Here is a 72,089-nt window from a genome sequence, read left to right as displayed (position 1 = left end):
TCTTTTCATAGTTTTTTTTATTTTTATTTATTTTTAATTTTTTTTAATTTCAACTTCAATAAACACTTTAAATTATAGATTCGGTTTGAGCAAATGTGGAGTTTAATAAAAAAAAAATACAACATATAAACATCGGAATACTTTAAGGTTCTAATATGAAATATAGAACAACATTTATCATTACTCTTAATATATTTCTCCAATTATAAGAATAATTTAATGTATGGTTATCATATATATTCTTTTCTAATTTTCATCAAGTCTACAAATAAAATTTGTCAAAGAAAAACATAAAAACTATATAAAATGTATTAATCATCTTGAATGCTATTTTACGCCTAATATTTAATTTGATCACAATAAAATGAAATAATGTGACAATAAAATGAAATAATGTGACTTTTTATGATTATAAAAAAGATACATACATGATTAATGAATGTCTCGATTAAATTATGCAGTTTCAAACCTAAATAATTAGATATTTTTTTGTTTTCCTAAATACTAAAATCATTGTGTAATTTTTAATTCTAAAACCTATAACAAACGGTTTTCGTATATTAAAAAAAAATATTGTTTTCGTCGATTATTTCTTCAATTTGTTGTTTATATATAAAGTTGGAAACCAATTTCCACCCCTTGTACTAAATTAAAGGTGAAAAATTGCTTTTTTGAACCCCTTAAAAGATTACAAATGGTCGGAAAATACCATTTCAAAGGCAGCGAAGTCTATATATCGAATGTGAACATGTGATGTATAAAGAAGTGTTGCACGAATAATAATGCACAATCTATCATTAGTTTATGTATATTTATAAGGAATCCAAACTTTACATTTTAAATTCTTAATGATATCGTTTCTGCTAGAAACCAATCTCCAAAAGAAATATTTGTATCCGTCGCTTGGCGCGGGTAAACGGTTACTATGTGTAGATATATATATATATATATATATATATATATATATATATATATATATATATATATATATATATATATATATATATATATATATATATATATATATTGTGTATATCCAGGTTCTTTTGAAACAATGCTAATTTAATGAGACCGTAAGATTAAATCTAAAAATAATTTTAAAATACAAAACAAAAGGAAAAATCCAAAAATTCTTTTTTTTTTTTAATTATTATTTTTTGAACTTTAATTACCTAAAAATAATAAAAAAAAATTACCATTTTTTTAAATACGTGAAAGATTTTAATAGAATATTACACTGTAAATATTGTAATGTGATTTTTATAATGTTAGAATATTATACTAGATTTCTCAGATATATAGAATATTCTATTTATTCTATTAGAATATGTAAAAAAATATATATTTTTTTATATTTTTTTTATTTTTATTTTTAGAAAGTATAAATTCCGAAAATAATATTTGAAAAAAAAATTCAAAAATTTCCAATTTTTTTGCATTTTAAAAATGTTTTTTGTTTTATCTACCAAATGAATGGCTAGGATTGCATCTCACAGTCTCACAAAATTAGATTGTCAAATAAACCTAACCATATATATATATATATATATATATATATATATATATATATATATATATATATATATATATATATATATATATATATATATATATATATATATATATTATATTTAAGTTCTTTTGAGACCATACTAATTTAATGAGAAAGTGAGATTAAATTTAAAAATAATTTTAAAATGTAAAACAAAAGGAAAAATCTAAAAATTCTTTTTTTAATTATTATTTTCGAAACTTTAATTACCTAAAAATCATAAAAAAATTACCGTTTTTTTAATATGTGAAATATTTTAATAGAATATTACACTGTAAATATATTAATGTGATTTTTATAATGTTAGAATGTTATACTAGATTTCTCAGATATATAGAATATTTTATTTATTCTACTAGAATATGTAAAAAATGTATTTTTTTTATATTTTTTTTGGTATTTTTTATTTTTATTTTTGGAAAATATAAATTCTGAAAATAATATCTGAAAAAAAAAACATTTCGAAAATTTTCAATTATTTTGCATTTTTAAAATGTTTTTTGTTTTATCTACCAAATGAATAGCTAGGATTGCATCTTATGGTCTCACAAAATTAGGTCGTCTCATATGAACCTAACCTTATATATATATATATATATATATATATATATATATATATATATATATATATATATATAGAGAGAGAGAGAGAGAGAGAGAGAGAGTGGTAAATTCAATTGAGAAAATAAAAAAGGTTGAGAATGTAAGAATCATTTTCAGTCACTCGTTTATTTTTGCCACAAAAGCATATTTTGTATCAGCAGAAATCGATAAAGAATACAAATGTGTTTCCAACAAAACATGTTTTGTTAAACTATGTTAATGATTACCTTAATATTTACATAAACATAGTTTTTATCTTTTTTTCAATTTTTAAGAAGCTATTTATATCGAAAATGATTTTAAATATACCAAAATTCATGATTTTTTATTCTTTACAAATAAACATCTATATTAGTATAATTTTAAGATAAAATAGATTATATATATATATATATTTATATATTTTTTCAGCTATCGTTATTCATAAGTGAATAAAAATGTATCAGATTTTTTCTACAGTACATTTGTTATTCACTTATGAATAAAAATATATAATTAATTTTTTTTTACAGTTTAAGTATCATTTATACTACTTATTCATATATGAATATAAAATGTTTTATTCATATATGAATATAAAATATGACGACAACTAATACACGTTTTATACATATATAAATATAATATATGACGAAAGATGATGTAAAAATATATTTGAAGTAATTTTTTTATTATATGTCATATTCATATATGAACGATACTTAAACTTAAAAAAAAAGTAAGCATACGTTTTATTCATAAGTGAATAACGAATGTACTGTAATAAAAATTTTATAGCTTTTATTCACTTATTAATAACGAAAGCTGAAACTTTAAAAAAATAAAAAATTTAGTTTATCTTAAAACCATATCAATATAGATGTCTATTTATAGAGAATAAAAAATTATAAATTTTGATATATTTAAAATAAATGTTCGATAAAAATGGCTTTCTAAAAATAAAAATAAAAACAAAAAAAAGTATGCTTTGTGTATATTAAGGTAATGATTAACATAGTTTAATGAAACATGTTTGGTTGGAAAACACATGTTTATCCGTTATCCATTTCCGACGGTACGCCTAAGTGTTTTGCGGCAAAATAAATGTGTGTCTGATAATGATTCCCCCCATTCTTAGCAGTTGAGCGAAGAATGAGGCGCCGACCTCACACGCTCAGTGTACCCTACGGTACTCCCTATGTACGAGGTTGCTTGTCAACTTCTTAACTAAGTGCGTAATCCCTTAAGCACAGATATTGCCATACTTATACATATTTTTAGGCAATATTGATTTACATTTTTACTAATAATTTGGTTATTTGCATAGAATATCGGTACTTATAAGCTTAAATTATATGTTGCAGCCAAATTGAAGCATTTTCGAAGAAAAGGACCAAAAATGACAAAACATGGAACTTTAGAGACTTGGAGTACAAAAGTAGAAGAAACCCACGAATTTAGCTTAAATCACGACGTGAAATAGAAGGCCACGACGTGGCATGAGTATTCTGGAAGATAAATACACGCGAAGTAAAATCCTTCCCGATAAGGATTCCTCCTAAGTCACGATGTGAAACTCAAATTTTGAGAAAATTATATAAACCCATGATCATTACGATTAAAAGGACTTTTTGCTGCCTTGGAGGGTTCCTGGAGACGATTTTCAGAAGAAGAAAAAGTTTGGAATTGGCTTTCAACACTAAGGGAGAAGAAGTTCATAATTTCATTCATAGTTTGGTATATTTAAACATGTTTTTTATTATGGATTTTGTTTGCTTAGTTGCCAGGATGTCCAGCTAAATCTAGTTGCTTCTGTTAGCTAGATGAAGCTGGAACTCATGGTGTATTTACTTTAGCTTTGATTTACTAGTTGGTTAAGACTTGTGTTGGATTCATTTTACCTAGCATGTTTGTTTGATAATTGATTGCTTTAAATTCTTATTCTGTGTAGTTATTGAATATGAAGTTAAATGAATTTGAATACCTAATAATTCAGTGAACACTAGTTTATTAGAGCTAAGATCAAACCAATCTTAGTTAAGCAATTGAATTATTAAAATTAAGTTGTGCTAGAGAACTCATGATTATAACCATAATGTGTGTTTATCAAATCAATCTTACATAGCTCTAATTTCATTTAATAATCGATTATGTGTTAACTATTATGTGACCATACATATATTTACATGAATTGATTAAAGTTAGTAGATTTAGAACTAAATTGCTAATACTGTCTTAATTGGTAACCAACATTAATTGTCATAGCTAATTTATAACTCATTGAGAGAAAGTGGATTCGAACTAACAAAAGCGTTTGTTTATTGATTGAGTTTGTGCTAAAGAATTAAGTTCATCTAAACTTCCAAAATTAGATATATTCCATTTCTTTGTTAATAACTAGGTTAATTTAGTAGTAGATAAATTAATAAGTCAAATTGTTCCCTGTGATTGACACCCGACATACCCGACTATTCTATAATTCGACTAGGTACACTGCCTAGGTGCAATTTAGGTAGTTAAGTTAGTTAGGTTATAAATATAAAATTAGGTGTAGCTTATTGCACACATCAAGCACCCACATCCAAACTTCAGATCTAGGTCACATTAGTTGTCCTAAGGCATAAAATTTCCAAATTTGTGGCCTAATATGGCTATTAAGTCCTTAAAACAAAGAACCTAATCCTCTTAACCCATTAAGACCATGTAGCACTTGCATGGGGGGGGGGGGGGACTAGTTACCAAGAACCCAACTTTATGACTTAACATCCCTAAAAGCCTCTTAAAGGACAACTCAAATGCCTTAGAGTACCTCCTACTCACAAAGGCTAAGTTTGGGATAAAAAAGGAAACAACTTGAGATAAACTAGATCCACGAGATTCTATCATCAAGTTGAAACTTTTTGCCTCTACAAGGTGCACAAGGGGGACTAAATGCTGGATCCAAAGCCTTGAGTGCAACACCACCACTTCAATGTTCTTCCTTCCACTCCAAAAGCTCTAAAAAGGCACCAAAATAGCCCAACAAGCTTCAAAAAAACACAAACACTCTTAGGGTTTTCGAGATGAGGAGGAAGGTTGAAGGTAATAAGGTTATTGAGGCTATAAATGAGTTAAATTGGGTCCAAACCCTAAAATTTAGGGTTTGAACTCGGGTTGTGTATACCCTGCGTACCAGCGTATGCTCAACATTCTAAGGCGCTTAGGAGTACGCCCTGCGTACAAGGTTTTACGCCCCACATACTTTAAAGGTATTTGAATTTACAAAATTCCTTTATTGCATGTAGAGTTCCACTAATCGAATGTTACTTGCCTGTGGTTTGTAGGACTCGTATTAATGTGAGTTAACTATTAGATGAATACGCTAAGTTACATGTTGCATGGGTTAAATAAGATAGAGTGATTGATTTTGACCTAGTGTGCAACTCTAGTTTGGGTCTAACCGTTGTAGGGTTGGTATTTTAGTTGAAGGATTATTTAAGTTTTGTTGCATGTAATTGTATTCATGTAATAGTTAGCTGACATTGGTAAGGGTCTTTCAACAGCTGATGGCAGGGTGAGGTGGGAATCCTAGGAGAGCCTGGGAAGTGCTTTAGTAAGATTGGTGCGATGTTTAGTGGTTCTTGGGAGTATAATTATAAGAAGATGACTTAGAAGATTTGGGATGATTCTTGAGGAAAGTATGGATATGTGTTGAGGGTAGTATTGGGCCCGTACTACTGGAAGAACATGATCCATACTTTTTTTAAATAGTAATGTCATGTATCTGTGAGATATTTTTAGCTGTTCAGAAATTGGAGTATTAATGAATCAGAATTTAGTTATCATTGTATAACAAGTGAGATGGAAAATGGGTAGCAAGTTGCGCCCCTAAGCCTTTTTGTATGGTAAAGCCAATTCTTTTGAAGATTAAATCCATAGACCTAGGAGATATAACATTGTTATGCATGATCCGTTGTACTCTATTAAGAAACTCCACCGCAACCAACATGAGGAAACCAAATGTATCAAATGCAAATGGTATGAACACGTGTTGAATTCCATGCACGAGTTCTCATGTTTGGCGAATTTTCTTGTAGCAGCCTTTAAAGCAACCTGTACCACTGTGAAACCCCCAGTCCTCAAGCCCAAGAGAGAGGATACCCCTATAAGGTCCATGCATTCATGTTTCCCTCCAACCCATCCAAAAATCAAAACGTTAGCCGATCTAAGGGTTGACCTTCCTTCTGTGGGACCAATCAAAAAATTCACAGGTGCCTCTTTCTTGGCGGAGACCCTAACATGCTTAATTATGTCAAACAAAACATCCCTAACCATATCATGCCTGTATTTGAACCGTGTGAGTTCTTTACAGTGAACTGCATGCTCTCCAAAAGATTCCAAACATGCCTTACGATACACCAGACATATCTCGTCAGCTAGGAATATATGGATCATGAGTCGATACTTGAGGATAACATAATACTCCACATGAGAAATATGTTATCCAAGTCCATCTATAAGGATAGCTAGAAGAAAATCTTGAGCATGTGGTGCACGTAAGCACCAGAAAACTGCTTTCTGCCAATATGTCATGTCGAGATGCACTTCCATATCATGGATAATTTTATAAAAAGGGCACTCGCCAGTGTATTATAGGATTAGGAGGGGGTTCAGTGTCTTTAGTAGTAAAACTGATATGGTCAATATCTGGAAGCTTGTTATGAAGAGAAGCCAAGGCACAATCATAATCAAAATACATAACATATATGGCGCTATCCCATAAGATGTGGTCTTGCAATACCCAAGATTGGGCCCTTGAGGCAAAAAAAATCATATGAGGTAGCCTCTACTACCGATTATAAATTCAAACCAACAAACCTAATGGGTAGGGAAGCAAGTCTCCACTATATGTTGCCAACGAAAGGGCCACCACAAACCATAATGTCGTCAATTACCCCGCGCAACCATTTGTTAAAAAACAACACTGCCTCCCCCATGTAAACAGGTTAGCACGTCCTTATCCAAAGAAAATTTTAGCAATACCCATACAAGACCGAAGCAGAAGGAGCTCACTTTATGTTTCAGAAAATTGTTGAAGATGGTGCATCAAATTCACAGTGTTTTCGAATATCTTTATGGATAAGCTGCTAATGAAACTATCATCTCTACTAACACCCCCTCCCTTCCAATAACTCTCACTCCCAAAGGGGGCCTCCTGATAACAACTGGAAATATCCCCTCACGTAGCTTCCTAACATCACAATATGGCCAAAAGAGCTCTATTTTCTTGATATTCAATTGCAGTCCCAATTTTGGGCCAATCACCTTAATGATGTCCAACGATTTGGTCACCTCCTCCGAATCTCTAATAAGTGTTCCATCATCAAGGTACCAAGCATGGAAAAAAAATTTACAATTGTCTCTAATATTATGTAAGATCAGGTGCAACACAAGGGCAAAGAGAAGTGGTCCCAAGGGGTCTCCTTATTGAACCCCAGTAGTAGACCAAATATGTGTCTCCTAGATATAACCTTGTTGCTTGACCATATAGGAATTCTACCTACAATGATATAGAAGGGAACCTCAATATGACCTCATGAAGTAATGCGTATCTGTCTAGAAGGTTAAAGGTATTAGAGAAGTCCACGGTAAGCATGGAAAAAGACCCGTCATCATGTTGCTCACTCAACACCCTGTTGGCGCTATGTAAAAGGGCCTCAGCGCCAACCAATACCCTGACCCTGAACTGAAATCATTGAGATACTTGGCTCTCTCTTTACAAACACCTTTCATATCTAACTTGAAAACCAATTGTCTCCATATAGTGGCTACTGCAATAGGTCGTATTCCCTTATCAGGTTTTAAGAGCGGCGTGAAATGAGCAGAGGCAACAAATTCTGCCAAACTATAAGGGCATCTTCCTCCTAGCCATAGATTAATCACATATATAATATAGTTGAACCTTTTCCACAAAGAGCATCCAAAATGTGTTGAGCTCTCAACCATTCTCTCCCACATAAGGTACCTTTAGGGAAGGATTTAATGCCCCCAAGGACATTGTCAACCTCCACTATAATGAGAGGTTCTAAAAATATGGTGCTCAACATGGAAGGTGGTGTCTTGTATGTAATATTATCCTCCAATGCCTTCATGGTATCACCCCCAAATGGAGAAACCTCTGAATCGAGGAAAGCCACGAGGATTCCAAGAAGCCAGTAGAGGACCTATGTGCTGGATTTTTGTATAGTGGGTAAAGTGAGATGAGTTAATGATGACCTTTTGGTTATGAGATGACAACTTGGTCTTGTTTAATAGGATGTCTATGTCTGGGCAAGAAGCGTAGTCCTCTAAGGTTTATACAGATGACGCACGGCTATATGATTGGATTTCCACTCAGGTTTCACAAATTTTACTGGAAGAGTTGTCTAGTATCATTGGTCGCATCACTGATAGACTGGTTTTCAAGTTCGAGGAGCGAGCTGCAACCTTTAAGATTGTGGAAGAGATGTAACAACCGAAAAATCCAACCAATTTAAGTTTTTCAAAAACAACCCGATTTCATTAAATTATTACAAAAAGGTTTTCAATACAAATCATTTAGAGTATTCCCAGAATCTCATTGCTACAAAATCATGAGGAGTGGTACGATCACGCCTTCGCCTTGCCACAGTCTCCTGAAGAACCTGAAAAACATTAAACCACAACTGTAAGCCCGAAAGCTTAGTGAAATACCCCCAAAATACCAACCAAATATAGCATACACGTAACATACTATCTCATAACGAATCACAGAACAACCATGCATATCGGGTCTACTGTGGGACTGGTCTGCCTTGTAGGGCCTTCAGTCCACCTGGTCCACCCTTCGTGTCCAATCATGTCCCTCGAGTCTGCAGTGTGGTTGGTCCGCCCGCACTAGGCCTTCAACTCACCTGGTCCACTCTCTGAGTCTACAGTATGACTGGTCCATCCGCTTCGGGCCTTCAGTCGGCCTGGTCCACTCTCCGAGCCTCGGCACGTCTGGTTCGCCCTCGTGGGGCCTACAGCTTATCCAAACCGCTCGCTGGGCCTTCGGAATAACCGGTCCGCCCTGGGTATCTTGGCCTACAGCACGAAGCAGGACCCGCCTCAACCCGACTCCAGTCCAAACAACCATGTGCACATAAACAAGAAATCACATAACAATTCATATTCAGGCAACCGATCTAGCAGATCACATATCACAACATGCTCTAACAGGATACCGACCTAACCGATCACTAGCAAAGCCTCACCCTACATACCAAGATACAGACATATCAAAGCAATAACATAACAACAGATGCCCGGATCTCAATCCGATAAAAGGGCCACCTTGGTGCCTTAGACCCTGTTGATATAGTGAGGATAACTCACCTCGAAACTGCCGGCTGAAAGGATAAGATCCCGCTCCTCCGAACTCCGACACGAACTCCTCCACTAAACACCAAAACACTCAACTCAATATATACCCTTAATTACCAAAATACCCCTGAAGACAACTGGTCAACCCTTGGACAAGGTCAAAGTCAACCCCTGACTGACTCTACTCGCCGAGTCAACCCGATGACTCGCCGAGTCCCCAAGCTCAGAACTTCCCTCAATCTGCGACCTAACTTGCCGATTCACCCCGAGACGCACCGAGTCCAACAATTCTGAGTCCACTCGCACCCAACTCACCGAGTCATCCCTTGACTCATCGATTCTCGACGCAACCAGAAAATATTGAGACTCTTCGACAAGACTCACCGAGTCCAAGAACAGACTCGCCGAGTCTAAGGCTATCTTCAACCTACTCGCCGAGTTGTTCATCCAACTCGTCGAGTTCTAACTTATCTTCAAGCAACTCGTCGAGTCCACCCATGTGACTCGCCGAGTACCACCGATCTGAAGCCATACAGAAGCATTCCAAGCCATGCAATTGATCCAAAACATAGATCTAGCCTCCTACAACCTATCCATCACGTAAAGTGGCAAACTTTACGTGAATCCAAAGAGATCTAGGCCTTATTCACTTTAGAGCTAGGGTTTGGGACATGATGGCTTCACTAATCATTCAAACACAGGGACTTTAATGCTCTCAAGGCCTTCCCCAACCCAGATCTGAGGTAGCAACCTCAGATCTAACCTCCAAACTCTAAAACACACAAAGATAAGCTCTCCATAAACCCCAAAATGATGAATCCACATGAGTGATATCCCAAGAACGAGATATTACCTCAAAAGAATGCCCCAACTGCAATGAAACTCGAATCCAAGCAAAGCCCTTTGATCAAAGCCTCTTCTCCTTCAAGATTTCTTCAACAAACACCTCCCCAAGCTCCAAATGCACACCAATATTCTTCAATCACGCTTTCTAGGGGTTCTGGACTTCAAGGGGGATCAAAGAGGCTGGGGAGAGGATATAATGTTCTTTAAATAGGGCTCATTCCCCGGATTTAGGGTTTTCTCTTCCATCTTTGGACTCGCCGAGTAGGCCACTTGACACGCGACCAAAGTCGTTACTCTACTCGCCGAGTCCATCCATGGACTCGCCGAGTCACCCTCCAAAACTTACACTTTTAGTCCTTCCACTCTACTCTTGCTATTTCGGGATGTTACAATTCTCCCCCACTTAAATTAGGCTTCGTCCTCGAAGCCTACAACAACTCATCTCCAAAAAAAAAATACTCCCACAACATGCCACCTGGCCTTAACGGGACCAGGTCCCTCAAGGCATACCCATCGAAACTCAAACTCACTTTCTCCTTCCTTGCGATGTCCTGACCACCGTCTCAAACCGGGCACCGGATTTACCCTCTGATAACCACACACAACAACTGAGTACCACTCATGATGCAACACTGCTCCAAATCACAACCATTACTCGACTCATATGAGCTATAAATAACTATGCACCACCCGATTCCCGATCCGAATCCAACTCTATCCATACCATGCTGACAGAAAGACACACTCTTCAGAGCAACTCCCATGAGTTCTCTTCTTGCAATCGCATGCACATGCTGAACTAGCTCTAGCACCCTCAGGTTAGGAAACCCATCACTCTGACGACCCTCAAAACATCTCTCACGATGAACCACTGATACACAAATCCTTTATCGAAATCAAGTTGGGAATCGAAAACCCCATATATGCATCCCTTACGAGCCTCTTGACTTTACAGCCTTGGAAATCCCTTCAGCGACCCCAACAGACATCCCCTCACGATGTCATCCCAAACCGCCGCCGTACATGCTGCTCAATGACCATCGTCGGACCACTCTGATAATAACTATATACTGCCGCTTTCAATTCCGCGAATTTGCACTCCACTTCGGAATTACATTCCTCCCTATTTTCCTTACCAAGGAAAACCACTCGACCGCCTTGTCACCACGACAAGTACTGCGGTGCTCACCCAATGCTACACTACCTCTTTATAGCATAACCGCTATCCCATGCACCATACATACTCTGAATCCACCCGAGAAGACTCTCAAGTCCATGCACTACCTCTACTGATTGCGATCAATATCCGGGGCCAGACCTTGCAACGCCAACATATCACGACATACTCAATCCATTACCTCGCACTGATCTAACGACACATGCAGAGTCTTCAGCATGACTGGACCGCCTTACCAGGCCTTCAGTCAAACTGGACCACTCTCATAACCTTCAGCAGACCTGGACCGCCCTCCAGGGACTTCAATCTAGCTGGACCGTTCACCGAGCCTTCGGCCTGACTGGTACGCCCATTGGCTTTCAGTGTATCCAGACCGCTCAACTAGCAATCAACATTCCGAGTTACCTCTCCGGGAAAACCTCCCATGCATACTGTTCTAGCCCCCTAGGGTTCCGAACTCTATCTCCATCATACATACTCGATCCCGACCCGATCCCAGGCCCTGCACAATCAAACTCTTTGTCTGTAACCCGCCCTGCACGCCTATCATTTACTCATACCAACCAATGCCCTTGGCTAACCGAGACACTATTGAATTCCATGCAGGTAAACAACCTTTTATATTCGTCGATCCTTCAGAGAACTCTCCAATTCTCCCCCACTTAAGGCACTGACTACCAACCCCCAGTCGCTATCACCGACCTTCCAAGATAACCTTGCAACAAAACCCACATTTACACTCAAACTGATTCCCACTAGCACTAGCAACGTTCGCGAAAACACATTTCCACACTGATCATCCCGCTCGAAAGGAACCCAATCTTCAAATATCCATTCCTCAGACTGCAGATGCTACCCGACATTCAAACCAACGCTGCATCCACCAATAATCCTCACAAAAGATAACCAGCGAAAACCCGAAATACTAACCCATACCCATGCCAAACCCTCAAGGATCAACGGATACCAAAATGAAAATCCACCCAACGAGACTAGCAGATAAACGATACTTCACAATAATCATAATAAACAAGAGAACAAGAAAGAAACATACCTGCAGCTGCATCAGGCACTGCTCGAACCTCCTCCGCTGCAAGCTGAAAAGCACGACCCTAAGCCCTTGGGGGCTCCGCTCCACCCTGACCTCCACCTGTGATCCTCAACGTGGCCGGTGCTGGAGCCTGCACCGGTCCTGCAGCAAGCTGTGGACAGTTGACCCTCAGTTCTCCAACCTGATGACAATGATAACATATCCTCAAATCTCGGACCGGCACTGACTGCCGATAATACCTCGCATAGTGTCCCTCCTTTCCGCATTTGCGGCATGTACCACCGGACCGACAAACTCCGGCGTGACCCCTCCCACACTTTCCATAAACGTGCCTGCCCTGATCTCCTATCCTGGAATCAACGGTCTTAGACCGTTTCGTTGCCGGCTAGGACTGAACCGGAGCTTTCCTCAGCTCACGCAACTGTAACTCAATCTCTAACTCACACCGCCTGGCGGCCTCCTGCAACTCCAACAAGGTCTCGCACCTTTGCGCGGACACAAACTGTCTGATGTCTCTCTTTAGCATACTCAGATATCGGGACATCTGAGCCTGCTCCGAAGCAAACTCAGGGCAAAACATCACCCTCTCAATAAACATCCTGGTGATTTCCATCACCGACTCCGACTTCAGCTCAAGGAACTCCTGAGACAACCTCTCCCTCTCGACCTGCAGAACATAACGAGTGCTGAACATCTCTCTGAACTGATCCCAAGAAACTGCAACCCTCTGCGCATCTGAATATGACCCCGTGGTCAACCTCCACCAATCCTTTTCCCCGAGACTTAACAAGTTCAGAGCGCACCTCACCCTCTGATCAGCAGGGCATGAACACGTGAAGAAACATCCCTCCACGTCTGATAACCATCTCATAGCAACAATCAGATCCTGAACTCCATCAAAGGTGGGAGGCTTCATATTATCGAAGTCCCGATACTGAAAACCTCTACTAGCTCCTCCCCCTGCAGCTGCTACAACCGTTGTAGCCGATGCAGCAGCCGTCTCCGTGAGAGCCGCATAGCGCTCGTCAAAATATTCCACCATGGCGGTCTTGATCGACCCAAACAACTCCGTCAGCTCAGCCCGAAACAATGCAGCAACCTCATCATGCAGGATCTCACGAATCCTAGCATCCAACTCGTGCATACTCATCTGACTGACAACCTCGGGCGGTACGGACCCACCCAGAACTCCCTCTCCGGCTCCTGATCTTGACCCGGATCCACTCCCAGCATGCCCTGAAATCTCCATACTGAAAATAAACCACCAAAAATCTCAGACACTTCCCACTATCCCGGGAACCAACTCTCAATCCAACCCTAGAGGTCTTGGTTTCCCTGATACGCGTATGGGTCATGTGCTTTCAGTAGTATGGGCCCATACTACCTTCCACACCTACCCATATTTGTATGAAGTACTTCCACAACACCCCAGCGAAACATACATAACAACGCTCTATCCTCACAACTAGAGGAACACTAGAAATCTCTCACAAGAAAACCCTAGGCTAGCAGGCATCATAAATTAGGCAACACATCAAGAAATCCTGAAGATCCCTAGCCTAACTTTAGCATGTTGTTCTATCAAAGCTCAATAAAACAAATATCATGTATGGTATTTTGGGGTTACTTACTGGCTCCGGCTGATCGTACCTCCGCGTCCTCCTTTACATATTTTGAAAACCATTTTAAATTCTCTTTTGAAAACCCTCCTCGATTTGAGATTGGAGTCACATAAGTGTTCCTCCAATTCACTCAAACCAAGGCTCTGATACCAACTTGTAACAACCGAAAAATCCAACCAATTTAAAATTTTCAAAAACAGCCCGATTTCATTAAATTATTACAAAAAGGTTTTCAATACAAATCATTTAGAGTATTCCCATAATCTCATTGCTACAAAATCATGAAGATCGGTACGATCACGACTTCGCCTTGCCACAGTCTCCTGAAGAACCTGAAAAACATTAAACCACAACTGTAAGCCCGAAAGCTTAGTGAGATACCCCCAAAATACCAACCACATATACCATACACGTAACATGATATCTCATAACAAATCACAGAACAACCATGCATATCGGGTCTACTGTGGGACTGGTCCGCCTTGTAGGGCCTTCAGTCCACCTGGTCCACCCTCCGTGTCCAATCATGTCCCTCGAGTCTGCAGTGTGGTTGGTCCGCCCGCACTGGGCCTTCAACTCACCCGGTCCACTCTCTGAGTCTACAGTATGACTGGTCCACCCGCTTTGGGCATTCAGTCGGCCTGGTCCACTCTCCGAGCCTCGGCATATCTGGTCCGCCCTCGTGGGCCTACAGCCTATCCGGACCGCTCGCTGGGCCTTCAGAATAACCGGTTCGCCCTGGGTATCTTGGCCTACAGCATGAAGCAGGACCCACCTCAACCCCACTCCAGTCCAAACAACCATGTGCACATAAACAAGAAATCACATAACAATTTATATTCAGGCAACCGATCTAGCAAATCACATATCACAACATGCTCTAACAGGATACCGACCTAACCGGTCACTAGCAAAGCCTCACCCTACATACCAGGATACAGACATATCAAAGCAATAACATAACAACAGATGCCCGAATCTCAATCCGATAAAAGGGCCACCTTGGTGCCTTAGACCCTGTTGATATAGTGAGGATAACTCACCTCGAAACTGCCGGCTGAAAGAATAAGATCCCGCTCCTCCGAACTCCGACACGAACTCCTCCACTAAACACCAAAACACTCAACTCAATATATACCCTTAATTACCAAAATACCCCTGAAGACAACTGGTCAACCCTTGGACAAGGTCAAAGTCAACCCCTGACTGACTCTACTCGCCGAGTCAACCCGATGACTCGCCGAGTCCCCAAGCTCAGAACTTCCCTCAATCCGCGACCTAACTCGCCGAGTCACCCCGAGACTCGCCGAGTCCAATAACTCTGAGTCCACTCGCACCCAACTCACCGAGTCATCCCTTGACTCACCGATTCTCGATGCAACCAGAAAATATTGGGACTCTTCGACAAGACTCGCCGAGTCCAAGAACAGACTCGCCGAGTCTAAGGCTATCTTCAACCTACTCGCCGAGTTGTTCATCCAACTCGTCGAGTTCCAGCTTATCTTCAAGCAACTCGTCGAGTCCACCCATGTGACTCGTCGAGTACCACCGGTCTGAATCCATACAGAAGCATTCCAGGCCATGCAATTGATCCAAAACATAGATCTAGCCTCCTACAACCCATCCATCACGTAAAGTGGAAAACTTTACGTGAATCCAAAGAGATCTAGGCCTTATTCACTTTAGAGCTAGGGTTTGGGACATGATGGATTCACTAATCACTCAAACACAGGGACTTTAATGCTCTTAAGGCCTTCCCCAACTCAGATATGAGGTAGCAACCTCAGATCTAACCTCCAAACTCTAAAACACACAAAGATAAGCTCTCCATAAACCCCAAATGATGAATCCACATGAGTGATAGCCCAAGAACGAGATATTACCTCAAAAGAATGCCCCAACTGCAATGAAACTCGAATCCAAGCAAAGCCCTTTGATCCAAGCCTCTTCTCCTTCAAGATTTGTTCAACAAACACCTCCCCAAGCTCCAAATGCACACCAATCTTCTTCAATCACGCTTTCTAGGGTTTCTGGACTTCAAGGGGGGTCAAAGAGGATGGGGAGAGGATATAATGTTCTTTAAATAGGGCTCATTCCCCGTATTTAGGGTTTTCTCCACTCAGCACCTACTCGCCGAGTCCATCTTTGGACTCGCCGAGTAGGCTACTTGACACGCGACCAAAGTCGCGACCCTACTCGCCGAGTCCATCCATGGACTCGCCGAGTCACCCTCCAAAACTTACACTTTCAGTCCTTCCACTCTACTCTTTCTATTCCGGGATGTTACAAGAGAATTTTGAGACGTCTATGGGAAGGATATTTTTATGGGCACATCACGGAAAGAGAAAGAGGGCTCATGATTCAATGGTTTCATTGATAGACAGAGAGTTCAAGGTTGCTAACGGGAGTACCAGAAGTTAGGGTGACTTTGATATATGTGGAAAGTGTGGTGGAACCCATGGGTTTTCTTGCCATGAGAATGGGTAGCGAAGGGAGTGTAATTCCTAACAACCATCGTCGGACAGGAGGTCAAGGTTGGAGCGCAAGAAATCATATGTATGAATTTTGATCTATAATTTTATTTGGAATGGATATGTACTTGATTAGTGTAGTGCCAACAAATGGATAGTCATATGTATAGCTAGCATATAAGAGCTATTATGTTAGCGCCTGTAGTTTTTAGTGGATCATGGATTCAACCTTCAAGGTGCTTCGGAATTAAAAGGTATGAGGATCGTTTGTGAAGCGTTAGAAGTTGTAATGTTGGGAAAGTTTCTAACGTCTCCATCTAAGGATCATGATTTCTTTCCGATTGTTGGTTTTTATTCAAGAATTGTCATATGTCATTTTTTGTATTAGGTGTTTATCCTAATAACGAAATTGGTATATAATTGAATTATTAACGAAGTTCTATTGGGTTGCCCTCGTACCTTGTTATTGAATATGATGACTTTTAGAGAGAGGGAGAGAGAGAGAGAGAGAGAGAGAGAGAGAGAGACTACTTTATTATTTGATTAATTGATAGCAAATGATTTTATTAATATGTTATAAGAATAATATATTAATTAGAAATGGTATTATTTAATTAAGAATTAACTAGAAATTAATTGGAATTAATTTTGGGATTAATTAGATTAATTAAGTGCAAGGACCTAAGCTATAATTGTTCAACAGTTGAAAAAGAGGGGGATTCTAGAATAGTCCAAGGTAGGCCAAAAATTAGAGGCTTCCTTAGGGTTCTAGAATATCCCTTAGGGATAATTAGGAAGCCAGATAATTACCAGATTTAAGATATTATTATTTTAACCAAGTAAGGGTTATTTAGGGTTTCTTAGTCAACTATAAATAGGGAATTCGACCCTACAATTTTGGCCACTCCAATAGCTAAGAGCATAGCCGAAATTTTGTCCCTCCCCTCTCTTGTCTTTAAGTTACCTAGTTGTTAGGGTTTAGGTGTGAACCATAAGAGGCAAGAGATTTCTAGTGCTAGCTTCCAAGATTTTTTCAAGGAGAATTATTTGGTTGTTTACTAAACCAATCAAAAGGTATGAAATCTTCTTCTATGAATTTCAAAATTATCTAGGGCTATGGGGTTTATGTTGTTCAATAGAATGTTTTTTTCAAAAATGTTATGACTAGATCAAATAGGTTGCATGTACCCTTAAGTGTATAAGGATTTATCCGCGTTATTGCATGTACTACCCATTAGTGGTAACAGAGTGTATCGTTATCTAACAATTGATAGTACATTGCTTGAACTTGAACAAAAACCAACTTGGAGAATTGGCAAAATCATCATTCTTTCACAGCACCACGTCGTAGTCCTCTTCTGCCACGACGTGGAGATCTTCGGATCTGCATTTTTCTTTGTTTTGTCACGACATGGCAGTCCTATGCCACGACGTGATGAACCCTCTGATAAGGGAAATTGTGTTTTCTTAATTTCAAATTAATTAGGATAATTACTCTGGTTAGTATTATTTGATTCTTTAAAACCTGAATATTCAACTTGGTAATCTGATATCCTATATCTTGAACTTATGCATTATCCTTATGATTTAATTTAATTAATTGTTAATTAAAAGATAAAGACTAAAATCAAAACTGGTTTGTCTTAAATTATATATTAATTTCAAAAAAATTAAAATTAAAACTCATATTTTAGAAAAGTTTTAAAATACATCTTATATTATATGTATAATTAAAAGTTTAAATATATTATATGTATAAGACAAGTTAGTTAAATTTCTAGTACGCTTCATTCACGAAGCCATACTATAAGGGGAGTTTAATGAAGCGGCCTATAAAATGACTATTATTGGGTATCCACTCATACCCACCGCTTTCTTGTATGGCAGAGGGTCGTTATCCGAACGGATTTGATAGGACATAATCTCATTAATAATTATAATGATATAAAGTAACTAAATTATTTTTGAAAATCTCACTATTAGTTACTTTAGAAAAACTGTGAAAAGTATGTTAATCTATAAAATTGCACATTATAATTTATATGTAGTTAGTGGGATGTGTGTGGTTAACTAGCACACTAATAGTGACTATAAAGAGTAATAATGGGCATCTCAAAAATTATCATTGTTAATGGAGTGTGTATGGTTAATTTGCACATTAATTGGATATGATAAATGACATCGAGAGTGTCAAGCATATTTTTATGGTTATTCACATCTTGTTTGTGATCCTTGTCATCCCAGTCACAAATAGAATAGCATAATTTGAGATTGAACATACCATTGATAAGATTCAACGAATATCAAAAGATCTACAAATTTCATAGTTTGAAATTGGTAAATTGCTTTTACCTACCTTCATAAATTCGCGATAAGATTACAACATCCATCTTCTTAGTTGTGAATTGTTATTTTGGATCCTAGCCTTAAATATTAATTATGGGTTAGATATAAAGGATTATTGTCATCTAACTAAAACTATTTTCTTTTCTATATGGATGTCTACTTCTGATGATGCTTCTACTTCTCAAAACTCTTCCCACAACTTTTTGCTCCTCTTGATTGTGTCCAAAGTGACATTGGATGGCACCAATTACAATGATTGGATGCGCAACATCAAGATGGCTCTTTGATACGAGGGCAAAGAATATGTCCTTGAGAAACAACTCGTTGAGATCGATGAGGCCACTGCTACTCCTGAATAAACAGCCTCCTACTATAAACACTATGACAACATGACTAAGGTTGCTTACATCATGTTTGCTATCATGATTCCTGAGTTGCAAAATTTATAAGAGGTCTATTGGCCATATGATATGAAATTAGATCTTGTGGAAAAGTTTCACAAGAGAGCTTGTCACAAAAATCATGAGGTCATCAAAGCTCTAATGGGTTGCAAATTGAAGGAAGGAGAGTTTGTCTGCAATCGCGTGTAAAGATGCAAATATACGAGGAGAGCGTTGAAAGTTAAATATGAATTTCATTGAGTTGGCCTTAGACATGGTACTAACTCTTTGCCTCCTTGTTAAGATCAGTTCATTATGGCTTATCATTTGAATAACATAGAAACCACATTGGCCCACCTCCACATCCTGTTGCGAACGACTGAGTCGGGACTAAAGAAGAATCAAATTCCTAACTCTACTAATTCTCCTATCCTTTCCATTGGAAAAAACAAATGAAATAAATGAAAGGTGATCCCAAGTAGAATTAGAAGGGCAAGGACCATGCTAGATCGTCTAGCAATGGCCCTAAAGCAAAGGCCAGTTCTAGCATTCCTTTTGTTAGTTATCCCAAAGAGGCCATTTGTTTCTATTACAACGATAAGGGCCATTGGAAATGAAGTTGCCTCAAGTAATTGCAGGACATCAAGGATGGAAAAGTGTAGCCATTTTCAGTAAGGTACTTGCACTATCCAAGCTAATAACTCACAACCTACTCGTTCTTAGGTCCTTAATACAGGATGTGGTTTTCACATTTGTTCTGATTTGCAGGGACTAAAAGAAACTGAAGAGGTGGAGCATGGAATGATGAATCTAATCATGGGTAATAAGCGATCTTCTCATGTTACCAAGACTGGAACTTATAGTCTTACGCTTAGTAGTGATGTTGGATTAGATTTAGTTAATTGTTGCTATTCGTTAGAAATTACGCGAAACATTATTCCTTTGCATGCACTTTTTAGATAAGGTTTTTGATATTCGTTTAATGGCATGAATGGATCAATTTTGGTTTATAAAAATGGTACTTTTGTTTGAATCCTTACCTTGTAATGGTGTGTATAAAACCGTGATTTGTGTTGATAGCTTCAATAATAGTGTATTTCATATTGATTCGTCTAATGGTGTATACAAGGCATGCTTGTGGCATTGTCGTCTTGGGCATATTAACAAGAAACACATTACCCAACTCTAAAAAGATGGAGTGTTGGAATCATTTGACTTAAGGCCAGATGATGAATGCAAATATTGTCTTTTGGGGAAGATGATTAAATCACCATTCACTATATCTTGTGAAAGAGGTGAGGGTTTGTTGGATCTCATATATACATATGTGTATGGGCCCTTCAGTTCCTCCACAAGGGATGCTAATCGATTCTATGTGACATTTACAAATTATTATAACATATATGATTATATCTACTTAATCAAGCATATATCGAAAAACTTGGAAACGTTCAAATAGTTTAAACATGAAGTCGAGAATCAATTAGGCAGGAAGATAAAGATTTTTCGATCTGACAGGGGCGGAGAGTATCTTAGTATCAAGTTCCACAAATATATCAAGGAATGCAGAATTTTTTCACAACTGACTCTTCCTAGGACACCACAACTTAATGGTGTGGTTGAGAGGCGTATTCGGACCTTGTTAGATATAGTTCGTTCCATGATGAGTATAGCTTCTCTTCCCATTTCTTTATGTGGGTATGACTTAGAGAAAGCCACCCGTATCCTCAATCCTATCCCTACTAAGAAGGTTTCTAAAACACCTCACGAGATATGAACAGGGAAAGTTCCCTCGTTAGCACATAGCAAGGTCTGGGGTTGCGAAGCTTTCGTTAGACGAGAGACTCTTGTCAAGCTATAATCCAGAAGTGAGAGATGTATTTTCATTGGCTATCTGTATAGAATTATTTTGGATATTTGTTCTACATACCTAGTGAAAACGTCGTTTTTGTAGCACGAAGGGGAGTCTTTCACGAGAGAGAGCTCATATACAAAGAGAACATTATGAGTACCATTGACCTCGAATAGTGTAGAACCTAGATTTCAGGTATCCGTTTTAACCCTTGATTTATGTTTATTTTGCAAGTTTGCTCCCTGATGGTAATTCTGTAATTTTAAAGACCTTTTGAGTACGCGGAGCGTACTCGCTCATACATAAGTCGTACTCCGGAGCACATTAGAAGACTATGTGTATTTAGGTAAGCATGGCGTATGTAGGCAGAGTGTAAACCCTATGTTTCAAGGTTTGGACCCTATTTAAGCTCACTTATGGGCTCAAGAACCTTTTTACCTTCAACCCATATCCTTATCTCGAAAACCCTAAGTGTGTTTGTGCCTGTGAAGCTTGTTGGGGCCATTTTGGTACATTTTTGGAGCTTTTGGAGTAGAAGGAAGAGCATTGAAGTGGTGGTCTGCACTCAAGACTTTGGATCTAGCATTTATCCCCCTTGTCTACTTGTAGAGGTAAAAAATTTCAAACTTGATGGTTAAATCTCTTGGATCTAGTTTTACTCAAGCTGTTTCCTTTTTGGTCCCAAAATTAGCCTTTGTGAGTAGGAGGTACTCCAAAGCATTTGAGTTGTCCTTTCAAAAGTTTTTAGGGGTGCTAAGTCATAAAGTTGGGTTCTTGGTCACAAGTTTTTCCCCATGCAAGTGTTAGATGGTCTTAATGGGTTAAGAGGCTAGGATTTTTGGTTTGAAGGATGTAAGACCTAATTTTCAAAAGAAAATTTTCATTTTTAAATAATCCAAACATTTACAATAAACCACAAAATCTCAATTATAATTGTTTTCAAATTCATAACATCAACAATCTTATTTCAAATATCAGAGTGTCCCATGAAAACGCCGGAGAGAGAGTGCATGACGTGCCATCAAGCCCTGCCCTTTCCCTTAGGCTCCAAAGTACCCAAAACAAATCAAAAAACTGTAATCTAATGCTTTGTGAGTTCCCCAGAGCATACCCCACACAATCCACATAATCACATAATCCATATTACCTATAAAAGCTACATAAACCATATAAGTTATGCATACAGCATATAGGGATTTCATGCACTCCCCCTAGGATCTTACTCTAGGATGTTATGGGCTCCCCACATGGTCTTACACCTAAGTATGATGGGCTCCCCCATGGTATTTAATAGGAAATCCATGGGATCTCCACACGGTCTTACATCCAAGAGCCATGGGCTATACCATGGTCTTTAGTAGGAAATTCATGGGCTATCCACATGGTCTTACATCCAAGTGTCATGGGCTCTCCTATGGTCTTCCATACAAGCATACCACATATACAACTAGCATACCTCCTAGCACATAACTAGCTAACATGCCACATGGCACTACTTCAATGAGTGTACCACATATCATAAAACGAGTCAGCCTTGGTGCCTTCGACCCATTGGTATGGTGAGGAGACTCACCTCTCAAAAATTCTGAATTGATGAAATAAGATTAGATAAGTCCCAATGCGTAGCTCCAACTCAATCGCTTAGAATCATCATGTGTGACTAGCTTGTCAAAATCCAGAAATACCAAAAATACCCTTATAGTCAAACTTGGTCAATCCTGGTTAAAGTTCATGTCAACAGTCAAGGTCAACATTCCTGTTGACCCCAACTCATCGAGTGCATCTAGCAACTCGTCGAGTTCCTTTAGAGTCCAGAAAACCGCAGAAAAACCTAACCAAGCCGTCGAGTTGTCTCATCAACTTGTTGAGTTACTTGTTATACCGAAAACAGGGAAAGCCCGATCCAACTCGTCGATTTATCTTATCAACTCACCGAGTTTACTCTGCAGACCGAAAACAGGAAACCCGCTCCAACTCGTCGAGTTTCCAAGGCCACTCGTCGAGTTTTCTCTTGTCTTAACATAATCATTCCTTCTAGTTTATTCCAAACCTCCAAGCAACAGATCCAGTCCCTTAAGATCGAAATACCACGTAAAGTTGCTAACTTTACGTGCATGCATGGCCTCAAATGGCTAAAACACTAAAGTCAGGGTTCATACAATATTTAGTATGTGGAAAAGGGTCTAGACTAGGTAAATGGAGCAACTTTATGTCATTGAAGACCTAGAGGTGTCCAGATCTGGGACCATATCCTCATGACAAGTCCAAATCCGAGTATGTCACCCTTTTTGAACCAAAAGTGACCATATGCTTCCATAAGATGAGATCCAAGAAAATAGAGATCAAGGTGGAAACTTTTACCTCCAAATGGATGCTAACACCAGGTATATGATAGATCTAAAGCCCTCTCCTCACTTCAATCTCTTCAACCTTCAAGTTTCCATCCAAAAAGCACAAGATTCACTCTCCAAAGCTCACACACACTCAAGAAAGCACCAAAACGCGACTAGGGTTTCTCTCTGGATATATAGGATGATGAGGGAGGACACAAATGATGCATAAGTTCCTTAAATAGGGTACAAACCCTTAAAAATTAGGGTTTTCCTTTACAGTGTCTACTCGTCAAGTTGGGGACTTCCAACTTGTCGAGTAGACCTTAAGTCTCACATCCAAAATCCATCTCTACTCATCGATTTGGGCTCCCTAACTCGTCGGGTCTTAAGTTATTTATCTTATTATTAATCATAGATTTATTATAAACTTAAGGAAAATCAAATGATACCTGAAACAGGTGTTACAAAACTCCCCCAATTGAACTAGACTTCGTCCTCGAAGTCTGCTGATGCAAACAAATCCGAGTAGTGATCTTTCATCTCCTCTTCTAGTTCCCACGTCCATTCAGATCCTCTTTGGTGCTACCATTACACATTCACTAATGTCACTTCCTTATTCCAAAGAACCGTAGTCTTCCTATCCATAATCGCAATGGGCCTCTCAATGTAGTTCATGCTCTCATCTACCTGAATGTTGTCCAGAGAAACAATCGTGGCCTCGTCGGTGACACACTTCCAAAGCTGGGACATATGGAAGGTGGTATGTATCTGGCTAAGCTCATCCGATAGATCCAAGCAATAGCCCTCCTTACCCACCTGGGCAGAAATCCTGAACGGTCCAATATATTGGGGTCCTAGCTTTCCCCTCTTCCGGAACTGAATAACACCCTTCCATGGTGATACTTTTAGCAAGATGAAGTATCCCACTTGGAACTCAAGATCTAATCGATGCCGGTCGGCATATCTTTTCTGACGGCTCTATGCGACTCGCAGGTGGTAGCGCACGTGCTGAATCAACTCGGTAGTCTTGTGCACCACATCGGTGCTCCCCATGACTCGGTGCTCTACCTCACCCAACAAACAAGGGGACAATCAACCATATGACATTCACACCCCTCACTGTCCTCGGTAACTTCATGATGAAGTCCATAGTGATCTCTTCCAACTTCCACATAGGAATGGGTAACGATTGAACCTTTCCATACGACCACTGATGTTTAGCCTTGACCTTCCTGCAGGTCAATCACAGCTTCACAAACCAAGCGATCTCCCGCTTCTTGCAGGGCCACCAGTAGCTCAGCCTCATATCTCTATACATTTTTGTAGCTCCCGGATGTATATAGAACGTGAACTTATGTGCCTCCTCCAATATTTTCTGTCTCACTCCCCCAGGCACCGATACCCACACTCGGCAACATTGTGTCAAAAGTCCCCAACCATCCCGTACAAACAAGGGAAACTGAACCCGAATCCGCTCTATATTCTAGTTATCTTTCTTCAAACCTTCCACCTGAGCCTCCTTGATCATATACAACAATGGAGAGATTATTTTCATCCTCAAACAGACATCCCTAATCGGAGCACTTTCCGCCTTACAAATCAAGGCATCGACCACTACATTGGCCTTTCATGGGTGGTACAAGATCTTGCAATCATATTCTTTCAGTACAGCCAACCACCTCCTCTGCTGCATGTTCAGGTTCTGTTGATCCATCAAATACCTGAAACTTTTGTGGTCAGTGTAGACTGTGCACCGAACTTCATAAAAGTAGTGCCTCCAAATCTTGAGGGAAAACACCACCTCCCCCAATTCCAGGTCATGAGTGGGGTAGTTTGCCTCGTGAAGCTTCAAATGCTTCGAAGCGTACGCAATCACATGCCCCCTCTGCATCAGTACAATACCTAACCTTGATATCGATGCATCAAAATACACTACCAAATCATCCAGCCCCTCAGGTAGTGCTAGAATCGTAGCCTCACACAACCTCTGTCTCAAGGTCTCGAAAGCCAACTACTGATCTGGGGACCATCAAAATGGCACATTCTTCTTGGTCAAGCGGGTCAAAGGCACCGCAATCTTGGAGAAATCTTGGATGAATCTTCGATAGTAACCCACTAGACTCAAGAAGCTATGCATCTCAGATGCGTTCTTCGGTACTTCCCACTGCATTACTGCCTCAACCTTGGCTGGATCCACCGAAATAACCTCCTGGTTGATGATGTGCCCCAAAAATTGCACCTATCACAATCAGAAATCACACTTTGAGAACTTGGCATAAATTCATTCCGTTCTCAGTGTCTCCAATACATCCCTCAAATGTTTCTCCTTGGTCTTAGAAGAGACCATGATATCATCAATAAAAACGATCACTAACCAATCCAACAACGGTCTACACACCCTGTTCATGAGATCCATTAACATTGCTGGGGCATTGGTGAGCCCGAATGACATCACCACAAACTCATAGTGCCCGTACCGAGTCCTGAAGGGTGTCTTCGGTATATCCTCATCCGATGGTACCCCGACCGAAGATCAATCTAGGAAAACCAAGATGCACACTGTAGCTGATCCAACAAATCATCGTTCCTCAGGAGTGGATAATGGTTTTTCACCGTTAGCTTGATTAGCTCTCAATAATCAATACACATCATGTGTGACCCATCCTTATTTTTCACGAATAGGATCTATGCTCCCAACGGGGAATTACTCAGAAGAATAAAACCTCGGTCCAGTTGCTTCTGAAGCTGCATAGACAGCTCTTGCACACTACTAGAAAAACCATCTTTTACGATTCACAATGTGTGTTGTAAAACGCTCAGAAGACGCGCAAATGCGTGTCAAGGAAGGCCCTGTCATAAATCGTGTCACCACCATACTGAATTGCAATAGCATAAAACGTAATGATCATGATGTCCAAAAAAGGGATCCTCCTACACCGGTTCTCCTTAGAGCTTTCAGATCTAACATTGGTCTTTTTGGAAGAGACCGAAGTCTCGGCAAACTATATATCTAACATTGGTTCAGGTACATGTCCTATGCTTTCAGTAGTACGAGCCCAATACTACCTACCACACCTACCTGTACCTTACCCAAGGCTCTCACTGATAACTCTAATTCGTCCTAGAACAAATCATATCTAACAGGCTACCGCATAGTTCAAATCCTAGGCTATATAAAGATTTACTCCATACATATCAAACCATAACTAAATCATAACAGGTTGCCTAATGCATGCAAATTATACACAGAATAGGATCAAATAGACTTTCGAATATCAGACTCTACCCTAATACTACAACCAGAAAATGAACAGGAAATAAGGTCAAATCAATCATTATGAGGCTATAAGACCCTAACCGTATACAAATTTGAAAACATACACGTAACAAGATTATCATAACTCAAATATCAGTATAACATGACTAACATATTGGGGAACTACTTACTTGGCTCAGCCGATCACACGCATTGCACTCTCCTCTTTCCCATTTTAAGAAGTTTCTAATTTTTATTTTTATTTTTTTTTAAAACAAATTTACCATTGCTTTAGTTTAAGTCCCGACACACCCGAGGGTGTGCCTGAATCCCTCAAACCAAGGCTTTGATACCAACTTGTAACGACCCAATTTTCAAAAGAAAAATTTTCATTTATAAATAATCAAAACATTTCCAATAAACCACAAAATCTCAAGTACAACTGTTTTCATATTCATAACATCAACAATATTATTTTAAATATCAGAGTGTCCCATAAAAACATCGCAGAAAGAGTGCATGGCGCACCATCAAGCCTTGCCCTTGCCTTTAGGCTTCGAAGTACCTAAAACAAATCAAAAACTATAAGCTAATGCTTAGTGAGTTACCCAGAGCATACCCCACGTAATCCATATAATCACATAATCAATATTAGCTATAAAAGGTACATAATGTTGGATTAGATGTCTAAGCCCATAACTACTATTGGTATGTACTCGACCCGAGAGTATCATGGTCCATTTGGGTTGCATATCATCAGGACAAGTTGTTAAGATGTACTTTTGATAGAAGGTTATATATATGATTTATTAATATATTATATGTTCTAATATATTAATATGAAATCATATGTTTTAATTAGTATTGATCAAGAATTAATTTGGAATTAATTTACTGATGAAAAGAGACTAATTAAATCTATGCGGACTAATTATGGTAATTAGTTATATTTATATGTGTTGGACTAATGATCCATGTTGGACCAAGTTTATGTATAGATACATAAAGAGTTGGGCCACATGAACTATGGATCATAAAACCCATGGGTATGGATTTGGGTTATACCCATGACTCTTGGAATTCAACACATATAAATACATGTATCATGACCTAAAACTGATGACCCCTTATGGGTATGCATGCTCTTGGAGTTCATGAAGGTTTTAGGATGCCTGGAATTCTCTCTCAAGTCCTACCTTTGTCCACGATGTATTGTGACTTCATTTGAGGCTTCCACACTATTGGGGCTAAGCTCTTAAGGCCAAATACATCAAGACTTCAAGCTACATAAAAGGTATGTTACCCTAACTAGTATCTTATATGGTTTATGTAAAATGCATGCTAGTTATAGGTTTAATGCCTTGGAAAACATTTGCATGTATAATTTGTGAAAACATAGATCCAAGGTATTTAGGGTTGTATGTGCACCATAGGATGTTGTAGTTGATGGGTTTTGAGCATTCTAACACTTCCTAAGTGTACATGCAACCCTAATAACCTTGGATCTATGTTTGTCTAATTTGTCATGCAAAGTTGAATTCCAAGGTTATATTCCTATCTAGCATACATGGGGAACAATTTTAACATAAAGTATAGATAGAATAACTTACCTTGTTGTTGCTTGTGTTCCTTGAAACCTTGTGAGCCTAGCACCTCAAGTGGTGATGCCTCACATGCTTCACACAACACCAAATGCTCTTGGAAGAACTTATGAGAGAATACACACTCTTCAAAATCGGCCAAGCCCCCTTATTACTTAGTGTAACCGATTTGGGAGGAGATCATATTCCTTATATAGTGTTGACACATCTAGGGTTAAACCCTAATGTGTCATGACTCTTCATTTCCATGACCCATGGGTTTGTAACTCCCATGGAGCATCCATGGAGCATCCTATGGGTGGAACCCAACTTGATGATCCATGGAGCCTTTTAGCCCACTATACAAGATATGGATGATTTACTTAATCAACCCATATATTTAATTAGTTATCTTTTGATCACTTAATTAATTCTAAATTAATTCTTGATCAAACTAATCAAATAATATTATTAATATATTAGAACTTATAATATATTAATAATCTCCAAGCGTTATTTCTCTCATTTAGTTTATCCAATTGCATGGTGCCATGCAACCCAAATGGACCATGCCGGGTCGGGTCAAGTACATACCAGAAATAGTTATGGACTTAGACACCTTATCCAACAGTCTCCCACTTGGATAAGTCTAGTAACTATTACTGCAAGTATGACTTCAGGAACCGATCGGCAATCGTAGCTCTTTACAAGGTTTCTCGAAACTTGAGAAGATGATGGTACGCCATTTAAGATAAGTGATCATATAATCCTATGTTCTAGATATCAGTCGGACAAATACATGGAACAATGTCTTACTTATTGTCCAACATTTGTTTCCCGATTTCCGATTTGTTTGACAAAGAACTTTATTGAACACATCAATCTAGTTCTGACCGGGCCCGGTACATAGGTCAAAACAAAATCATCGAGGGGCCCAGATATCAGCTTCTAATCCAAGAAGGAACAGATAAACTTCGACTCATATGTTTGTTCTACTACTTATTGAATTACACATAAGAGCACGATTTTATAACATCGAGTTACCAATGCGTTTTTCGTACAATCAATGCATAACCAACTCGTAAGTAACAAATCATATCTCTAGGTTTAAAGACTTATATGATATTACCGTCTCACGATCACTCGAGATAGAATTCCATGAAGTGATTCCAGTGAGCGTGGGTTGAGTCCAATGCTCAGAACTTATGAGCACTCATGATTGTTGTAGCCTTGTCCCAGACCTCTACAACCAAACATGACAGTCTTGATTCATACCTACTTCCGACATATGACCGACTGTGGAGGTTTGAATAATATGTTATACCAAACAAAATTATTCTGGAAGTCAAAACATGCAAAAGAAATATAGTAAACGATCGACAAGAGATAGCAACACTTTACTCATAAATAAAACACTTTTATTCATCATCAAATGTCAATTACACTTTACAAATTTCGATATTTTCTAACTACTAAATCTAATATCATCCTTCAGCCCTATGCTCCGAGCATGCTGGAGATGCTTAACCCGAGTTAGTCCCTTCGTGAGGGGATCTGCCGGATTCTCATCTGATGATACCCTCTTTGCCACGAGGAGTCCTTCTTCGATCCGATGTCTGATGAAATGGTATTTTCTGTCGATGTGTCTGGATCTCCCGTGATCCCTTGGTTCCTTGGCTAAGGCAACAGCACTTTCACTATCACAGAAAATTTCCATCGGCTCTTTAATAGCTGGTACAACTCCAAGGTCTCCAATGAAGTTCCTCAGCCATAACGCCTCCTTTGCCGCTTCGCTAGTTGCAATATACTCTGATTCACAAGTAGAATCTGCCACTGTCTCTTGCTTGGAACTCTTCCAAGAAATTGCTCCTCCATTTAGGGTAAAGACCCAGCCCGACTGAGAGCGAAAGTTATCCCTATCAGTCTGGAAGCTAGCATCACTATACCCTACAACTCTCAAGTCATCACTCCCACCGAGGGTAAGGACCCAGTCCTTAGTCCTTCGTAGGTACTTGAGAATATTCTTTACCGCAATCCAGTGTGCCTTGCCAGGGTTCCCCTGAAACCTGCTAACCATGCTCAAGGCAAAGGCTACATCAGGTCGAGTACACGTCATAGCATACATGATCGAACCTACAGCCGAAGCATAAGGTATTCGACTCATTTCTACTATCTCAGCCTCAGTGCTAGGGCTTTGTGTCTTACTCAGCTTGGCGCTACTCTGGATGGGCAACTCTCCTTTCTTGGAGTTTTGCATTCTGAATCTCTTCAGAATCTTCTCCAAGTAGGTACTTTGACTAAGTCCAATTAGTCTTTTACTCCGATCTCTCAAAATCCTTATCCCCAGAATATAGGCAGCTTCACCAAGGTCCTTCATAGCGAAACACTTTCCACGCCAGGACTTTACTTCCTGCAAGGTTGGAATGTCGTTTCCTATGAGTAGTATGTCATCCACATACAATACCAAAAAGCTAACTATACTCCCACTAGCCTTGACATATACACAAGATTCATCTTCACTCCTAGAAAAGCCAAATTCCTTGACCTTTTCATCAAAGCAAAGATTCCATCTGCGAGGTGCTTGCTTTAATCCATAAATGGATTTCTCAAGCTTACGCACTCTATTAGGGTACTCGTTACTGACAAAACCCTCTGGCTGACTCATGTAAACATCTTCAGCCAACTTCCCATTAAGGAAAGCGGTTTTGACATCCATTTGCCAAATTTCATAATCATGAAATGCGGCTATGGCTAACAGAACCCGAATAGACTTAATCTTGGCTACCGGAGAAAAGGTCTCATCATAGTCCACTCCAGGAATTTGAGAGAAGCCCTTTGCAACCAGCCTAGCCTTATAAGTGTGTACTTTACCATCCATGTCGGTCTTCTTTTTGAAGATCCATTTGCACCCTACAGTCTTTCGACCTGGTACATTCTAAACCAAGTTCCAAACTTGATTGTCATACATGGATTGTATCTCGCTATCCATAGCCTCTTTCCATTTAGCAGACTCGGGGCCTGCCATGGCTTCCTCGTAGCTGTTAGGGTCATCTTGACTTACTAGTGTCTCATCACTAATAAGTGTCTCACCTTCTGCAGTAATATGGAATCCATAGTAATGCTCAGGTGCACTCCTAACTCTCGTGGAACGCCTCAGAGGTACAGATTCGTCAATTGGCTCAACAGGAGTTTCCTCCTCAAGTTGAGGGCTAGAGTTTGAAGTTCCTTCACCACTTGACTCTTGAATTTCTTCAAGATCAACTTGCCTCCCACTGTCTCCTTGGCTTATAAACTCTCTTTCTCGAAAGACTCCTCTTCTTGCTACAAAGACCACATTGTCACTAGGTCTGTAGAAGAGGTAACCAAAGGAATGCTGTGGGTAGCCGATGAAAATACACCTCTCGCTTTGGGGTTCGAGCTTATCATGAGTCTCGCGTCTCACGAAAGCCTCGCAGCCCCAAATCTTGATGTGGTCTAGTTTAGGTACTTTACCAGTCCACATCTCGTGAGGAGTTTTGGCAACTTTCTTTGTAGGGACTAGATTAAGGATATGGGCGGCAGTCTCCAAGGCATACCCCCAGAATGAGATTGGTAGCGAAGCTCGACTCATCATGGAACGAACCATGTCCAACAAGGTTCGATTACGCCTCTCAGCCACACCATTCAACTGCGGTGTCCTGGGAGGTGTCAATTGTGAGACAATCCCACATTCCTTTAGATAGTCGAGGAACTCTGAACTAAGATACTCACCACCTCGATCGGATCGAAGCATCTTAATGTTCCTGCCCAATTGATTCTCGACTTCCTGTTTAAATTCCTTAAACTTCTCGAAAGTCTCTGACTTATGCTTGATTAAGTAGACATATCCATATCTACTGTAATCATCAGTAAAAGTCAAATAATAACGATTAGCATCCCTTGTGGCATGTTTGAATGGTCCACACACATCCGTGTGTATAAGGTCCAACAAACCTTCACCCCTTTCACATGAGCCTGTGAAGGGTGACTTTGTCATTTTTCCAAGTAAGCATGATTCGCAACTATCATTTGACTTTAGGTCAAACGACTCCAAGACTCCATCCTTTTGGAGTTGGCCTATGCGTTTCTTGCTTATATGTCCAAGACGACAATGCCATAATGATGCTTTATCCAAGTTATTATTATTAGAATCAATACACAAAACATTATTTCCTAAGTTATCTACAATAGATACAGCTTCATACACACCATCACAAGGTAATGCTTTAAAATAAAGAACATTATTAAAGAAAGCATTAATCGAACCAACTTCATTATCAAATGAAAAGGTGAAACCTTGTTTGTACAATGCATGAAAGGAAATAATATTTCTTGCCATTTCTGGCGAATAACAACATTTATTCAAATCTAAATTTAACCCACTACTTAGCGATAAAGTATAAACTCCAATCTTGGTGACAGGTGTAACTTTCCTATTCCCCATGATTAAGTTTATTCTTCCTTGCTCCACATTCTCACTTCTTCCTAGTCCCTGCAAGTCACAGCAAATATGAATTCCGCAACCTGTATCAAGGACCCAAGATTTCGAATGGGGTGAGTTATTAGAAATGATAGTGTAAATACCTGCATGGTTGGGTTTGACTTTCCCATCCTTTACATCTTGCTGGTACTTTGGGCAGTTCCGCTTCCAATGAGCTTTTTCGTGGCAATAGAAGCATTCAGCCTCTTTTGGGTCAGAAGAAGGAGTAATGAAACCTTTCTTGGTTCCACTTGAAGAAGAGCCATCAAGGGTCCGAGCCTTGGTACCCTTTGAAGATCTCTTTCTCTTCCTCCCTCGACTTTGCCCGATTGCCAAGACCGGAGTTGTTTCTGGAGTAGGAGTGATAGCAACCGACTTCCCCTTAAGACCTGTTTCTGCGGTCTTGAGAAGTCCCTGAAGTTTGCTGAGGGTGACCTCTTCCTTGTTCATGTGATATGTCATGCGGAATTGATCATAGCACGATGGTAAGGAGTGCAAAATGATATCTATTGCAAGCTCCTCAGGGAAGTTCACATTGAGCTTCAGCAACCGATCCACATACGTTTGCATTTTCTGCATGTGGCTCGTGACGGACTCTCCGTCCTTCATCATGGTTGTTATCATGGAGCAGATGACTTCGTACCTCTCTTGTCGTGCACTTTGATGGTATCTTTCCATCAAATCTTGGTGCATTTCATAAGGGTAGAAGTCTTCATAAGACTTTTGGAGTTCAGCTGTCATGGTGGCTAACATGATGCAAGCCACCTTGGTTGCATCTCTTTCATGAGTATGAAAGTCAGCGATCTCCTGGGGAGTTGCAGTGGACTCGTCAATTTCCTTAAGCTCCTTGTCAAGGACATATTCTTTGTCCTCGTAGCGAGTAATCATCCTGATGTTTCTGATCCACTTATTGAAGTTGGATCCATCAAAGGTGACTTTCCCACACAGACTCATAAGAGTAAAGGAGCCATTAGGATTCGAGCCAGAAGCATTAGTTGAAGACATCTGAAAAGAAGAACAAGTTTAGTTTAGATTTAAGAGAGTCCTTAATAAAACACCCAAATGTAATATTAAGGCTAGGACCCAATCACAATATAATATAACTTAGAAGAGGTATGCCGTAATCTAAGCTATACCATATTTGAAAGGTAGGTGAATGACGATTCACCAATTTCCACCACGAAAACCGAAATAATAAATATTTAGTTTTATTGGTTTTAGAAATTCCTAGATTCTTTGAGATCCAATGAACTTTTCAAAGGCATGTTTCAATCTCGGGAGTGCCCTCCAGGTTTTGTGACTGGGATGCCGAGGATCACAAAACGAGGTGTGAAGTAACCATGCAAATCACTTGGTACCCTTAAAGTTTATCACTCAATCGATGTGCCGGTAAACCACACACGCTCCACCGATACTATAATAAACCTTAAGTCACCCTTTACCTACCTTGTTAAGTCCAAGTTAGTGTGCCGGTTAACCACACACGCTCCACCAACGACTCAGACAAAGTGTAAAGTGTAATTTCATGGATTAGCACCTTATTCACATTTTTCCTAAAGTAACTAAGATTGGGAATTTAATAAACATTTAGTTACTTTATATATTCATCATACTTTGAATGAGAATTTATAAGTCCTTGTCTTACCCGTTCGGCTAACGACCCTCCACCAGTCAAGCAAGCGGTGGGTGAGAATATACACCCATTAAGTCACCATTTTATAGGCAACAACCTTATACCCACCTTATAGACCGGCTTCGTGAATGAGGCGTACTAGCGGTAAGACAACTTGTTCTTATACATATATATATAATTATTAAATCATCATAATATAAGTATAAGGGTTGAATTTTAACTTTTAAAATTCTAGGGGTTGGAACTAAAGTTTTAACTTAACTTTACTTGTTCCAAAACTTGAGGGCAAGTTTTGTAACTTTCAAAACTTTTCATTGCTTGTAACTTATGAGTTTAATAGAGTCATAAAATGAAGACTCTTCATTTTTATAACTCTTGTGTTTTTCTTAATGGTTTTAACTCAAGTGTGACTCTTGGTTTTCCATAACTTAAGGATAAGTTATGGACTCCATTAAAACACATTATGATCAAGAATTAAACTACCAAATAGGTTACAAATAATTCCTATGATCATCTAAAACATCATAAGAACAAGAACATGAATATGAACACAATCAAAAATTACATAAAACTTTGTAATTTTGATGACTAGTTGTTGTAAATGAATTAGCAAAACATTACACCACCAAAAACAAGTTTATATTTACTAAAACAGTTTAGGGTAATGTTTCTAATTCATTTTCCAGCAACTGAATCGAAATTCTGCACTCATTCGACCCTACTCGCCGAGTGCATGAACATGACTCGCCGAGTTGGTTGAAGATACACATGGACTCGACGATTCCCCCCTATGGACTCGACGAGTCCGATCGCAGACAGCAAATTTTCGATTCTGTTTTCAACTTTTAAGAACAAATAAGAACAAACAAGCCTAGGCTCTGATACCACTGATGGGTTTTGAGCATTCTAACACTTCCTAAGTGTACATGCAACCCTAATAACCTTGGATCTATGTTTGTCTAATTTGTCATGCAAAGTTGAATTCCAAGGTTATATTCCTATCTAGCATACATGGGGAACAATTTTAACATAAAGTATAGATAGAATAACTTACCTTGTTGTTGCTTGTGTTCCTTGAAACCTTGTGAGCCTAGCACCTCAAGTGGTGATGCCTCAAATGCTTCACACAACACCAAATGCTCTTGGAAGAACTTATGAGAGAATACACACTCTTCAAAATCGGCCAAGCCCCCTTATTACTTAGTGTAACCGATTTGGGAGGAGATCATATTCCTTATATAGTGTTGACACATCTAGGGTTAAACCCTAATGTGTCATGACTCTTCATTTCCATGACCCATGGGTTTGTAACTCCCATGGAGCATCCATGGAGCATCCTATGGGTGGAACCCAACTTGATGATCCATGGAGCCTTTTAGCCCACTATACAAGATATGGATGATTTACTTAATCAACCCATATATTTAATTAGTTATCTTTTGATCACTTAATTAATTCTAAATTAATTCTTGATCAAACTAATCAAATAATATTATTAATATATTAGAACTTATAATATATATTAATAATCTCCAAGCGTTATTTCTCTCATTTAGTTTATCCAATTGCATGGTGCCATGCAACCCAAATGGACCATGCCGGGTCGGGTCAAGTACATACCAGAAATAGTTATGGACTTAGACACCTTATCCAACAGTAGTATACAAAACCCATCAATGGTATGAGAGACTAGGCTTGATTTTCAATTATACTTGATGCAATTGCTGAAAAAATCGATTTTCTGTTGTTCTGGGCTGGGGACTCGCTGAGTCCATTGATGGACTCGCCAAGCCCATGTACAAATTCATCCAACTCGCCGAGTTTGTTCCTGCACTCGATGAGTCGGAGCCCCTGAGTGTAGATTTTCGATGTTTTTGGCTAGAATTAGACTAGAATCATTACCCTAAGCTATTTTTGAACTTATAAACTTGTTTTTGATGTGGTAATGATCATTCTAATCCAATTCAAAAGATAATTGTCAAAAGTATCATGTTTTGTATTAGTTTAATGGTTAGGCTAATTACATGAAAATTGTTTGATTTGAATTGTCTTATTCATATGAGTTTAATCTAGATCATAGTTTTTCTTGACAAGTTTGTTTGTTTATTAGATGATCTAAATGGCCTTTAATGGATTCCATAACTTGTCCTCAAGTTATGGAAACCCAAAAGTCTTTCTTGTTAACGAGTCTTTGAATGTCATGAGTTATGTATTTGAAGAGTTTTTCCTATAAATTGTTATATGACATCCATAACTTGTCCTCAAGTTATGGATTTTCAAGAGTCTTGCCATTAAAAGCCATATTAAACTCATATGTTATGGATTCCAAAAGTCTTTTGAATTGTTCAAAAATTTCCCTCATGTTTTGGAATTTGTAAAGTTTCCCCCATGAATACTTTAATTCTAAGTTAAACCCTTAGAATTTTAAAAGTTAAAATTCAACCCTTATACTATTATAATATTAATAGTTAATAGTATATACATATATATATATATATATATATATATATATATATATATATATATATATATATATATATAAGAACAAAGTCAGTCTTACCGTTAGTAGTCCTCATTCACGAAGTCGGTCTATAAGGGGGGTATAAGGTTACTGCCTATAAAATGGCAGTTAAATGGGTGTCCACTCTCACCCACCGCTTCATTGACCGGTGGAGGGTCGTTAGCCGAACGGGTTTGACAGGACATTAATTCTCCTTTCATTAAAAGTATAATGAAATTACACTTTGTACCTTACCAAGTCGTTGGTGGAGCGTGTGTAGGTAACCGGCACACTAACATGGACTAGTAAGAGTGGCAAAGGATAACTTAATGTTTATCATAGATTGGTGGAGCGCGTGTGGGTAACCGGCACATCAATTAGGTGATAAAAATAAAGGGTACCAAGTTAATTTTCATGGTTATTCACACCTTGTTTGTGATCCTCGGCATCCCAGTCACAAACTTAAGAGGGCACAACCGAGATTTAAACATGTCATTGAAAAGTTCAATGAATCTCAAAAGATCTAGGAGTTTCTATCCAATTAAAACCCTATTAGGTTTTCATGGTGGAAATTGGTGAATTGTCATTCACCTACCTTCAAATATTTTATAGCTTGGATTACGACATCCCTCTTCCAAGTTATAAAATATTGTGTTGGGTCCTAGCCTTAGTATCTCATATTGGGTGTTATATTAAGGATTTAAATCAACTAACTTGAATTTCTCCCATTGTAGATATCTACTTCAGACAACTATGATCTTCCTAGATCCCTTGGAACAAGGTTTCCTAATGAAGATGATGTCCTACGATTGGATCATGGATATCATACTTCTCTTCCTCCACCTGCTCCAATTATTCTCCCTAACCCACCGGTTCTTGAAAAGTTCAAGGTCACTCAATCTTTATTGGCAAGCAATGTCTATATGTGCTCACATCTTGGATATGAAGTCACACATTGAAAAGTTAGGAGAGTTGGGTGTTGAAGTCTCGAAGAAGTTGGCTATTGACTGGGGTCTTTAGTCACTTCCTGATGACAGACCACGACATGACCTTTATTGATCTTACCTATTTGCTTGTTGCTGCCGAATCAACAATGATTTTGAGCACTGGTAAAGCAAATTTGATTGGAAGATCTACCTCCCAAACCTCCATGGACATTCACAATGGTGACACTAGAAGTCCAGAAAAACTTTCTCTTCCCAATGGAAAGGGATCGACCATAGTCAACCTGGTTGACCAAATGGTAAAGAGAAATGCTAAGTCTGAAATAGTTTCGTGTACCATTACTAAAGAGTCCATTGCCAAAGGAAGGGGCATTGGTTGCGAAGCTGCCCTATTCACCTGAAAGTCCATAAGGATGGTAAAAGTCAAAAAATTTGACTATGCTTAAGGTAAAATCCATTATCTGACTCTATTAAGTTCCTATTGTAGATTCTTATTACATGATGTGACTAGGTTGCATTTTGATTTTTGATGTTTAGTATAATCAAATGAAGCTTAAAAGAAGAGTAAGTTGACTCTGATCGCGAAGATGGATGTCGATCGCATGATTCGAAGATCAAAATTTTGAGTTGCTACTTAAGAGTTATGATATATTGCTTAGGAATAGATAATGACAAGTTTTTCATATGCATTTGCATTGTAAGGGTAAGTTTTTTCTGCAAGTTTTAAATAAAAGAAAATTTTTGATTTTATTTATTTTAAATTTCCTTACAATGGCATTTGTAAAAAAAATTGTTGTTTATATGATTCCATTGATAGCAATATTGGAAAATGGATTTGATTCTTTCGTTTGTGGTAGTGTCATAATTTACCAAATAAGAAAAGATTCTCATCACCCAAGTTTCAGTTGGATAGAAACTTAGAATCATGCAACTTGTATTGTATGTTGAATGAGATTAAAACTAATTTCTTGTTCACATGTATATGTGAGTCAAGTGAAGGACTAGGAGATCGGGTATACTTGGTTGTGCGCTGATCAGGTCCACCACAAAGATAGATAAGACTATTCATCATGATTTACTAAAGTTTAGTAAATATGGTTATACTTACAAGTTTAATTATAATTATGAAATATTGGAAAAGTTTCAATGTATGGCAAAATGAATGAGAAGAATCAAATTAGGCAGAAAGATAAAAGTTTCTTAAATCTGAAAAGATGGGAGAGTACTTTAGTATCATGTTTTATGATTATCTTAGTGATTAAGATATCATATCACAACTGATCTTCTAAGGACATCTTATTGCATTTGTTTGACTAAGAAGAGGAATCGTGAATTGTTGAAATGGTTGAATCAAAAAATAAATAATACTTCATTCTAAAAACAAGTCTTAGAGTCATACTCCAAGATTGTAACTTGAGTGACATAATCTTTATAAAGTTTATAACACTTGTCAAATGTTGAGTAAAATGTTTTATTACTCTTGTACATTTGAATTTGGTAATTTGTGATGTTTTGGATAAAACAAAGACAAACTAAGGCCAATTGTGTGAAGTGTTTGTCTTGATAAGAATCCGCACTAACTCTTGAGTATTTGCTTTGTCAAAGAATGTTTATTGACAAAAAAATATTATATGTCAAGAGGTTAGTGGGAGTCTTAAAGATCTTGAAAATTTTCAAGAACTAATCAAGAATAAAACCTGTTGTTTATCACTAGCATACGACTTGAAATTTATAGCCTATCGTGTTGACATATTCTTGTTTCTGTGCCATTCCAGTTAAAGTTGACAATGCATGTGAGTTCTATGAGTTCTTAGTTGTTTGCATAACTACTTGGAAACGATGTTAGGCCCTTGTGCTACCAGGTGGTAAGAAGTTAAGGTTGAGCAAGTTCATTCCATATGAGTTTGGATTTGTCACTAACCTTGTCTTGTGATTATGGCTATGACAAATTCACATGGATAAGAACACATACACCATAAAATCTAAGTGGCATAAGGTTTATCTCCGATTCATGAAAATGATGGCGATGAAACGCTTTCACAAAATAGATTTTAAGTAGATAGCAATTGTGATATTTGCATTCTCAAAGTCGATAATGGAGCGTGTGTGGTTAACTGACACACTAACATTGACTTGTGAGAAATGGAAAAGGTCTAAACAATTGAAACTATAATTACGACATCCCGTTTTATAGTTATAAAAATTGTTTAGACACACATATCAACTATCTAAGGAAAGGTGTGTGATTTTGATAAAGTCTTATCAAAGCAACTCGTATCAGAAATCTGAACTTTGGTAAGAAAATCTATAAAATATTGATTTCTAGAAGTCAAACTGATTTCTGAGTACATGTCAAATATAGTGGGAGCATAATTGTTATGCTAATAATTATCATGTTAGCGGGAACATGATAATTATGATAAGTGTTGCAAGGTAGCAATGTTAATTATAGAAAGCAAAAGTTTCAATTGGGAAAAGTTGTTTTGCTATAATTAAGGGAGAGAAAATTATACTTCATTTCAATTCTAAAAGCTTAGATTGAGATTTTAATAATCTTTAGTTAAGGATATATATATATATATATATATATATATATATATATATATATATATATGAGGTTTACCAAAGATTGGTTGCTTATAGACTATTGGAAGTATGGTGTAATTTTTTGGAAAGGACCATATTTATATATTCGAAAGGAGGCAACTCTTGTTTAGAAGTGATATTTAAAATGGGAGTGTGGAAATGTTTATGTGGAAGTTATCCATTAAATCTGTGTAAGATTAGAAAACTTAATGCAAGAATGATGTTCAAAGGAATGTACTTTGAATTTGAGACTTCGTTTCCATGGAATTGCTCTCCATTGGAATACTCTTTAATGTCTGTTGACAAGTCTTTGTGATTTTTTGCATAGTCATTACAAGAGAATCAATGCATATAAGTTTAGAATCTAATAGATTTCGGTAAATGACAGGAATTTGGAATTCTTACATTTATGATAAGGATTTGAAATTGTAAAATGAGCATCATTGAAATGTTATCCATTAATCTATTTCACAAACAAAAGACCATAGATAAACATAATGTGTGTGCTTGGAGCATGGCATGACTATTGTTTTTAGTTCAGTTATTAAGTTGATTATTCGAAACATTATACAATGAATAATGAGTAACCAATATGGTGATTAAATAAAAAGTGTTTTATTTACTCTCAAAAGTGTTTGGCTATGTAGGATTAGTATTATTCTTGTGTTTCACTTTGCATGTTTTGACTTCCCGCATAACTAGGTTATTGAAACTTTCCATAGTCAATCATACTTTGGAAACAAGTATGAATCAAGATTGTCATGAATTGGGATTGTAGATGTCTAAAGTGTTTAGACATAGTAAAAGTTGTTGCAACATTCATGAGTGCTCATAATTTCTGAGTATTGGATTAAACCCACACTCACTTGTATCACTTCATGGAATTTATCTCAAGTGATCGTGAGACGGTAATATCATATAAGTCCTCAAACCTAGAGATATGAGTTGTTGACTATGAGTTGGTTGTACATTGATTGTACGAAAACGCATCAATAACTTGATGTTATAAAACGTGCCTTTGTGTATGATTAAACAAGTATTTAGTACAAGCATATGAGTCGAAGTTTATTGTTTCCTTTTACCCCATGTGGATAAAAGCGATATATGTGGACCCCTCGATGATTTAGCGATGACAAACGTAAGTGCTCGGCCGGGCCTGGGCTGATTTGATTTGTTCAGTTAGTCAGTCATCATAAATAGGAAATCGGAAAACAACAGATGGACAGAGAGAATTATTATAATACATGTCTCGGTCCATATGATATCTAGAATGGAGGAATATATGATCCCTTATCTAATGGACATGTCATTGACTAGGTCAGAGTTCGATAACAACTTTTAAGAGCTACAATTGTTAGTCGGGATCTTGGAGTCATATTTGCAATAATAGTTTTAGACTTATCAAAGTGGGATACCGTTGGATTAGATGTCTAAGCCAATAACTATTATTGGTATGTACTCGACCCGAGAGTAGCATGGTCCATTTGGGTTGCATATCATCAAGACAAGTTGTTAGGATGGACTTTTAAGAGAAGGTTATATATACAATTTATTAATATATTATAAGTTCTAATATATTATTATGAAATCATATGTTTTAATTAGTATTGATCAAGATTAATTTAATGATCAAAAGAGACTAATTAAATCTACGGGGAATAATTATGGTATACTTGTTACTCAATTTAATAAAGTGACAGATCTCACTGACTTCGAGACATACTGGGAAAATTGCCCACATAAGAAGGAAAGGATCAATGCGGTCGTTTATAGACTATTATGGTTCATATGGGTGGCAAGAAACAACATGGTCTTTAAACAAATGCATACGAGCCCTACAAAAATAGCAAATGACGCGATCTCACAAACATATGTGTGGTTTAAATATATAACCGTTGATGTTAAGGCTAGGTGGATTGATTGGAGTATATCCCATTTTTGTTCAAATCTTGTATTTTGTCTGTATTTGCTCATGATTTAGCTACTTGCTAATTATGTAGCTCTTTTATTTTTAATATATTTGTCATTTCCAAAAAAGGATTTAACCATTGAATTTTGCACCTTTGAGCCTTTGAGGTCCATTTGGCATGAAGTGCTTGAATATCATGACTATTTTAAGTCAAATGTTTTAATTTTGACAAAATATTAGCATAAACTTATATTATGTTCAATTTGTTTTTTTTAAAGAATTGATGTATTAAATGTGTTTTATACATATATTATTAGGACACAATTTAGTTTTTTTTTTTGGATTACAATGATTAAAAATGCTATATACATTAAATATATTTGAATTTTTTACTTATTTAAATTACTTATTATTTCGTTAATATTTAAAGCCATAGTTTCATAATAAATGGTCTAAAAATCTAAGTCACTATTTTTTTTTTTTTTTTGCAAAGCATTTTAATAATCCTGGCTTAAGTGCCATGACATGTCCACTTCACCAGTTGAGGATAAAATAATTAAAAAAATCTTCGAAAGTCGAACTTTATAGAAGTAAACTATTGTTTGGTTGCATATAATTGTATTGTATTGAACTATTAATCAACTCCTTTTGAAAAGGAATATTTCCAAAATAAAATTTAGAGCGGTTGTTTAATACTTTAATTAGTTGGTTGCAGAGGGTCAATAATATAAATCCGCCAATCAAGATATTGTCAAACCCAGATCCAATAAGAGTACAAAGAGTGCTCTGTGCTCTTACCACTTGTAACCATGGGCCCACCACCCATCGTCACATGCTATTCTTTCGATAATAGTAGTAAGATAGCTGACTCTTAATTTTAGGTTTAGGACCATTTATGATATTGAAATCTTCCTAATTTATTCATTTGGCGATTTAGATTTTAACAAGACGAGTTTGCCACCGAGGACGTTTTGGAGTTTCTAGTTTTTACCATTTGACAAATGTTTTGTTTTAAACAAAAATCGTTGTTCAACACTATAACTTTTAACGTTTAATTTAAACAAAAAAGTGTTCGAAAACTTCTAAAAAAACACTACGTTTTAAATAAAAAGGTTTTGTTTGACACTACAAACTCCAAACGTTTAGTTTAAATAAAACGTTCCAGATCCAAAAGCTACCTCGCATAACATTTAACAAAACGCTACCAGCTAGTTTTTCCGAACACGCCATAAATCTAAAAGCTACCTTACATAGCGTTTAACAGAATGCTACTAGTTATCTGCTACCCGCTATACCAGCTATTTTGTCAAACACATCCTAAATTAGATATTTTGGCTTTTGCTATACCCCTATGACTTGTTTATAACAAGTAAAATCGACTTTAATGCACATGTGATTATTTTTTTTAAACGGTAAATAAATATATATAAAAAAGAAACCTAAACCTATCTGAAGGTCCCAAATTTTAATATTAGAATTAGCAAATTCTATTAACTTGAGGATACTAATTTCTAACCACTAATCAAACGATTAAAAAAAAAAACCCTAACAATATATTGGGCGGGACAAAGCGTATAAGAAAAATTCAATTTACAAGCATAGAAACGGTGAGACACACTACTCCCCCTCCCCCCCCCCCCCCCCCCCCCCCCCCCCCCTTCATTTGTAACATAAGAATATCAAAACTATGATATTGCCATCAACCTTAGTAGTAGAAATGGTATAATAATTAAATATCCTTTCATCACTTGCCTTCCATATTTACCAAACTGTACCATAACAAATGAAGATTAGAAGTTTTTTTCCCGTGGATAATACCCCCAAGAAGCAACATAATTTACTATCTCTTCTACCTTCGTAAACGAGACAACACCAATCCCACACCATTTGACGATCCATTCGCTTGTGATGCTTGCAAAGTTACAATTAATGAGAATATGATCTTAATATTTGATTGCGGAGGTGCAGTAACGACACATACTTGAATCAATATTAACATCGCATTGGCGAAGGGCAACCGTCGAAGGAATCCTACTAAGAATAGCCTTCCATATGAAGCATGTTACCTTGATTGAAACTTCTTTCAACCAATTAACCACCGCGCCAATAAGACAAAGAGGTGATAGATTAAATTTTGATCGAACAACACCTACATAGAATAGCCTTCCATATGAAGCATGTTACCTTGATCGAGACTTCTTTAAACCAATTAACCATTACGCCAATAGGACAAGGAGGTGATAGATCATATTTCGATCTGACAACACCCACATAGAACTTACCATCACATGCCAAATTACATCTCCAAGAATCGTTCACCTTCGTTACTATCATGGGATCATTTTCTATAAGATAGGAAGGGCTGTAGCACAAAATGTACTTTACTCACTTAAAGACCAAATTTGAATATATCTCGTTTTTTCCCAAATATATTATTCCTAACCTGATCATATTCTTTAAATCCTCTCCAATAAATATAAATAGTTTTGCCACTTGTCAATCTCTCATGAGTTTTGACACTTGTCATTTTGTGGTATTTTTGAAATAAATATTATCCACTTATTAATTTCTGATTTGTTTCAAAATTTAAAATTAAAGTCATATATTTATATATGTAAAATATTAAATATAATATATATGAAATTAAATTGCAATGAGTACGTTTCTTCATTTCTTATTTTGAAGTTTTACATTAAAAAATATTTTGCTACTTACATTTTAATGTTTAATTTTTTTAAAAATTAACCTATATAATATATGGGTCCTACACTTAGTAAATAATCAATGGGATAATGACTTAAGAGGATAATAAGGTTTCCAGCTTGTTCGTATTAGGTCACTAAGGTTTTTTTTGTGTGTATTAGACCAATATGGTTGTTATTACCGTTTAGAAATAGTCCTTTTACCGGTTTTACCCGGTAAAAGGACTATTTCTAAACGGTAATAACAACCATATTGGTCTAATATGCACAAAAAAAACCTTAGTGACATAATATGGACAAGCGGGAAACCTTATTACCCTCCTAAGTTATTAACCCTAATTATTTAGAAAACATGCTTACTAATCAATGTGACTGAATTGTTTGACTGAAAATAGTTGCTTCCATTTAAGCTTATCTCACAACCCTTCCAAAACTTCTAAGTCCAAAAACTAATATGATTGATAATCTTCATTACATAAATATGCAACATTTTATCAATAACTTCTTTTTTGTCATTTAAATGTTTACATGAACACATCCATATGTACAAAAACAAAATCTCACTTTGATACCTCTCATCAATGTCTACATTTGATAACGAATGAAAATGTAAAACCAACAGAGACTTGTAGAGGATGTCTATTATCAATTATTTTATAAAAAACAAAACCACAACATGAACTAAGAAACTGAAGTTGCTAAATGAATAAAAAAATCAGCACATAAACAAATACATACATATTATATACAACACATAAACGGAAGTTTATAAAGCATGAAACTTAATAACAGGAAAAGTAAAAAACTTAAATAAGACTTTATAGAAAGAAATGTCACCCTTACTTGCCACAAATGGTTGAAGACATCAACAAGAAGATCAATCTGACCATAGAATCTACATGTTGTCTGATCATGACTTCAGTAGATGAACTACTGAAACGTAAGAATTGCAATTGAACTCTATTAGCATTTGAAAAGGGAATTAGGGTTCCAGAGAAGACGACGAAGGGTTAAAAAATTTTTTGGACAATTTCTCGATTTGTGTGTATCATCCTTGCGTAGGGGCCATGCTAATCTTCTCTATATCGTTCCAATTTTATCGGATGTCCCCAAAGGGACAACTATAGATGAAGAGCTTCGCCATATAGAGGAGTAGCAGGTTATATGGGACGACGCAAGTTCTAAACGAAGTAGATTACTGTTGATGGTCATATATTCTCAATGTCTTTAAAATTAGGGTTAATGACTTAGGAAGGTAATAAGGTTTTCAGTTTGTCCGTATTATATCACTAAGGTTTTTTTTGTGCGTATTAGACCAATATGGTTGTTAGTACCGTTTAGAAATAGTCTTGATAATAACAACCATATTGATCTAATACGCACAAAAAAAACCTTAATGACCTAATACGAACAAACTAAAAACCTTATTATTCTCCTAAGTCATTATCCCATAATCAATTGATTACCATACAAATAATAAATACCACTAATAAAACCTACGATAGGGAATTGACGTTATACATAGCCTCCACCACCATTTCGTCATAAGAGAAATATTTAAGGCGTACAAGGACCCGAAACGTAAACCATCCTTTTCTTTTGAAGTAGTTATCTTTTCTCACGAAGCCCAATTAATTTTGGATTTATTCTCCTCACCTTTTCATCATATTATGCCAAAATAGGTGAATATCTTTTAGCTTTGTATTTAATCTATATAATAAAATTTTAAGTAATATATATTGTTAGTATTCACCATTAAAGAATAATTGTTAAACTAAATTGCTAGTATAATTATTAATTTCTTTTTTTTTTTGGAAAGGGATCTTCCCTAATTTCTTATATCCATAGCTTGCATGTTAATAAACTTAAATTTAATTCTTTATTTACTGTGACAGTTAACGATTTTTATAATCAATTAACTTGAAATTTACTTATTTAACCATTTTTAAAATTTTTATCATTGATAATTATTTAAAATATCAAAAATTATTTATAGAATAACTTAATATAAGTTACTATTTGATGTTACTATTAATCTTTTTTAATTAATTTAGACATCGTTAGAAAATTATAGAAAATTAAAGTCTAACTTTTTTATTATTATTATTATTATTATTATTATTATTATTATTATGTCATTTATCTTACATTAATTAACATATTTAAAATTATGATTAAAAAAGTTTATTAAAAGTTATGGAGTTTCAAATCTCGATCAAATTTATATTTTAAAATTTTTTTGCCATTTTAAAAAATAATATTTGAATACTTTTTTTAAGATTATTTGATATTTTGTGTGACACTCGAAACTTTTATATAAATTTTTAAGATATGGCTGCTAAAAAGCTCGTGACATATAGCCATGAGTTACAAAAATGAGTAATCAGAATTTCATTAATATCCAAATGAGTTCACTTTTCAAATTTTGATGACTCGTGTTTCTTTTCATTGTCAATTTCAAAACTGAGATTGGTATATATATATATATATATATATATATATATATATATATATATATATATATATATATATATATATATATATATATATATATATATATATATATATATATATATATATATATATATATATGTTCAGGTTCATTTGATACCATTCTAATTTTGTGAGACCGTGAGACCAAATCTAAAAATAATTTTAAAATGCAAAATAAATGGAAAAATCCAAAAATTCTTTTTTTTAAATATTATTTTCGGAACTTGAATTAACTAAAAAAATAAATAAATAAATAAATAAATAAAATTCCGTTTTTTTTTTTGAAAAATACGTGAAATATTCTAAATAGAATATTACACTGATATATTATAAAAAATAATTTTAAAATACAAAATAAATGGAAAAATCTAAAAATTCTTTTTTTAAATATTATTTTCGGAACTTGAATTAACTAAAAAAAATAAAAAAAAATAAAAAAAAAAATTCTATTTTTTTTTAAAAAATACGTGAAATATTCTAAATAGAATATTACACTGTACATATTCTAAAAATAATTTTAAAATGCAAAATAAATGGAAAAATCAATAAATTCTTTTTTTAAATATTATTTTCGGAACATGAATTAACTAAAAAAAATAAAAAAAAATAAAAAAATACGTCTCACGGTCTCACAAAATATAGGTGGTCTCAAATGAACCTAACCCTATATATATATATATATATATATATATATATATATATATATATATATATATATATATATATATATATATATATATATATATATATATATATATATATATATATATATATATATATGAATTCGGTAACCCTGAAGACTTTTTTTTTTCTTTTTTTTTTAATTAATGTGTATGTGTATAAATTTCATTTTCAATTTTACTATTCATGGTTTTTTCATCATTTTCTAATGTTTCTATGAATAATGAAAGGTTTTTAATAGAGAAAGTGAGAAACCAAGTTTTGGCCTTATAATTTGAAGTATGGTTGCTCGATTTGTCGTTATGGTTGCTCAGTTGGAACTGGGATATATCTAAAAACACAACTTAAATTGCAATACACATACTCTGTTAAATAAATTGAAGTATTATTATCTTGATAAAAGCAGGAATTCGATTTTGATACCTTGTTTTTTTTGTATCAATTTTGACACTGTATTTTTCAATTTGTTACAATTTTGACCACTTGACCGGTTAACCAGGTTACATGCTGACGTGGGATGATCATGTGTCAGTTTTGATGACGTGGCATGCTGATATGATATTCTGGTGTGTCAAAATTGATTTTTTTTTTCACAAAAAACACTAAGTTTTCATTTTTTTTCGATTTTAACACTAAGTTAAACTTTTTATTTCAGTTTTGACACTATGTTTTTTTTGTTCAAATCGAACATCATTTATCAAATTTTGTTCAATTTTGTCTATTTTCCATTTGAAACTGTATACATATATTTTTTTATTACATTTTAAACCGTATAAACATATTTTTTTTGTTTAAAAACCACATTTTTATTTAAATACATGTGTTTTTTTTTCTTACATTCAAAGCATTATTTATATCATGAGAATCAAACTAAACATAAGCTTCTAATAAGATGTAAAAATTTGATGGGTTGTAAACTTGATATCTGAGTTTTGATCAACTAAATGCCTCCAAACCTACAAACACATTTTAATGTTGCATATTTAATATAAAATATAATTTTTATATAACGAATACAGATTTATACATAAAAATATGGTTTGAGTGTAAAAAAAATGTATTTATACAAAACTATGGTTTTTAAATGAAAAAAAAAAAACATATTTATACGGTTTAAATGTTCAAAAAAATATTTATACGGTTTCAAATAGAAAATTGTCAACATTGAATAAAATTGGAAAAAATGATGTTCGATTTCGAACAAAAAAACCTAGTGTCAAAGTTGAAAGAAAAAATTAAACTTAGTATCAAAATCGAAAAAAAAAATGAAAACTTAGTGTTTTTTGTGAGAAAAAAACTCAATTTTGACACGTAAGCATATCATGTCAGAATGTCACGTTATCAAAACTAACACGTCATCATGCCACGTCAGCATACAACCTGGTTAACCGGTCAAGTGGTCAGAATTTTAACAAATTGAAAAATACAGTGTAGAAATTGACAAAGAAAAAAAAAAAACACGATGTCAAAATCGAATTTCTGTATAAAAAAAATGTTTTTTGTACCATTTACCCAAATGTTAATAGGTATTTCAAAGCGATCTTTTAGTGAGCACATATAGGCCTCACATTGTAGCATTGTTTAAAAGTTTAAAAAAAATACGATCTCTTAAATAACAAATTTAACCACATTTGAGGTTTAGTTTGAACCTTGATTTCAGCCTATGTTAGCAATTAAATATCATGCTTGTTTGTAAACATAATCACACAAAGGAAAATAAACATTTAAATTCCGTCATACTAAGAACGATTCAAAATTCTAAGCCTATTATACAAAAAAAAAAAGTTATAATAAAATTTGTAAGAATTTCATAAGCTTTAAGAAGGACAAAACTTCATAAATGGTTCCTATGTTTTTTTAAAATATGAGATATAGTTCAATTTAAAAAAACTTTACAGATGATCCTTATGGTTTCAAAACTTTTAACAAATAGTACCACATAAAAAGATTTTTATTCATTTTTTTCTTTTTATATTTTCTAACTACTTTTACATTTAAAACAAATAAATATATTAAAAATAAATAAATAAAAATACTTACCGTAGCCTCCCCATCTTACCTTATCCTACCATTACCTTTCCCTTTCATTTTCCAGTTGATGTCCCCTATTATCATCACTACCACTTTCCACCACCATTTCCATCCTCAACTCCCACCTATCGGACCACTACATACCAATGTTACAATTACAAAACATTGACATCACCATCTTCTAGACCTTTACTTGCTACCAACCAAGACAATCACACCACCACTTGTTCACCAAGATCCACCTTTACCACCCTACCATTTTCCTCACATTTTTTTGCTTTCAATCAGTGTCTACTGCCACTATCCATTACCAATTTCAAGAAAAAAAAAGTCAAACTCCATCATTCATTTTCACACACCTGCACGATTGATGAACATGATGATCTTGAAACCCAAATCCAAAAACAACTAAGAAAATCAAATATAATCTTGAAACCCTTCCAAGTAGTAACTATCTCCACTACTGTCATGATCTTCCTCACAAACGAAGGATGGTTTTGAATCAACAAGATTAATAATTCAAGAAACCATTTCAGATTTTAGCATCAATAAAAAACATTTCAGATTCCATAAGGAGTATAATCAACACTGATTTCATGAGAAACTAAAATAATTTCATGTAACTATAATTGAATTCAGTAAAATAGCAATGATTTCAAGAAAATAGAATCAAACTTGTCATCTTATGGTGCATTAGTGGTTCAGGGGAGACATACATGTGGTTTGTCGGCGGTTAGGGGAAGAACAAATAGCGGCAATCGTCTGATGCATCAACTTAACAGTGATGTTAGTCATCAGATGGTTCGAATAGTAAGAAGTGATGACAATTTCTCTACCTTTGAATTCGTTTACGAGATCATAAAATTAGGAGAACATAAGTTTTCTAATTGAAGCAATGACAAGACGGGTGTTGTCCATCGAATTTGGAAGAATCATTGAGCAAAACAAGGGCAGTCGATGGTGGTTGAGAGGTCTCTGACGGCTGCTTGGGGGGGGGGGAGGGGGAACTATTAATTTATTAATTTATTTTTTTTAAAATGGTATTAATTATAGAAAAAATATAAACTAAATTAAAAAGAGTATAAAATCCTTTTTTATGTGGATGAGAGACTATTTGTTAAAAGTGTTGAAATCGCAGGATTATCCAAGAGGTTTTTTGAACTTAAGCACTAAACTTCATATTTCGGGATACCACATAGACCATTTATAAAGTTTTGTCCTTTAAGAAACAAAATTAGATTTAGTTTCCATGTAAAACCACATCTATCTTGTTATGTACTTTAATAAAATAGGGTATTTGAGATTTTATTTTGAATCTTCAATTTTTTTTAGACAAAATGACTTATTGAATTATGGTGGTGAGAAAAATAAGGTTTTTTTTTTTTTTTTTTTTTTTTTTTTTTTTTTAGTGTTTAGATTAATTTTTATGGTGAGGAAAGTCATTAACTTCTTTTCTAAAAAGTGTTTGATTTGGCTTATATATATATATATATATATATATATATATATATATATATATATATAGATATATAGATATATATATATATATATATATATATATATATATATATATATATATATATATATATATATATATATATATTAGGGGTGAGCAAACCCAAACCAAAAAACCGAGAAACCGAAACCAAAAAAACCGAAACCGAAACAAAACCGACGGTTTGGGTTTGATATTTTTAGAAACCGAAAAATCGGGTTCGGGTTCGGTTTCTAACCAGAAACCGACCCATCCAACCCAAGAAACCGACTCATACTTAAAACCGACAAACCGCCCCAAGAAACCGACCCATCCAACCCGAGAAACCACCCATACTTGATTGTGTTTTAGTTGTAATAGACTATTTCGGGCTTTAGTTGTAACTTGTAATTAACTATTTGTGTAAGACTCATGTTTTTTGAAGTACATAACTTAAATTTGTTATTTTTTGAAGTATCTAACTTGTTGCTTCATTTATGGAAAATGGGTTAAAACCTTAAACCCATGGGTTTAAACCCAGAACCCGTGAGTGTATGGGTTGAACCCAAGAAACCGAAAAACCGCCCAAACCGACCTCAGAACCCAAGAAACCGAACCGACCAAAAACCGATCATATTGGGTTCTAAAAACTAGAAACCGACCATTTATGGGTTGGGTTGGATTTGAGTCCAAAACCGACCCAAACCGACCCATGCACACCCCTAATATATATATATATATATATATATATATATATATATATATATATATATATATAATACAATTCTGAAAAGTTATAGAGTTGAAAAGTTAGAAATTCAAACTTATCGAAATCATATTTTTGAAGATTTGATGATAATTATTTTAAAAGTCATTTTCATATTATTAAATATTTTTATTGACTTATTGATTTTTCAAGAAAATAATAACTCAATAAATTGTTTATAAATGAAATGTCGTATAAAAAGCATTGAGCAAAGCTTAAGGTTACTTTACAACTTGTAGATTTTTATTTTTATTTTTTAAGGTTAGAATTCAAATGAGTTAGTTTACAGCTTATAGATTATGAAATTTAGGGTACCTGCAATAGCAATATGGAGCATAAGTTCGACATAAACAAAGTTAATTAAATGTTTATTGTGGGTGTATATTTCTTATGATGTTACAAGAATAATTAACAAATGGTTTTACATGGAGATAAAATAGCTTAATTTGAGGTAAAATGATTAATTTCTAACTACTAAATCATCAAACATAAAAAGTAAAAACATGTTATTTATTTTTAGTTGTCAATTTGTATATTTGTTTATGTTATTTTAATTTATCAATCGTATATGGATTTTAACCTAGTTAAAAACATTTAAAAAATAAATTAAAAAGGTTTAATAGTTTTTTTAATATATATATTTAACATGGATTATATCTTCAAAATAGTTCAGAATTTGGATTATTTGTAGAAGTTGTAAAAAAATTAAGACCCTATTAATATTAACACGGTTTATTTATTTATTTATTAACTTTTTTTTTTACAATTTACAAATAACAATTCTGAAAAAAAAAAAAAAACTTATCGAAACGTATTTTATCTACAACTTACACTAAAGAAATCTGAATTTAATGCCACCTTTCGCTGGGTTCATGGGTTCCAATAAAAATGTCACGTCTGCTTTTTATTATGAAAGAAAAATGAAGCCCCACTATTTGTTTCTATACAAATCAATAATTAAAAAAAAAAAAGTAAAATAATAGTGAGGAAGAGAAGGTTCGCTATAAGTAGTGTGGAAGGTTCGGATAAGTAGTATCTAGAACCTTCGTCTTCCTTCTTGCCCTGAAATTTGCACATTTCGTCTGCATTTTTGCCCAAATTCAACTCTTGTTTTTACAAAAAAACCCATAAATTTAGTAAACCAGAACTTTCTTAAAGGGGATAGCTCAGCGCCAACCATGATTCTGGCAGTTATCAACAACTTTCCTCAAATGTCAGTTTGTCCTTTAGATTCCATTTATGTTATCTGTTTTTAACTGAAATTTTGCTCAAAAGCCCTAATCTACTCTAGATTTGGTCTTTGTGTATACCAATCTGTTTGATCTTTCATCACAGCGAGTTTTATTTTATTTTATATATTCTCGGGTTTGCTGCAAAGTTTGATGAACCCATCTGAGTTTTCAAAAGTGAAAATTCGTGAGATTTGTGATTATCTTGTTGTAATTTGTTTGGTCTAATTATCGTCGTGCAAACTTTAATCTTATATTTCCTAGGTTTTGATGCTAATTTTGATGAACCCATCTGAGATTTGTGATTGACCTTGTTCTGATTTATTGGGTTTCGTCGTCGTAGTCGTAGTACAAGATTCTATCATCTATTTCCTGAGTTTTGCTGCAAATTTCAATAAACCCATCTGGGTTTTCATACGAAAGATTCTGGATTCGTGATTCGTTTGGGTTTATTATCTTGGTAAATTAAAACCCAGACTTGTGATTTAGAAGGGATCGATTATGAATCCTTTCTTCTCGGTCGTTAAGGAGGAGTATCCATCAAGTGGTGGTGGTAGCGACGGCGTAAGGCGGCCAACGGCGATTCAAGCACCACTCCCACAGCCAATGGAGGGTCTTCATGATGCTGGGCCCCCACCTTTCTTGACGAAAATCTATGATATGGTCGACGACCGAAGTATTGACCACATTGTTTGTTGGAGCAGAGGTGGTCAAAGCTTCACTGTATTGGATCCACATGCTTTCGCTACTAATCTCCTCCCTCGATACTTTAAACACAACAATTTCTCTAGTTTTGTCAGGCAACTCAATACTTATGTAAGTCTTTCTCTCTAACTAATTTAATCTAATTTTTTTTTTTTTTTGAATGGCAATTAAATTTAAAAATAATCAAAGTTTCATTTATGCAAAGCTAGAAGAAGATGTGATTGATTATGGCAAAAGATGGGGCTACGAAATGATGAATGAAGAATACCGGAAATTAGTGTAGATGTTTTTAGTTAGTATATATATGTTTTATTCGGAAATTGTTGGCTATAGAGCTTTCGGTTTCTGAACGCAGGGTTTTAGAAAGATAGATCCTGATGTGTGGGAGTTTGCGAATGAAGCGTTCGTGAGGGGTCAAAGACACGTTTTGAAGAACATCAAGAGAAGACGCGCGCCTTCTTCTTCTTCTTCATCATCATCTTCAGCTACTTCTCAGGGTTGTCCTGAAACATTCGGATTGGATGAAGTTGGGCGTCTGAAACACGAAAAGCAAGTTCTGATGATGGAATTAGTAAACCTCCGACAACAGCAACAGAACACTAGGGCTCAACTTCAAGCCATGGAAGTCAGGATCCGTGGGACAGAGAAAAAACAGCAGAAGGTGATGAGTTTCTTGGCGAAAGCTATGCAAAATCCTGAATTTGTCAGAAAGTTAGTCCAACATGGTAGAAGACAGGACCTTCGAGACGCCATTAGAGGGTTTGATGCTGTTCAAAGTGGCGAATCCAGTCGAACCAGAAACAAGCTTATTAAAGATGAACCAGAGGAGGAGGAGTTTTCTCAGGTGTCTGAGCTTGAGGCGCTTGCTTTAGAGATTCAAGGATTTGGTAGAGCCAAAAGAAACCAAGAGGAAGAAGAAGAAGAAGAGGAAGAAGCTAATGAGATGTGTGAAGGCAACGAGAACGATAACGAGAAAGAACTTGATGATGAATTCTGGGAAGAGTTGTTTAGTGAAAGATCAGGTGTTGAAGATGTGAATTTCTTGGCTGATAAGTTGGATTTCTTGGGTTCGAACCCCAAGTAGGAAGCTTAGCTAGCTAACCCTTTCTTCTTCTTCCATTGTTATTTCTTGATCTTTGTAGTTAGGTACTGATGATGGTGACTGAAGATGAATGATATTTCACAGATTTTAACAAAGCTCCTGCTATCGGTTCGTTGTTTGTTTCTATCTGTCTTATGTACAAATTACAAATTACAAATTACAAAGCCAATCATCATCATCATCTTAATTCTGGTTTTCTCTTGTCATTTTACAGGGGATTCCATTCCTTTCCATTACCATTGCCAACACACACTATCATGTTCTTGTTTTATGCGTTGTTGTTTAAGTTTTGTAGATTTGATACTCTTATGTTACTACTACTCTTTCTTGGTTATCAGATTGGAAGCATTTTCTGCTGACTGAAATGAAGTTGCTTGTTCTCAAAGGTTATGATTGTTAATGCATTATTGAAACTTGAATTGAATGTGTGTGGATTATTAATTACTGAGAGTAGCGTGTAATATTGTTAATTCCATGGTGAATCTTTATCTTTGTGGCTTATAAGTTATAATAATATGTTGTAGATTGATCTGAAGATATTGAACCGGTCCGACCGGAGCAGCTATTGATCGATGGCTATTTGAGCTGTTTCTTTCATCATAAGAAAACCCACTAAATGGGTTTTACTTGCAAGGGTTGATATGTTAATTAAATATAAATATATTTCGATATATTATATAATATGTTGTATTATTCACCTGTAATTTAACGATGGGAGTGTGGTTTTTACTTGTGTACTTGAGATAGTGGAGCCTCTACTAATTATTCAAATATTTGTTATCTGATGGGTTTTGTATGTAGCCTTTAGGAAAGCGAAAGCGTGGAAGTTCCCTTGCCACGATTTTTTGATTGCTTGTGGTTGCTTTGGGTTGCGTTTTTATTTGTGGGTCTTTTATTATTATAATACTAGGTGAATGCCACGCGTTGCGTAGGAACATTTATAGTTGAAATAGTTGAAGTTTTTACAAATCTATTAACTGTTTTAGTTATCATCATACAACAAATGAGAATACAAACGGGCAACAAGCTTTGCCGTTAACATGGTTGTGCATGATCCGTTGTAGTCTACTAAGAAGCTCCACCGCATCTGGTACAAGAAAACCAAACGTATCAAATGCAAATGGTATGAACGCGTGTTGATTTTTCATGCACGGTTTCTCATGTTTGGTGATCTTGCAAGTAGCAGCTTTTAATACAGCATGTTCCACTGTGAAACCCCTGACCCTCAAACTTATGAGAGGAGATACCCCTGTAAGGTGCATACATACGTGTTTCCCTTCAACCCATCCAAAAATCAAAACGTCAGCCGGTCTAAGGGTTGACATTCCTCATATCGGGTCAGTCAGGAAATTCACAGAAGGTTCTTTCTTGACGGAAACCCCGACACACTTACATGTGTCGACCAAAACATTCCTAACCATATCGTGTCTATATTTGAACCTAGAAGTTCTTTGCAATGAATTGCATGCTCGCCGAAAGAGTCCAAACATGCCTTGCGGCACACCGGATATATCACATCGGCTGAGAATATTGAAAAAATAAAGATGGAGATGCGGGGTACCGATATAATAATTTATATAAAGTTATTTTTAACTATTATTATTGTAAGTTATTTTAAGCTAATTATTTGAAAACTTTTAACGATTATAAAAATATCTTTAGGAAATATTTTAGTTAAATTGAGATTTTAATTTTGTTTTTGCATTTATCACTACAATTTATCACTTTTAATTATTTACAAAATATTCTTTAATTTTTTAAGTAGTAATGAAAATTATATTTAAGTTAACACTATAATTTAAATTAACAATTTAAGTATTTTGTCCAAATTGCTCAAAAGTTATTACTTTAAATTGATAATGGTTTACATACAACACATTTTAAATCGAACAAATTAAGTATAACATGTTAAAATTAAAAGACATAACTTTATAAGTAGAAGTAAATATATTATTTTAAAATTGAAATTTAGTTTATTTATGATTACACTTTAGGTTTAATATTTATTTAACCTTATTAACCAACTTATAATCATTATTAGAAAGACACTATAATTTATCACTTTTAGCTATTTACAAGATATTTTTTGGGTTGTTTAAGTTAAACTAAAATTTATGTTTATGTTGACTCTATAATGTTATACTTAAATTAATCATTTAAGTATTTTATACAAATTTTTCCAAAATTGTATATTTAAAATGATAACGGTTTACATCCAAAAATATATTAAAACTAGTAAATTAAGTATAATATGTTAAAAGTGAACAAACATAACTTTATAAGTAGAAGTAAATATATTATTTTAATATTTAAATTTAGTTTATATATAATTACACTTTAGGTTTGATATTTATTTAACCTTATTAAACAACTTATAATTATCATTAGAAATAAATTGAAAAGTCACGGGAGTTTCAAATGAATGTGGTGAAAGGAAAAAGATATGAGAGTTTCAAATGAATGTGGTGAAAGGAAAAATGATTCCTTGATAGTATATAAAGATAAAATCTCCCCCTTTATCCTTATTCTCAACCAAATTCTCAACATTCTCAGTGAACCATGTCCATATATCCTTATTCTCAACATTCACAACTGCCCATGCTATTGTGTAGACATGGTTGTCTATATCCCTCTCAATAGCAGTTAAAATCTCCCCCCTTTACATGCCCTTTCAAGAAACTACCATCTAGTCCTATTACCCTTTTACATCCTCTATTCCATCCATCTCTGAAAGCCTTAAAGCCAACATAAAACCTCTTGAATAAGTTACACCCCATATTACTTTCTACCCCTACCAAGCAAGTTGTACCTAGATTACTCAACCTAATTACACCTACATAGTCCTAAACCCTGGCATAGTGGTCTTCTAAATTCCCTTCTATCATCCCATTGTAGTAGCCCTTGCTCTTTAGCATTGCCCAACATATACACTCACTGAAAACATTTATAGCACATCTGCTTGTATCTCTAGCAATGTCATATTGGGCTTCATGATTTCATCTTTCAGGTATTGTTTAGCTAACCAATTTCTAGTAACTAGGGAACCAAAGTGATAGTTCCTAGCACACAGATGAATTTCATTACAAAGTTTAATTTGGAATGTCCTTTCATTGTACTTCCATCTAGATGCAACCTAAATGGACACTGTATTTTTAATTATCATTGCTTCCACTACCACACTTAGCTATAACCCTCACTCTATCGCGCTTTTCAAAATAAATTTGGTATCCTCCATGGAATGCATAGTTAGTTAAAGCAAACCTGAGTTGAGCAGGGGATTCAAAATAGTCTCCTAATTGGGGCCTCATCTCTTTCCAGTCAACATTGGAATCGTGCACCCTATACTCTACACCAACATTTTCATCGTCCTCATCTTTTTGGATTAGTGTCTAAGCCCATAACTATATTTGGTAAGTACTTGACCCGGTTGTGCATGGTCCTTTTGGGTTGCCTTCACCAAAGCAACTTGATATGATGATTTATGAAGAGAGATGTTATTATGGTTTATTAATATATTATATGAACAATATAATAAAGAGAAATCATATAGTTTAATTAACATTAGACAAGAATTAATTAAGAAATTAATTTTGTGGCTAAAAGACATTAATTAAATAAAGGGGACTAGAGTTGTCAATTATGTGATAGTTGAATATTGGGCTAATGGACTCCATAGAAGTTGGAGTGGACGAAATCTATGGGGAAACCCATTAGAATTCGTCCAAGGCTTCTAAGGAGGGAGTCCATGGGCTGCTTGGAGCTTAAGCAGTCAAATTAGGGTTTCCTTGTTTGATAACCCTAATAGCCTAACTATATAAGGACACCTAAGGCTTAGAAAATCGGTCACTTGAACCTTTGGAACCCTAGAGCCGATTTTTGCCTTTCATCCTCTCTCCTCTACATCATTCTCTTGCTCTTGGTGTTTGTGAACCATTAGAGGTGTGACACTTGTGACACTAAGCTTCTTGAAGATCAAAGAACTCTTGTAACCATTGAAAGGTACTATCTAAATTAGTTTAATATAGATTTTGATTTCTATGTATGGTAGATCTAGGGTTTATGAGCTTTGGATGATTATTGCAAGTTCATTACACAAACTAGATCCAAAAGCTTTAGGGTTTGCATGTACACCATAGGATTGATGTAGTACTCAAAACCCATCACATCTAAGTGGGCATGCTCATTTTGTTGGCCACCAGGAATGTCTCCATCATCTACCATTCCATCAATACTCCTCCTTAATATGTTTTCGTCACACAATAAGTTAATAAAAGGATCATCATATAGTTTTGAAGGGGCTTCGAAAGTTTCTTTAGAAAAATCCAAGAATTTAAAGTCAAATGCTTCATCATCGGAGTCAGAGTCTAGAAGGTATGTCTTCTCAAGGAGCTTAGGCCCTTTAGGGTTCATAAATTCCAAAAGTACAAGTCATATGTTTCATAAAAAATAACTTGTTAGTTCAAACTTGGAACTCCATACTCCATAGACGAAGATAACCACCCTCAGAAGTATCAATTTCTTGTTTCCATACATGTACCTTTCTACTCCACCTTACTTCACCAACGATTTCAGAGCTTCAAAATGCAAAATTGGGGAATGTGAAACCCTTCTTAGCATAAAGCCTTGTCGAATGCATGAAACCCTTTATCAGTGATGGTTCGTGAAAGGTGATAGCTAGGGAATAGGTAAGTGGTGATTGGATAGAACAGGTTACCTGCTCATCACTGGGTATTAGCTCTCAAGTTATAATTCCATGAAAATATCGTGAAAACAGTCAACCAAAAATTAAAATAAGGGTTTCTCCAATTTGGTGGCAAAAATATAGGACTGTTATAATATTAGTCCTTGTTTAAAAATCGGCCGTTTCCTATTATATTGTTGGAGTTTGTGGCTATTGGAGTGAATATTGCAAACAAGTTCAAGCACATGCAAAATGAAAATTTTATTCAATTTTGTTTACCATATTATTGTTATGTTTTTTGTTATTTTGTTATTTCAGTACTCTCTTCGTCTCATATTTATAGTCTATGTTTCCTTTTTGAGTTGTCCCAAAATAATAGTCTACCTTTTAAAATAAATTTATCATTTATACCAAAACACCTCTCATTATTATTTAACCAACCAAAACATTTAATGATAGAATTAAATGCAAGAAAAATCTAACTTTTTTCCCCTTTTTTCCGTCCGTGTGTTTTCTAAACGTGAGATCCTCCATACAAACCAAGGAAATTAAAATTGAGATCGCATATAAGGTATATGTCAGTATAATTAGGCCAATATCTTATGTATGCACCACATGTTTTCTTTCTAAAAAGACCCTTAATACTTTCAAAAAGTTACATTGTTATAACAATTATTTGTTGTTGGTTTTACAATTTTTTTGTTATAAAAGAATTATCAAATATACAAAAAAAAATAATCCATTTGTTTTTTGTTTTATTTTTATGGCTTGTTTTTATCCAAAAAAAAAAAAGATTAAACATATCTAAATTTATAATGTTTTGCTCTTTATAAACATACATTCATATCTAGATTGAAGCAAAACTTCGAACTTATTTGTAGTGAAAGAATATATGAAAATTTACATGTGAAATTTGGCTTATTAAGTGTAACTTTTGAACTACAAGTGAATCCATTAAATATTGAATGTTTAGAAGAATAAGAGAGTGCTTTAAAAAAAATCAAGGATGCGTAATGAAAAGCATTGATCCTACTTGTATCAGGAAAAACTTCAAATATTTATCGACCAAAAGGGTTTGAAACATGTTTTTATCCAAAATATTTTAAGTGTTAAACAAGTGCTATGTTGTGACAATCTCTCGCATAGAGTGATTTTAAAATGGTTTAAAATCAAGTTTTCATCTCAAACCCATAGTTTAAGTTCTTAAAAGATGTTTAGATAAACATTTGATCCCAATTCAAATTTAGTTCAAAAGATAGCGATCACATTACAGTCAAGCTCAAAACATAAGTAAAGTACGATATTACATCTAATATCATCTTTTAAATATATATGCATCCTTCTTCATTTATAAACTAAGAAACATTGAAAAATATAGCATAAGACATGAGAATGCCTGGTGAGTATACCCGGGATTAAATCTTCAACGGTAAATGATGATGACGATCATCATTACTCAAAGTTAAACTCCCTAAAAATACTTTAAATCAACAAGCTTCTCGATACCCTTTAAGTGGGTTCAAAAAAATTAAAATCAACATAGCACCTTAATACCCTTTAAGCAGGTTTAAAGTAATATCATAGACTTGGAAAAACATATCAACATATTACTTTCACAACATTATAAGGAATGCAATGCATATGCTCCAAATCCCATTTCTTATGTCCATCTCAATCCATCTTAGAGTCTAATTGGTTAACCGAATATTATAAGGTATGTATCTCTACATAACATGGTATCAGTTGTATACAACCCTCCCAACATAACATGGTATTGGTCATACATGGCTAGTACAGAACCCACAATGTACAACCATCCCAACAGAACAACATACCTAGTGACATGTTGACTATGACACATGCATCACGTAAAGGGTAGCTATATGGAATGCACATATAAGATACTAAAATACTTTTAGAAAGCATGCAATATACATCAAATAGGAAGACTTTCAAAGTAGTTTTCATGATGCAACAAGTGATAGGTTCCTAGATTATCACATGGCAGCGGAAACAAACATTTTAATCTAAGGCAAGAAGTCAAGTAAAACATACAAGGATCTTGACATAAATAATATGAACAACTGCAAGAGGGATATAAATTACCAAGCTTTATCAAAACCAATTTTCTTGAAGAAAATTTAATGTAGATACAATTCCAACAAACCAATGAAGATATCAACCAAAGTAGATTGCCTCTAATGGTCCACACCCAACAATACCAAATTATTAAATTTAAGAAATTAACCTTAGAACAATAGAGATTGACTAAGGACTTAATCAAGAGATAAGAGAAACACTAAAAGAATAGAGTGGGATGAATTCTAGGATTGCATGGGAGGAGGTATTTATAATTTCAAGTTGTTGGCAAAGAAAGCAGATTTAAATAATTAAATAATCCACTTTAATCCAAAATAAAAATATCTTCCTTTTCTATAGCATTGGACAAAAATTCTACGGTTTATTAATTAGGAATTCTGACCCTCTTAAAGGATCCAGAATGTTCCAACTATTGAATTGGCTTGAGCATATTTAATTTAGTTTGTTTTAGATTTAGGAACTTAAGCAGTATAAGTCATTATCTAATCTGATGATTATTAATTAGCAATCTTAATATATGATGAAGATGAATAATTTCATTAGTTTATCATTATGTTATCCTTTTGTGTGTTTGAAAACTACTTCCCAAGTATTAATTTACTCAAGCCTCCACTGTTGGTCATACTCTTAGAAGTAAGTAGTGATTTAAGATTGTCATGGAGTATTAACAGATTGTCCATGATGATTGGACATAACATGGAGATTATGACTAACACTCATGAGTACTTAATGGATATTTAAGTATTTGAACAACATGTACTTAGAGATTACTTCATATATAAAGTCACAATAATTCTGAGATGATAATATCTATTATTCTTCAAATAAAGATACATGAGGTTTTTTTTTTCTTTACAAGTATGTTATGCATTGGTCTGCTCTGATGTTATCTGTAACTGGTAGTAATAAAGGATATATCCATGTATGATATTATGAGTAGACGAAAATTATGTAGTCAAATTTAATTTGTTCCTTCTATCCTAATGAGCCCTGACTGAAATTGATGTGTTCATTTTAGTATTCTAATGTAGTCATCACAAATCTTTATCGGGAAACATAATCTTGACCACTGGTATTGACCCTTATCCATGTCTCAGGTTTATATAGATATCTTGTAGAATAAATGAATAGTAGATCAATTATCTAAGGGCTGAATCTTGATTTGATTAGAGTTTGATGGTTACATTAGATGGCACATTCTCTGTTGATTATATGAGAAGTATTAGACCTCATATAGTTGATAACTTATCTAAATGGAAAATTGTTGGAAAAATGTCCAATATCATAACAGTTGTATATTTCTAATAATAACAGGGTCCTTTTGGGTTGTCCTTAATACGTATTTAAGAAATTAAAAGACAAAAAGATTTAATAGAAATTAATTAATTAAATTTTCATTTATGATAAATTAATTAGAAACTATTTTGGAATTAATTAGAAATTAATTAATTAGTGGGACTAAATGTTAACTGGAACATTTAAGAAGGATAAGATATGGGACGATTTCAGGATAAGCCCTATCAAGGTTCTGGAGTTGCTTTGGGATTAAGCAACTAGAAGCCTATAATTAATATGGAGTGAGAGATCAAACCCTAGATGCTTCTTCTTAATCCTAAATTTTGTTCTTCTCCTTGCCTCCCTCCTAGATGACATAAAATAATGCTTTTAGGGATTTGGTTTTGGCGATTTTACCTCCCCTCTCCTAAGGTTTTGTTTGTTTGCTCTTTTGGTGTTCTTGGGTATGATATCATTAGAGATATTATAATTTGGGTCCTTACATCTAAGAATAGGTGGGAAGAAATCGATCTCAAGCAAGGAGATCTCTAGCTACTAAAGAGGTATGTATGTTTTCTTATTCATCTTGTAGTTAAAATAATAGAATAAATTTAGATCCTTATAGGTTGCATGAATACATATGAATTGTTATTTGCTTCCATTACTTATGATCTTGTATTAGTATGCCTAAAACCTATCAATCAGTAAACTAATGATGCATTAACATGAGTTTGAAATTGGTACTACTATTAATGTATAAGTTATGATCCATGACAAATTTGATTGGAGAATATAAAAATGGTTATACTTACAACCTAAATGTTATGATAATACAATATTGGTAATACGATCTTATGAGTAATTAACATAATTTTTAAGCTGTACAATCGGTACATAGCATGTGAATAAGATATTTCTTGAACACTAATTGAATACAAAATGAACAAAATTTCCGATATTGTGGGAATTAAAGATGGATGACTTAAAGAGAAAAACAATGATGAAGAGTAAAGGACAAATGGAGTTGTGTAGTTAGATAACCTAATTACCAATGTGAGTATATATGGAATTTTCTTACAATGACATACGTGGCATGATTAAAAAGTTAAATTATTGAAAGCTTTATGAGTATTTTATTAAATTTTGAAGCATGCTAAATGTTTATTTATAAATGTTGTTAAAGTAAAGTGATTTGTTTGCCATAATAATTTTTATAGTTTTTAATGATTTCTTATTAGACATGGTTATTGATAAAGTTTACATCATAAATGTTTATCTTATTAAACATAGTTATTTTGCAAGCATATCATATCATGACATTTGTGCAACCTATTTAAGGGCACTAACTCATTAATGTGGTGATCATGCGTACATCAAGTAAAGATAGTAAGTAGAAATGACCCACTAATGTTTGTTTTATCCAGACCTAGAGAGTCCTATAAGGGAACCCAAAAGACTCTACCATGATGGTACATCCCTTTCAAGATGTAAATGTCTTATTGTCAGAGAGCCAAGATGAATTGATATGTTCTTGTTTTAGTAAAACTTGGGATATCACTAAATGTGATTAGGACCTACGTATAAAAATCTAGAATTGGCAAATAAGCAATGAGAAGAGTTAGTATTACTAGCAAGAAAAACACTATGGTTATGTAGCATCCAATATCGGTAATGATTTTCCCAAGTTAATTATGTTAATTAGCATTTGTGAAGATTTTAGGTGGGCTACAACGTGGTGGCTAAGGCCATATAGTGTGGAAATTGTCTGATTAAGAGCACAAATCTACTTGGTACCACGACGTGGCAATCTATTTGCCACAACATGGCATATGTGCAAACCTTACATTCCTGGGTTTATACCCTCTTTAAGGGCACTAACTCTTAGGGATGCTTCATTTGGCAACCTACATACTCTAAAATCCCCATCCCAAACCCTAACATAATGTGTATTTTGAGTGGGTGAAGCCTTTTTAGGAAGCTTAAAGGAAGGAGAAGCTCATCTTGTAGATTGTTAGTAGGGCTGTAAACGAATCGAATGTTCAGCGAACTGTTCGTGAACCGTTCAGTGGGAAGTTCGCTTATGTTCGAAACAAATTCTCATTCGTTTAGTTAAATGAACGAACATGAACAATGATCTTGTTCGTTCAATTATGTTCATGAACGTTCGTTTATGTTGTACGTTTACACTTGTTTATGTTCGTTCATATAAGTTCTTCTAATGTTTATATATGCTTAACTGTATTTGATTACATCACCATATTATATGTTTATTTATGTTCATATATGTTTGAATTATTTTTGTTTATCTTTGTTCATTTATGTTCGTTTAGCATGTTTACGAACATAAACGAACAAACATGAACAATGCAATTTGTTAAATGAACGAACATGAACAGGAAAACTCGTTTGTGTATCCGCTCGTGTTCGTTAATTTGTTCGTCTAACTTAAATGAACGAATATGAACAAGCCCCGTTCGTATTCGTTCGGTTGGTTTACATGCAACTCTAATTGTTAGCTTGGTTCTAGTTTAGATCCAGCATATTCATCTCATTTTAGACCTTGTGGAGGCATAAAGTAGTTTTTTTCAAGTTCTAGGTTTTTTATGAGCTATTTTGTCCTAATCTTCTTGCCCTTGGTGTTGTTTCTAGTATATATCTTTGTTGTAACACCCGTTCCATGTATCATCTACTTTCTTCAAAGTTTTAGGGTTTTATTCTAGGACTCGACAAGTTGGGGAGATTCAACTCGTCGAGTAGAGATCATTTATGAGGACACGGGATTTAGATCCTACTCGACGAGTCGTAGGGCCCCAACTCGACGATTAGGCACTGTAAAGGAAAACCCTAATATTTAGGGTTTGCACCCTATATAAAGGACTTAATCCGCCTCTTGTGGCTTCCCTTACCACTTCATTAACCAGAGAATAAACCCTAGACGTTCTTTGTTGCTTGTGCTTGGGAGACTAAAGGAGTGCTTTTGGTGCATTTTGTTGAAGAAGTTTGAAGGTTGAGAAGCTTGCAACGGGAAGGAGCCTGTAGATCCAGCATCTACAACATTTGGGCATCCATTTGAAGGCAACAAGCTGTTACCTTGATCATTCTAGCATTAGATCCCATTTTTCTTGGGTTTAAGGCCATTTCTAGTATATTTGTAGATTATTTCGGGTATTGGGCATGATCTGAGGTTGTAACTTTAGAGCTGGACTCCTCTAAGTCCCTAAATTTATAAAGTCACTAAATTTATCAAGCATTGGCCCTTCACTTTGGCGAACCCCCTAGCTTGGTTTTGGCATTTAAGAGCTTGCATGCACGTAAAGTTTGCAACTTTACGTGGAAACCATGCCTTAGGAGGCTAGATTTGCAATTTGGAGATTTAGGGTAGCTTAAAAACGTCTGAACACAAAAAGGATTGAACAGACTCGTCGAGTCCCTTAGCCAACTCGACGAGTCGGGTAGGGTTTACCCGTTTTCGAGATTCTGAGTGACTTCTGTGAAGGATTGGAGTTTTCGATCTACATGAGTTTTCGGTCTTCTAGACATTGAGGAACTCAACGAGTTACACAGGTAACTCGGCGAGCTGACGAGTTACTCAGGTAACTCGATGAGTTGCTGGATACACTCGACGAGTTGAGGTCAACATGGACTGTTGACCTTGACCTTGACCAGGGTTGACCTTAAGAGTATTTATGGTATTTCGGGATGTAACAAGTTAATCACATGATGATTATAAGCAGTTGAGTTGGAGCTGTGCGTGGGATTTATCTAATCTTGTCTTGTCAGTTCAGAATTCAAGAGAGGTGAGTCTCCTCACCATACCAATGGGTCGAAGGCACCAACGCCGACCCATTATTGTTATGAGTTATGATTAGTTGGTTATGGGATTTGTGATATGCTAGTTATTTGTGATATTTGCATGAAAGACCTTGGGGGTTCCCGAGGCACTCATATGTAAGACCTTGGAGGGTTTCCATGGCATTCTAGTATATTTGCTTGTATGGTTTGTATGTCATCTCTTGGTTGTAAAGACCGTTTGGGGGTTCCCACAACAGGAAGACCATGTGGGGTTCCTATGACAGGAAGACCACATGGGGGTTCCCATGGCAGGAAGACCATGTGGGGGTTCCCATGGTAATTAGTTAAGACCATGTGGGGGTTCTAATGGCACTAGGTGTAAGACCCTGGAGGGTTTCCATGGCTTCCTTATATGTTTGTATGCATGAATTATGTGGTTTATGTAGCTTTTATGGCTAATATGGTTATGTGATTATGTGGATTGTGTGGGGTCAACTCTGGGAACTTACTAAGCATTAGCTTATAGTTTATTGATTGTTTCAGGTACTTCTGAGCCTAAGAAAAAGAGCAAGGTCTGATTGAGCGGCATGCACTCTCACATGCGCTTTTCTTTTGGGACACTATGATATTTGAAATAAAGTTTTTTGATGTATAAAATTGAAAATAATTATTCTTGAGATTTTATGGATAATTGGAAATGTTTTGATATTTTAAAAATGAAAATTTTCTTTTGAAAATTGGGTCGTTACAAGTTGGTATCAGAGCATTGGTTTGAGGGATTCGAGCATACTCTCGGGTTTGTCAGGACTTAAACTAAGGAAATGGTAAAAAAAATCAAAAAATAAAAGTGAAAAACTTTTTTGAATTAGAAGAAAAAGAGTGCAATGCGGGCGATCGGTCGAGCCAAGTAAGTAGTTCCCCCGGTATGTTAGCCATGTTATATTGATATGTGAATTATGATAGTCGTATGAATCTTGCTATGTGTATGCTTTCAAAATTGTATACGGTTAGGATCTTATAGCCTCAGAATGATTGATTTGGCCTTATTTCCTGTTCCTTGTCTGGTTGTGGTCTTAGGTTAGATTATATTATTCGAAAGTGTATTTGATCTTGTTCTGTATATAATGTTCATGCATAAGGCAACCTAGTATGATTGAGTTCTGTTTTGATATGGATGGAGGAAATCTTAGGTTAGCCTAGGATTTGAGCTATACGGAAGTCTGTGTGATATGATTTGTTTTGGGACAAATTAGAGTTATCAGGTAGAGCCTTGGGGAAGGTACATGTAGGTGTGGAGGTAGTATTGAGCCCGTACTACTAAAAGCACAAGACCTATACCTGAACAAATGTTAGACCTGGAAGCTCTAAGGAGGACCGGTGCGGGAGGATCCCCTCTATGGACATCCTGATCATTATGTTTTATGGTATTACAGAGCAGTATGGTGGTGAGAGGATTTGGAGAAGGGGGATCAGGATTGGGGTCTGGATTTGGGGTTGCGTCAAGTGACACTACCGATCTCATTGACGAGAGGTTGTGTGAGCTTATTGCAGCCGAGCTTATGAGGGGCATCCTTGTCGCTACCCCAGTTATCTTTCGGATGGTCAAGGAGGGTATGATGGAGATCTTGGAGGAGAGGCTCAGGGGATTCAAAGCCGAGATTGCTGCGGGCCAGGTCGGGGACTGGACTCCCTCATTACGGGAGTTCAAAGCGTGCGGGGCGCCAGAGTTTTTTGGGGTCAAGGATCCCATTGTCAGCAGATGCTAGGTGGCAGACATAGAGAATGCCCAACGCACAAGTTCTTGCTTTGATGTGGTGAAGGTGGGGTCTGCTTCATGTATGTTGAGGGATCGGGCCCGAGATTGGTGACTAGCCAGGTGGGAGCAGCCGGTGTGGCTGAGATTACATGGGCCGAGTTTGTCAGAAAATTTGATCTAGAGTTTGCACCACCTATTGAGGTTCAACGACTAGTAAGGGAGTTTCATGAGCTCCAACAGACCATCGAGACCAGGACTGTAAACGAACAGAATGAACACGAATGGGGCTTGTTCATATTCGTTCGTTTAAGTTAGCTGAAAAAATGAACGAACACGAACGGATAATGAATGAGTTTTCTTTTTCATGTTCGTTCATTTAACAGATTGCATTGTTCATGTTTGTTCGTTTATGTTCGTGAACATGCTAAACGCACATAAACAAACGAATATAAATTAATAAAGATAAACAAACATAATTCAAACACATATGAACATAAATAAACATATAATATGGTAATGTAATGAAATACAGTTAAGCATATATGAACATTAAAAGAACTTTTATAAACGAACGTAAACAAGTGTAGATGTACAACATAAACGAACATTCACGAACATAATTTTACGAACAAGATCATTGTTCATGTTCCTTCATTTAACTAAACAAATGAGAATTTGTGTTCATGTTCGTTCAGTTATTAAATAAACGAACATAAGAGAACTTCTCGCCGAATGGTTCACGAACAGTTTGCTGAACAATCTGTTCATTTACAACCCTAACCGAGACTGTGGTGGAGATTAGTGCCAAGTTTTGGGAATGAGCACTGTTGATCCCACAGATGCTACAGACGAGGATATGAGGAGATCAAGATATCATTACATGTTAAGGGATGATATCCGAGAGTTTGTGAGCTTTACAGGGTGCAAAATCTTGAATGAGATGGTGGCGAAGTGTTGGGTCAAAATATGGTTTATACTTTGCTTTTCTAGGAAAATGTATCTTTCTGTAATATTTTATGAGTTTATGGTCAGTGAGTGTTTATGGACCATGTTCCCCAACTATATATAGGGTGAGGGATGTGAGGAGTAGGCGGTTAGATGAGTGAAAGAAGAGAGTAACTTAAAGTGTGTGCATTTGAATGTGTTCTAGAGAGAGAGAAAAGACAGTGTGTTTTAGTGTGTGTGAATCTTGTATCCGGATCTTCATTCATATCAATACATACAAGATTCATCATCTTCTTCTTCTCCTTCTCTACTATTTGATCTAACATCATCCGTTTTATTGGGATTCCGCACCATCAAACGGATCTGATTGATACACAAGCAGATTGGAAACTTACAATTGGTATCAGAGCTTGGATTGTATCAGTCAATTTTGTCAGATCTGGAGCTTATTTGATCTTATTTTTGAAGGATTCTTACGTTTTTGGATAGATCTCTGAAAATTAGGGGGTTTGTTCTTCGCGTTTTTCGTAAAAACGGGTTTTTGATCGAGTTTTGGAGCAAAAAGGGGAAAAAATCGATGTTTTTGGTCGTAACCGCGAGGGGGTGGCCCGAGTTTACGGCCAGCAGCTAGGGTTTTCGGAGTTTAGGGCCCGAGTTTGTGGCCATGGAGTTTGCGGCCGGCCGGAGTTTACGGCCAGCGGTTTACGGATCGGCAATGCGTGTTAAGCTTACGGCTCGGCTCGGCAGCATCAGTGGATTACTTGCACGCTTCAATAAAACGCGGCGGATTTAGGAGTGCCAGGGATCGAACCCGGGACCTCTAGTTCATAAACTAAACATGTTAGCCAACTCAACTAGCTGATTCCTTGTGTCATTCCTCCTACAGTTAATTCATAAGGCGTCCTTCTCGGTTCCAATTTCGAATTTTTTACATTTTGAACCCAAAAAATCAATTTCTATTATTTTTAAATTCCTTTTTTCTTCCAAAAATTTTAGGTTTTAATTTTTGACTTTTATTATTGACTTTTGACTTCAAAAAATTGACTTTGAAGCTCAGTTGCAACGATTTACTACACTTACTACGGAGATGAATATACCTGGGATCTTCTTAACTAAATCGGAGATAAACAAAAAGCTGTTGAATTCACTTCCGAAGTCGTGGGATATGAACGTGGTTGTCATCAAGAAGACAAAAGATCTCAATCATCTTAGTCTTGCTGCTATAACTGAAGAACTTGACGCTTTAAAGTGTGGAAAAATAATGAGTTCCGCAAACACTCCGGTCAATGAAGTTTCATGCTCTCAATCATGTGAAGCTACGATTAAACTTCTTCGTGAACATAATGATTTGCTAAAAAGGGAAGTCGAGGACCTAAAATACGAAGGATATCAACTTATGAAAGGACATAAACCCCTGAAGGCTGAATTAGAAGCAAAAACCAAAGACTCTAGGAAGCTTCAGGAAGATTATAGCAATAAATGTGAAAATTATGACTATGTTAAGAAACAACTTGCTGAATTAACTGCTGAGCTTGACACATTAAAAAGCAAATTTGTAACTACAGATTTTGATTTTAGAAAATTTGATGTGTCAAGCGAAGTAGTTGCAAACATGATAGACCATTGTTTGGAATTTAAAAATAACCAGCATAAAGGTTTAGGGTATGATAGTGTTCCTCCACCTTTCAATCATAACTACACATCCATCCCTGTGACACAGGAAGAAATTGAGAGGGAGGCACTTCTTCAATATGGCAAACCAGCTGGATTTGTGTCAGGAGGTATTCAGGTTGAAAATACTGATGCTTCTACTTCAGGTGCAGGTAAAGTAGCAGAGGATGAGAACAAGGAGAACACCTTTGAACAAACCAACACCT

The 72,089-nt window shown here is 35.7% G+C and overlaps 1 protein-coding gene and 1 non-coding gene across 4 annotated transcripts; one reads left to right on the top strand and one right to left on the bottom strand.

Moving 5' to 3' along the window:
• Positions 1 to 46,195: 46,195 nt before the first annotated feature.
• On the bottom strand, positions 46,196 to 46,301 carry LOC144999435 (U6 spliceosomal RNA). The gene has a single exon (XR_013660903.1). It is a non-coding gene; the product is annotated as a U6 spliceosomal RNA (small nuclear RNA).
• A 7,348-nt stretch (positions 46,302 to 53,649) lies between these two features.
• LOC145048618 (heat stress transcription factor A-7a-like) lies at positions 53,650 to 56,000 on the top strand. 3 transcript variants are annotated; one of them, XM_078997158.1, is made up of 4 exons: positions 53,650 to 54,672; positions 54,917 to 55,583; positions 55,704 to 55,771; positions 55,878 to 56,000. In XM_078997158.1, the coding sequence occupies exons 1-3, from the start codon at positions 54,358 to 54,360 to the stop codon at positions 55,712 to 55,714; spliced, it is 993 nt and encodes a 330-aa protein (XP_078853284.1). In that variant the 5' UTR covers positions 53,650 to 54,357; the 3' UTR covers positions 55,715 to 55,771; positions 55,878 to 56,000. The 3 variants fall into 3 exon arrangements, with proteins under 3 accessions (XP_078853284.1, XP_078853283.1, XP_078853282.1); XM_078997157.1 differs by having other exon boundaries at positions 53,651 to 53,840; positions 54,121 to 54,672; positions 54,917 to 55,771; XM_078997156.1 differs by having other exon boundaries at positions 53,651 to 54,672; positions 54,917 to 55,771.
• The last annotated feature ends 16,089 nt before the right edge of the window (positions 56,001 to 72,089 follow it).

Source organism: Lactuca saligna, chromosome 5 (assembly GCF_052625555.1).
Source record: "Lactuca saligna cultivar CGN05327 chromosome 5, ASM5262555v1, whole genome shotgun sequence".
In the NCBI taxonomy this organism is placed as follows: Eukaryota; Viridiplantae; Streptophyta; class Magnoliopsida; order Asterales; family Asteraceae; genus Lactuca; species Lactuca saligna.
This window is presented reverse-complemented; position numbering and strand designations above follow the sequence as displayed.

Bases quoted from the DNA above. Each gene is read 5' to 3' on its own strand.
- LOC145048618 (XM_078997157.1), top strand. From the start codon at position 54,358: ATGAATCCTTTCTTCTCGGTCGTTAAGGAGGAGTATCCATCAAGTGGT. The intron at 54,673-54,916 runs GTAAGTCTTTCT...TTCTGAACGCAG, and splicing joins TCAGGCAACTCAATACTTAT to GGTTTTAGAAAGATAGATCC.